Genomic DNA, 72,089 nt, shown 5'->3' with positions numbered 1-72,089 from the left:
CCCCAAATGTGGAGATACCTCATATTAGGCTTACGCCCACTCCACAATTCCATGGGTGTTTTGGGAATAGATTTTGATGGAACTAAATTCAAAAGATGTATTGCTGTATCTAAGGCATACTCCCAAAAAGAAATTGGTAAAGTTGAATAACTCATCATGGACCTAACCATTTCCAAAAGAGTCCTATTCATTCTCTCCGCTACACCATTTTGTTGAGGAGTTCTAGGTGCAGTCAATTGGGATATAATCCCATTCTGAATTAGGTAATCCTTAAAATCCCTAAGAAGGTATTCGCCACCTCAATCAGATCGAATGGCCTTTATGCGTTTGCCTAATTGATTCTCAAATAATGCAATAGGATGGCAACTATGAAATCAAAGAAAAGAAAAGCAAAAGATAACAATTTAAAAATGCAAAACTAATCATATCAACCTAAAGTAGACTTCTAAAGAACACAAAAGTTCATCAACCTAAAGTAGAGATACATGAAAAATAAAAAATTCATCAAAAGACGAAAATTAATATGAGAGAAAGACAGAGAAAAAAAACATTTGTGTAGGAAAACTACGCATAGAATGAGAAAGAGAATTGAAAATTTATAGTAAAATGATGAAAGTAAGAAGAGTAAAAAATAGAGGAAGATAAGAGTATTCACAATGGTGTTCTTAAGTTACTAAAAAGTTATTTTTAGCACCACAAACAACAAAATGAATGTTGTATTGATTATGCTAAAGCTAAAAATTTTAGCTTCAAAGCTACAATAAACTGCCTAAAATGACAACAAATTGTAGCTCCAAAATTGTAAAAAAAAAAAAAAAAATTTCTCTCTTCTTTTCTTAAAAAATACTACTGTTCTTCTATATAAAAAAAAATACTACTGTTTCTTTCTCTTTCTTCACTCTATTTGCTCTCTCATCTTCTCCTCTTCTCTTCTTCTTCCCAAACTTAAACTCTCTAAAAAAATGCATAGAGAGAGATCAACGGCCAGCGGCATGTGGTGCGATGGTGTTTGAGAATCATGACATTGTGGACGTGTGGTAGTGGTGCAGTGGTGGTTTGGGTTGTTGGGTTTTGTGGGTTTCTGATCTGTTGGTGGTTGATTTTGGGTCATTGATTTGTGGGTTTCATATGAGTTTGTGTTAGATATTTTGTTTTTGATATGGGTTTGTGGGTTTCATATGGGTTTCTAATCTGTGGTGGTGGGGATTGATTTTGGATTGTGGGTGTGGTGGCTATGGGTTGAAGAGAGGGAAAAGAGAGAGAGAGAGACATGATGCTATGGTGGTGGTATTTGATTTGGGGTTGTGGGTGTGGTGGCTGTGGGTTGAAGAGAGGGAGAAGGTAGAGAGACACGGTGCTATGGTGGTGGTAATTGATTTGAGGTTGTGGGTTTGGTGACTAGAAGAGAGAGAATAATAGAGAGAGAAAAAATAAATAAATTAATAGTGTTTATCCTTGTTGTGAATAATAAGAGCATTGATATGGGGTGAGTTGTGAAATGGTAAGTTGCTAAAAAAAATTGTGAAATGGTAAATTAAAATAGTTAGAGCATTCTTATCAAACATTCTAAAAAATTTAGCATTTACCATCTCAAAACCCAATTTTATAACATATAACACACCACTTTACAATACAACCTATATCAAAACTTCTATTTTTTTACCATTTCATTTAAATATTGTTTCTTTATTATTTTTCAATAATTTTTTTTATTTTTTCTCTCTCCTTTGTCTCTCTCTTTCTCACAGAACCGCCGGCGCCCAACAGTCACCACAACCCACCACCCACAACCACCACATCCACATCCACATCCACTCACCACCACCAACCACAGCACAGAAAAAGAAAAAAGAAAAAAAAAACCTCCACTGGTGAGGGCGAATCATAACCCACAATGTGCAAATCACCACATCCGCATCCACATCCACCACAAAACCCACCACCCACAACCACCACATCCACATCCATATCCATCCACAACCACCACATCCACTCACCACCACCAACCACAACAGGAAAAAAAAAACCTCCACCGATGAGGGCAAATCGGAACCCACAACCTGCAAATCGGAACATGAGAGAAAGATAATCATAAATCTGAACCGGTGAGGGTGAGTGGGAGGGCGAATCGGAGGCAGCGACGACCTGGCGACGTTGCTGCCAAAGAGTAGAGATCGAGTGACTGAGAGTAGAGAGATCAGCGATGTTGCAGACGAAGAGTAGAGAGATTGAGTGACTTTGAGCAGAGAGATCGGCGACATGCAGAGACCGGCGACGATGCGACGTGTAAAGACCGGCGACGAGCAAAAATCTGTGACTAGAACGACAGACTATGAACCACAGAGAGAGAAGAGAGAGCAGAGAAATGGTGAAACAGGAAGAGACGGATGAGAAGAAATGGTAAAGACAAAAAAAAAGATAGTGGGCCCCATTGAATAAAAAATAATTAAAGTTTTACAATGGGTGAACAGTGTCGTCTCAAATATGAGATGACACTATTAATCAATTGCAAAAATTATACAATTTGAGAGGTTTGATGGAGCAAGCTTTTGGGTTAAAAATGCTAAAAAAAAATAAGAATTTTAGCATTTGAAAGGTTTGATAAGAATGCTCTTAAAGTAGTTATTTCTTAGTGCTAAAAGCTAAATTTTTAACACCATTGATGCTGATGTTCTAATGGGATAGACGAAGAGTGAAAAGGTAAAAGAAATGGAAAAATGTTTGAGAAAGTAGAACAATAAGTTAAGAAAATTAATAAGAAGAAAAAAAAAAAGTTAAAAAAGAGAGAGAGAAAGTTGGAAGTAAGTGGATGATGTAATTACCGCTGATGTGGCTCAATAGAAGCGTAACAAGAAAAAATATTATGCTTCAACCATATACACAATTCAAGAAATTATCATTACAATGCAAATTAAAACAACCTAAAAGCAAAACTAAATAGAATATAAACCTTACATAGCCATAGATAAGAATCTAACAATTATAAGGAGGAAATAAGTAATAACCAAGATTTTTGTAGACACAATCAAAATATAGGATGAGCAATTTAGATTTTAGACCAGACCTGAGCTGAGGAAGAAAATGTGGTCTCACTTGAAAACAGCCAGTTGAAACCGCAAACTCCACTCCCTCGTAATTTTAGCGTTTGGCTATATACTGTTTGATTTACATATGATCGTTAATAAGGGTGCAGGTAACTGAATAGTTATAATTTTGATAAAGGGATAATAAAGAAGAAAGAACATCACAATGCTATAGAAAGGAAATGGAGACATAGAGTTTCTATATCACTTTTTTTTTTTTTTTTTTTGATAAAGAGTTTCTATATCGTTTGATCCAAATTTATAGAAACCAGAGATAAAGATTTTCTATACATTTTATAATTTATCAATCCCTCGTGAGGAACGTGATATATATTCAAAAGTCAAAACCCAATATCTAAAGTAAACATAAAAGGCACATAATAGAATTTAACTTCAATGAAATTGGCAATGACCTAAAAGTACTCAACATCATATTATATAGGTTTATTATTATTATTATTATTACCAAAACTTTAAACCTTTTAATGACTCTTAATTTTGATACTTAAAACTTTTAAAAGTCCATATATTTCAATTTTTATTTTAATATATAAATTTTAATTGAATTTAAATTCTATAAAGATTCTTTTCAAAACATATTATATATATATATATATATATATATTTTTTTTTTTACACTTGTGACATCAAATTTTCTTTAAATTGTAAAATAGATAATTATATATACAAATTCAATCAAAGATTTATAATGAATTCTTATTATGGACTATTATAATTTTCAAGTTCCGTAATTAGGAGAAAGAAAAGACAAACAAAGAGAGAAGATTACATTTTTTTTTAACCTTCTCGTGCATTGTACGAGTTATTATCTATATATAATAAAAATTAAGTCCTATATATTGTTGGAAGAAAAAAAAAGTTTCCATATATTTATATAGCTAATGGTATGTGATTTGATTTAAATAAACTTATATAACATATAATTTATTGTGAATATTTTGAAGCAATAATAAAATGACTGATTGGTATATAATTTTGTAATTTTAATATAGTATACCTAAGATCATATAATTTTTCCTGGAGTATTATTTGTGTGTGTATAGACTATAAAGCACAACTAGTGTGAATTTTATTACTTTAGTTGATAGTGCCTCATTATAAGTGTATATTGAAATGATTTAAGAAGAGAAGTGCTACATCAACAACAAATCGTAAGTAGAAAGGTGTTATTGGTTATAATTTGAATCTACAATTGAAATTTTTTTTTTCTCACTAGACAGTAATAACCTATCAGAATTTGTAGTGATAATGTTGTTGATATAACATTTCTCTTAAAGAAATCACTATTTTAAACACTACAAAAAACGCTACCTACAGCCGCGTTTTCTGTTGCTGCATTTGTAAATTACGCGGCTATAGCCACCTTATAGCCGCGTTTGTAAATTATGCAGCTATAGCCCTCGTTTCTTGTATTGAAATGAAACTTTTAAAATTTTAGTTTTAATTTAAAGCCATCCAAAATTTTAGGGGAGTTATGTAATTTAACAAACTATTTAATAAAAGATAGTCACCTGGCATAAGGAAGATATATCCACTTGGCACAACAACTACTTCTAAGACCCAACTTTCTTTATACGTTTTATGCCTATTTGACGCACAATTTCCTCAAAAATCATAATTTATACTAAAAAAATAATTTTCAATAATAAAATAGATAATATCTCACAAAAAAAAGGATAATAAAAAAAAGAACAAAAATTATTTTAATTACATGATGAATACAGCTTATGTAAGACCAAGTTTTTGTAAGAGAGAGAGAGAGAGAGAGAGAGAGAGTGAGAGAAAAGAATACCCTATAAAAAATTCTTAATTGAGTATTATTTAAAATTTTAAAATTCTTCATAATAAAATATCACTTAAAGTAGATTGTGTCAATAATTTTAATGTCTTATCATGAGTCACATTGTACAATTATATCTAACACTTGCATTGAGTTACATATATGTGTATGGCCCAACTTTTAGTTTTAAAACATTTACTTTTAAAGCATAAAGTTATGATAGATGATTAAAATAATATAAAATAAATAGTGTAATTTCTCTTAAATTTCTAGAGGCTGTATAATTTTAGTTAAAGTAATATTTTTGAATATATAAAATTCTAAAATTTCTCTATAATTGTAATCAGAGTAATATTTTTATATACTTAAAATTTTAAACTTCACTTAGCGCATATAGGTTGAGTATTTTACTGTACTTTATAATGTGCCATAGAACATAAGGTAATAAAACAAAAATTATAATTATAAAGGAAAGGAAATTCACTTAGCACATCATATTGTGTGTGACAAAATTATTATTACATGTAGTATGATATGATCTAGACATGACTATATATATATATATATTATATTAATTTTATTGTGAAAATTATGGTGACAATAACTAAATGACTATTTTTATTGTTGTTGTTGTTGTTGTTGTTTATAACTTATCATCATTATTATTATTACAATATAATTTCACGATTCTCACATAATATAACATAGGTATTATAATTTCATATCAAAGGATTTTTGTATTTAGATTGATATTAGACACAACTTTTGTGAATTTATGTTACTTTTATTTAACAGTATTTAAGGCACAAGTTGAAATTAATTAATAATTTAATGATTTTAATAAAAAAAAATTTATATTTAGGGTTTTATTTGAAACTATTCTAAACTATAAGGAAATTATGTAATTACTAAAAGTTTTTGAAATAAAGGTAATCACTTTATATAACCCAACATTCCATTTTGAAATATCTCAAAATATATTCTTTTTGAAAAATTAATCAATGGTCGTGATTAAAATATATTTTTTTAACTTATCCTTTATTTTGAAAATTCAATACTCTTTTTCATTAGTTTTATCCGGGTTTAAATTAAGGAAAATAGTTTTAGAAACATTGAACCCCTTTTTTAAATAAATTAAATGAAGTTCTTTAAAAAAATATTCGACCTTCTAAATAGAATTAATAATATGGGACCAATAGCTTAGTTTTTATTTATTTATTTTTATTATTTTTGCCTACAACAAACAAGTAAGAGAGAGAATATTCAAATATGGATTATCTATGAGAAGAATTAAGTTTCACTAAACCAAAAAACTCTTTTCATAATCTATATATATATATATATATATATATATAATCGAAACTTCTGAAACTCTCACAATTTTTCACGTCAACACAATATTTAAATAAAATTATCATTTTATTTAAATAAAATTATTATTTTTAGTTCAAACTTATCCAGGAGTGAAACTCTATCTCTCTAATTAGTTCAACTTAAACTCAAATTCATCATTATCATTTAAAAAAAAAATTATTTTTGTTTAATCAAAACTTAACAAGGTGTGAAACTCTATCTCTCTAACAAGTCCAACTTAAACTCAAACTAAACGTTGATAATCTATATAAAAACAAAAATTATGCTAGGACTAAAAAAAAAAGACTAATGATGAAAAAACAGAGACTCACATTGATAATCGTGGGTTTGGTTTTTGAATTGAAATTTCTACTAATTATTTTATATATATATATATAGCAGATAAAGCATCTCTATTTATTTGGAGAAAAATCAAAGATACAACCTATGTCTTCTAGCCTAGGAAACAATAAATTTTTATTTGGTATCTTATATATAAATTTGTTGAATTTGGTTTGGTTTTGAAGTAGAATTTGGAGATTCTATAAATTTTGGGGTTTTTGGTATTTGCGTCTCAGTAGGTTGATCTTAATTCTTCACCTCAAATGTTTTTTATTTAGGTTCATATGATTTTTTGTTTTCTTATTAAAAGCTATATTTTTGGTTAATTAATTATTTTTTTGGATTAATTTCAATTAATTTTTTTTAGAATGTTTATTTACTCATTATTGGATTTTTTTTCAGAGTCAATAGTTTTTCTGTGCGTCGCACAGGTTAGCGACTAGTAAGGATATAATATCCATTGGTATAAACATGAATAACAAGCATATATCTCTAACTTGAGAAAAAAAAAAAAAAAAAAACCTTTCAATATGAAAATAACATAGATAAAACTAAAACTAAAAGATAATATAAACCCTATCAATGCCATAAGAAACGACAGATATTTTAGAAACGATAAGCGGACGGAACCTGTGCAAGGAAAAAGCTTATGATAGTAGTAGTCTCCCGTAAAACACCAATTTACATAAATGCTAGAAGAAGCCTCTGGCTTTTTTGTTTTTGTTTTGATAGTGTTTGCCTATACTTGTGTTTTACTTATGATCATGGATATGGTTACCAGTGATTGAATGAATGGTTTTATTAAAAGAAGAAAGTGCCACACAACGCTAATAATTGAAAGGAAGTGGGGACCTCGAAACTTTTTGTATGAATTGTACTAAAACCATAGCTGTAAAGAAATTTCACATGTCCTAACCAAATAAGATGCTAAGTGTAACCTTGATGTTTTTGGTAACGACTGTCCATCTTTCTTTTCCAAAGTGTCTCTGGTTCTTTATTCCAATAGAGGAACCCATCTTGTAATTTATGCAATGCAGGAATGGTAGTAAAGAGTCTATAGTACTATGAATAATTGGAAAAGTAGGGATTATCATCTATATCGAATGGAGAGGAGAAAGAATTGAATTCGATCACTAGCAAGAAATAAGGTCTTTATTTTATAAAAGATTCGTCCTCATGGAAATGTTTGTCTATATCCTGTTAGGAATCTCATATGCCTTGTAATATTTTAGTATCCTAATAATAATTTTTATAGTTTCATTGCTTCAATTAGTAGTTAATTAGTTAGTTACACATGTTGAGATTCAGATAGTTAGATAGTTGGTTACAATAGGATAAGCACATGTGGGCTTCAGTTTATTGTTTCTTATATGAATCACCCCCACGATTGTTTAGTATAGTCTAGCTAATATTTTATACACTACTTTATTGTTTATTGTTATTGACGTATGAAATGTGGAGAGCACTTTTTAAAGTTTACTATTTTCATTATTATGAATTAGAGTTAGTTTCTTGTAAAATACAAAATTGCAATTCAACATGGAACACTACTTATCTTTTCTCTCAAAAAAAGAAAAAAAGAGGAGGAAGAAGAAGAAGAGAGAAATCACAAACAATCTTTTACATTATATTGGGTCTGGCACCTTGATCATCTAATACAATATGAAAAATTGTTCAGAAGAGTAATTTTACATGTTCGTCACCCATGCAATTCTACAACTTATAATTTTGCTTAGAATACAATTTATGCACAGGTTTATTAATACGGATGAAAAATGTCACTCCACACCTTTTATTATTGTAGTTCAGACTGGCCAATCTTTCTTACTGAAAATTTGAGTTTTCCTTTAAAAAAAAAAAAAATAAAGAGAAAAAGAAGAAGAAAGGGTGTGACACCTTAAGGGTTTGTTTGGTATCAAAAAGTGTTGTATCCACTTTTCATTTCTTTTATTCTATATTCAAATCTTGAATTTGAATACAGCAAAAACTAAAAGGCACTTATTTTCACAATTGGTGGTGTTTGGTAAGTTATTTTGAATACATAATTTAGGTATAGAATATACCATACCCGGGTTTGGTTATTATTTTCTATTTTTTTTAAAAGTAACTTTTCTCACTCACACACATCACATCACTTAAAAAATTAACCTTTTATTTTCACAATATTTACGAATATGTCATTGTATTAATATTTGTAAAAAACAAAAACACTGAAAAGTTGTATTCATTTTCTGTATTCAAATCCACTTTTTTTGAAAACTAAAAATGAATATTGAGTACAAAAGCACAACCAAACCAATTTTTTGGTAATGAATCCCACCAAAAATTGAAAATAAATATTGAAAACACCACTTTTTTCTCAAGCGCTAAATCTTTCAATCATAGAAGAATATTAAAGAATAGTGTGGGCTAATACTATCCATTTAAGGTCTGGACATAATTGGGCTAAACCTTGGACATTATATCCTCACTCCGTAGCCCAACCCAACTTAAAATTCAGCCAATTAAAAAACATAAAATAAATAAATAAAAAACAATCATCACCACCTTTCTGTTTCGTTAGCGAGAAAACATAGAAAAAAGGAACCCAGAAGGTAAATCTCTCAATTTGCAGTCTTGTTGGTATCTCTGTGCACACAACCAATAATGTGGTCAACAAAAGAGCTCATTTTACACAAGGTAAATCTCTCTCTTTCTGAAAGATTCTATTTTTATTTTTTAATGATTTCTTCTCTCTCTCTCTCTCTCTCTCTCTCTCTCTCTCTCTCTCTCTCTCTCTCTCTCTCTCTCTCTCTCTCTCTCTCTCTCTCTCTCTCTGTGTTTCGTTTTAGTGACAAATATTGATTGACTTTGAGACTAATCAATATTAGACATGGCAAAACGGGCGGGTCGGGTCGGGTTTATCGGGTTTGCGGGTCAAACAGGTCATTTTTAAACTGGTCAATTGGGTTTTGGGTCGGGTTTACCCGTATTTTTCAAACAAGTTTTTTTTTTTTTTTTCAATTACAAAAACAAATCAATAACAACCTGTTTAGAGAGAATGAATAAAATCAATTAAGAAAATGAAGTGCACTTAATGCCACTTGTTATTATCCTTCCAATTTTGATAGTTTTGAGCATGACAAAAATTATTTATAGTCATAAATTCATGATGGAAAAAGTCTTCAATGTTAATAGTTCACTGTCAAAATGCATATAATTACAAGTTTACATATTCAAATATTCAGCACTGCAAATATTTATACTTGAAAATTGTAGCTCAAATTGGCCAAAATCTAAGACTAAAAGAGTAGAGAAACAAACTGGGAAAGGAAGCTTTGTGGTTTGGTTTGACTCAACTTTCAAGTTTGCCGTTTGTGGTTTTATGCATTGTTCATTTTTTTTTTTTTTTGATAACCATTGTTCAATTGTTTGTGCCTTTGGCTTTGGTAAACTCCAAATGGACTACAGCTCAACTGAATGAGATTTTTTTTTTTTTTTAATGGCTGTCTTGACTGATGACTCTTGACAGCCTTGGCCCTTGTGTAACGTGTTGTAGGCAATTGACAAGCACTGAAGCTAGGCTAGCTAGCTCTTATTGGTTTTGATGAAATTTTTTTTTTTAGAAACGGTTTTGATGAATTAAATAGTCATTCTCTGTAATATATTGATTATTAGTTTTGGTACTTAGTGCTTATGCACCTAGTATCAGGATGTAATTAAAATATTTTTTTAGCTAATTTTTTTAACGGGTCGGGTCACGGGTTATTCGAGTAGGGTCGGGTTGACTTGTAAAAAATTGGGTCGGGTCACAGGTCAACCCATTTTTGCTTCAGGTCAAAAAAATCGGGTTCGGGTCCTGTATTTTTTAGGTTGGGTCAAAAAATTCTGACTCGTATTGCCATGTCTAATCAATATACACATATTTTAAGTGTCACAATCTGAGGTCATTGGCTGTGCTTTTCACATAACTACATGGGTTTTTTTTTTTGTTGAATATGGAATATGCAAGTGTTGAGAGCTTTCAGAGTGTTTGGCTATTGGAAAGCAATTGTTTTATGACAACTAGTCGCAAACCTGCGCGTTGCGTGTGATAATTTTTTAGATAAAATACTATTTTACTCCCTAGACTTTATAAAAAGTTTTTAAAAAAGAAAAAAAAAGTTTTATCATATTTTTCATAATCTTGTCTATAACATTTTTTACCATTATCATATATTTATTGGTTGATGATTTGTATAAAATAGACATTAAATAAGAGGTAGAGCTATTCAATAATTTTTTTTAAGCAATGGTGTATGAAGATTATGATTTTATCTATATATATATATATATACACACACACACACACACACGATTGCTCGTTTGCTGGTTGGGTTTACTCCCTAGAGAAAGTCCTCCAGGTCGTGGCATTGACGTCCCTTCCTCGGAAGGAGATTGTGTCCCTTGCAGTAACACTGTTACTGCTAGGCTAGTGGTTTTTTTCTTCTGGGGTTCTGGGAAACACTACGTGTGCCCACCTAGTTGTTTAGGCATGGAAGATTTGACAAAGCACTGGAGCTCTCTATCTCTTTCGGAAAAAGAGGGCTTTGGTCTTCGCCTGAGAAGCGACCAAGCCATTACCGAACATGGTATAGTAGCTAGATTCCTTACTAGACTTCCCATGAACATTGATGCCATCGCCAACACCTTCACCCCTTTCTGGAGATCCAAAACGGGTTTCAAGGTCAAGTGCATTGGCGATCATATCGTTCTTTTCTCATTTGACAACAAAACAGAAGTGGATCGTATTCTCTCCGCGGAGCCTTGGAGCTTCGACAAGCATATCATGGTTCTCTCCCGTTACGACAAAGATTCCGCTTTCACAGCATCAGAGCTAACAAAGGTTCCCTTTTGGGTCCAAATATTTGACATCCCGCTGCGCTTCAAACACAGAGAAATTGCGGAACAAATATGTGAACCAATAGGACCAGTCCTACACCCTATCGAAGCGTTGGAGTGTGATGGCAGAAGTTTCATTAAAGTTCGGGTGTTGATGGACATCTCTCAACCTCTTTGCAGGGGTTGACTGATTACCCTGGATGATGGCAAACCTCATTGGGTTTCCTTTAAATATAAGAGGCTTCCCAACCTCTGTTATTGGTGCGGCTGCCTCACTTATGACGACAGAGACTGCGAAACCTAGATCGAAAGCGAGGGCAATCTCAATCCTGTTGACTAGCAATTCGGATCTTGGCTCAGAGCTTCTCCCTTCAACACAACAAGGAAGAAAGTGGTCTCGGTCCTGGGTTTTTTTGCAAAGAAAAAATAGGGCAGCGACAACCCCTCGACCACGACCCAACCTAACTCCATGCCACCGATGGGCGATCAGTCTACCTCAATTCCCACTTCTCCTCCCCCGAGGTCATTAAATGTGAATACCAAGAATCGTGGGAGTGTATCTGTCAGCGTATCGGATTACGCTCACCAAGGTATTTTGGACAGCTCCAACGATGTACCTACGCCAAAGTCCTCGAACCACGATGACTTTGAGAAGACGGTTCAAGAGTTAGACAGCGAAATTCACGGGTTCGATAAGGTGACTAAAGAAATTGTGGACTTAAGTACTCATTTATCCTCCACGGACCAGGCCCAATCGGCCCACACAAACCTCCCCTCAGGCCCACCCAGCAAGATGCCCCTAATGCAGCCCATGAAACCCAATCCTTTAAGGGACCAATCTAACATGGACTTGGACCACAATAATCCCAAACCCCATTCAGAGGGTAAGTGGCTGAGAATACAGAGACCTTTTCTCCCCAAACATAGCCATACCCCTGCAAATGTATTAGGTAAGCGCACTCCCCACACTCCTCTAGATTCTCCCATCCCTTACAAATGCAGAGCCTTTCCCAGTGTTGCACAAAATGAAAATTGCCCACCATCGGCGGAGGTTGATCTTCAGCCCCGCCGAGGGAGATGAGTTGGCTCTGCTGGAACGTACGTGGGCTTGGGAACCTGCGCACACTCTGAGAGCTCGAGGTAGTCACTCGAGCACAAGATCTCGCTACCCTGTTCTTGGCCGAAACTTGGGCAAAAGAGGCTAGGCTTCGTTGATTGTGTACCGATTTGAAGTTTGATCACTGTTGGGTTGGTCCAAGTGTGGGGAAGACAGGTTATTTAGTCTTACTTTGGAAGAACTCAGTTCGCGTTGAGGTTGTCTTGTCTTCTCCGAATCACATCGATGCTCTAGTCGGTGTCAAACTTGATGAACAGTGGAGATTCACCGGGGTGTATGGCTTCCCAAATTCGGCCAGGAAACATGAAACCTGGTCTCTTATCCGTAGCCTTCACCTTCGGTTCACTCTCTCTTGGTTGTGTGCTGGGGATTTTAACGAGCTTATTTGGTCTCACAAAAAACTCGGCCTTGGTCCCAGACAAGATTACTTGATGAAAGAGTTTCACGATGTCTTAGATGAGTGCGGTTTTATGGATCTTGGTTATGTTGGAGATAAGTTCACGTGGAGGGGTAAACGAGCTGGTGGGTTGGTTCTAGAAAGACTCGATAGGGCGGTAGCCACTAATGGCTGGGTCGCTTGCTTCTCAGGCTTCAAGGTTCAACACCTCCACACCCACTCCTCTGATCATAAGGCCATTCTAATCAATCCGGAAGGTATTATTCCACGCCCAAATCGCCCCTTCAAATTTGAGCAAATATGGCTTAGGGAGGGCGGGTGCAGTGATACAATGAACAAGGCGTGGGGGTCAACCTCTCAGAATGCCAATATGCTTCTGGTTGCTGGAAATATTCAAGTTTGTGGGGAAAAACTCACAACATGGAGCCTCCAGTCTTTTGGTAGTATTAAGTGTCAAATTGAAAAGAAAGGCAAACTTCTTGCCAAAATCAAAATTGAGGCAGCCAACAGGAAGGTTGATTATGAATTGGTTAAAACTTTAAGAGCGGAAGTTAACGACCTTCTTGATAAGGAGAGCCAAATGTGGCAACAACGGTCGAGGGCCCTTTTCCTTAAGTGTGGTGATCATAACACAAGTTATTTTCACAATAAGGCCTCCCACAGATTTCGGAGAAACAGGATTGCTGGCTTGCGGAAAGCTTCTAATTTATGGTGCACTGAGGACAACCTGATCAGAAATATTTCTTGTGAGAATGACCAATCCCTGTTCACCTCATCCCAGCCGCTGGATTTCTCTGTGATTCTAGAGGCAGTTAAACCTTCAGTTACTGATGATATGAATGCTCAGATTCTCAGGCCTTTTCTCAGGGAAGAGGTGGAAGAGGTTGTAAAGCAGATGGAACCCACTACTGCCTCGTGCCCTGACGATATGCCTCCCTTGTTCTATCAATCCTTTTGGTCTCTTATTGGTGAGGATATTATCTCTGCGGTGCTTGATTGTTTGAATAACTGTAAAATTCCTAATGAAATTAATTTTACCAATATCACCTTGATTCCTAAGGTCAAATCCCCTGAGCTTATCACTGATTTTAGGCCGATTAGACTATGTAATGTTGTGTATAAAATAGTTTCAAAAGTCCTTGCCAATAGACTTAGAGATGTGCTTCCCTCGGTAATTTCAGAGAACCAGAGTGCCTTTTAGGCCGGTAGGGTCATCATTGACAATATTCTAATGGCATTCGAAACACTACATTACATGAACACATCACCAATTCGGCAAATCTGGCTTCATGGCCCTGAAGCTTGACATGAGTAAGGCCTATGATCGGGTTGAGTGGGCATATCTAGAGGCTATTATGAGGAGAATGGGTTTTACAGAGAGGTTGGTTGCTCTTATCATGGAGTGCATTACAACTGTCAGCTACTCTGTTCTTATTAATGGTGAATCTTCCCAAGTCATCCACCCCTCAAGAGGCCTCCGCCTGGGCAACCCATTGTCCCCATATTTGTTTCTCATATGTTCTGAGGGCCTTCACAGCCTACTACAGCAAGCGGCTGACTCCAAGCAGATCCGGGGTGTGTCCATTTGCAAAAGGGGCCTTCGGCTGACTCATCTTTTTTTCGCTGAGGATAGCTTGATATTCTGTAGAGCCTCTCTTAATGAATGTCTTAGAATTCAAGCTTTGCTAGTCTGTTATGAGAAGGCCTCGGGCCAGCAGCTGAATCGAAACAAAACGGGTCTATTTTTTAGCAAATCTACCCCTCCCCTCTTGCTTGATCAGATCAAAGAGGCTTTGGGGGTTCAAGAGATCAAACAATATGAAAATTACCTGGGCCTTCCCTCTCTAGTTGGTAGAAAGAATAAGGCAAGTCTTCTTTACATCAAGAACAGGGTCGAGGCTAAGCTTCAAGGATGGAAAGAACAGCTTCTTTCCTAAGCGGGTCGTGAAATGCTCCTCACAGTGGTCATTCAGGCAATTCCCACCTTTGCCATGAGCTGTTTCAAGCTCCCTGCTACCCTGTGCAATGAGATTGAGGCCTTGATCAGGAAATTTTGGTGGGGTCAAAGGGGTAACTAGCGAAAGATCCATTGGACCAAGTGGAGCTCTTTATGTCACCCAAAAAGCTTAGGAGGTATGGGCTTCAAAGAACTCTAGCAATTTAATGACGCCATGCTAGCAAAACAGGTATGGCGGCTAATGAACAACAAGGCTTCTCTGTTTTATAGGTTCTTTGAAGCCAAATTCTTTCCTAACGTCTCCATTCTTGGAAGAGCGTCTTAAAGGGCAGAGAGGTGATCAAAAAAGATGCGCAATGGCGGGAAGGAAATGGCTCTCTGATTCGAATTTACCATGATAATTGTCTGTCGGACCCCTTTGTTAAAAGAGTGGTGTCTCCAAGGGACTTTCTTGGCAGTGATGCCCGTGTCTCTGTGCTAATTGATAGGGATCAGTGCAGCTGGATGACTGAAACAATTGACAACATTTTCCTACCACACGAAGCGGCTAGAGTCCTATCAATCCCGCTTAGCATTAGGGATTGCGAGGATCAGATTTTTTGGCCACACACCCCGGATGGCGCTTATTCTGTCAAGACTACGTATAAAAGTCTCATGGAGGAAGTGTTGAATGGGGAACCTTCAACCTCGGATTTGTCACTGACCAAGCGCCTTTGGAAGGGGGTTTGGAGGCTACAAGTCCCCAACAGGATCAAAACTCTCTTATGGAGGGCCGGGTTTGATTCTCTGCCCTCAAAAGCGAACCTTAAAAAGAGGAAAATTTTAAATGAAGACCTCTGCCCAGGGTGTAAGCTCAAGAGTGAGTCCACATTCCATGCTCTTTGGTCGTGCACAGAGCACTCTCCAATTTGGGATACCAAATTCGCATGGCTGAGGAGGGAAACTAGAAATTGCGAGTCAATGTTGGAAGTCATCTAGTGCTGTCAAGATCACGGTGGTCACTTGGATTTGCTGGCTATGATTGTGTCACTGCTTTGGACGCGAAGGAACAAGCTGCGGGTTGGAGAAAGTGTGGCCCCCTTGGCTAAAGTCAATGCCTTAGCCTTGGAAAACCTTCAGGAGCACCAAAGGGCTGTAACACTCCCTCTTCCAACTCCGAATCTAGCAACTACAACCAGGTGGTCACCTCCTCCAATGGGTTGGGTAAAAATCAATTTTGATGGGGCAACATTCGAAGAAAAGAATTTAGTCGGTTTGGGTGGTATTATTCGTAACGACAGAGGTCTAGTCATGGCTGCCTTTACACAAACTATTCCACTGCCTACATCAGTAGAGATGGTGGAAGTGTTGGCAGCGCACAGCGCCATTAGTCTTGCGCAAGAACTTAGGCTGAACCAGGTGCAAGTTGAAGGTGACTCGGCTATCATTATCAAGGCTCTATCCAAGGGTGGTATGGGATCCTCAAGTTTTGGGCATATTATCAAGGACATTATCTCTCTTTCCTCTACCTTTCAGTGTGTTTCTTTTTGTCATACCCGTATGTAAGGAAATAGGGTAGCGCATTGTTTAGCTAGATCAGCATGTAAGTTTTCCTCTTTCCAGGTTTGGATGGAGGAGACTCCCCCTGAGATTAACTCTATGTACTCTTCTGAAATTTCTTAATGAATTATCTCTTCCCCCCTCTTCTGGGGTGGCTTCTCAAAAAAAAAAAACACACACACACACACACACACACATACATATATATATATATATATATATATATATATATATATATATATATAATTTCCCTAGTTAGAATTTGATTAGTTTTAAGTTACTATTTTGTATTATTATATTTAATTGTTGATTTTATTGCACTATAAAGTTTTTAATATCCTCTGTATAGCCATCTCTATTTTATTTCTTACTCCTCTTTACCACCTTTTTACTTTCTAAATAATAGTTATTAATTGACGTTTGATTTCATTTCTTTTTTTCTTCCTTCATTTATTCTTTATTACTTTGTTTGTTCCCTTACTAGTTGTAAATGTTATGGTTATCAATAAGAAATAGATATCATGGATGGCTTAAATAGTTATAGATGTAGTTACGTTAGTGGTATGTTAAAGAGTTTTTTTTTTTTTTTTTTTTCCTTCTGAATTTTCAAGGAAATATGAAAGACATTTCTCTAGTTTGGTCTCAATCAATTAAGATATCTATAATATATTAACGGAAGTAATAATGAGCTTTAAATTTTTTTAATTTATGAAGTGGTTAGGTTAGTGGTATGTCAAAGGTTTTATAAAAAAAATTTACAAATAATTCCAAGGAAATGTAAAAGGCCTTTTTTTGAAAAAGGAAATTGTGACTTTTTTAATTGTACAAATATGATTGTTTTAATCACCTTGTTTATAGATTTCATTAAGTTATAAACATCTAAATTAAAGTAGATGAGTATATAAATGCAAAAATATATGTAAAGTTACAACTGCACAAGATAAATATGTATAGATATATATATTTTTTGATTATTCATGAATCATTATTTCATTGTTTACTTATAAATATCTAAATTAAAATTTTATTTTGGAAAAAAATCTAAATTAAAATAGATGAATGTGTAAAACATTTTTAGTAGATTGTAATATAAAACATTTTTTTTCTCAATATTTTATGTAACTTTTCCCATAAGATCAATATTGTTGGTATCCTTTAAAGATGATACATAATATTTCTGAGAAGAAGATTAAGAAAAAACAGAGACTATGCTAACACATAATATAAAATTATTAAGTTTGCGTGATTTAAATATGTGGCCAAAAAAATTACAATTTATCTATGATAAAAGTTTTTATCTAAACGATTTACAGTAGTTCATATTTTTTTAGACTTAATTCAAAAAGTTCATTCTCAATAGCCTTTTTAAGTCTACAAATTGCTCAATCTATGGGCCTAGTCACATTCAAAGGGTACTATCTAAATTATAAATTATATGAACCTTTATCACACAAATATATTGATTCCCCCAACGTATGGTAAAGGAAGGTAGGTTTGTGTCTAGCCATTTTCTTGATTTGTGCTGCATAATTTAACACTATGGAGAATGTGACTTGATCTAAATGTTGAATAAAATAAGATGAGAGGAAAAATGAGTAAAAATAAACTATATAGCAATAAACATCAAATTATCCAAGTCATTCTATGTAATATAATAACATTATATTATTATATACTATATGCATAATGCAGTAGGATAATATTTAATCAAAGAAAATATAAAAGATAATAACTTAAAACACAAAAATAAATTGCATCAACCCAAAGTAGAATTCTAATTAACATAAAAATTCATCAACCTAAAGAATTGATGCAATGAAAAAAAAAATCAAACAAAAAATGAAAAAATTGAGAGAGAGAGAGAGAGAGAGAGAGAGAGAGAGAAGCAACTTTTTTTGTGTGAAAAAACTATGCATAGAATGAGAAGGAAAATGTCAAATTTATAATAAGATGTTGAGAATAAGGAGGGTAAAAAAAAAAGGAAGACAAAAAGGTAGAGAAAGAATGATTTTAAGGTAGAAAGTAGTGGGGAGATGAAGAGGTAATAGGGAGGGAGAGTTTTGGAAAATTAATAACAAAAAAATGGTTGAAAGATATTTTAATTTTTAAATAATGGAGCTTTTAAGTCACCTTAAATGAGAAAATGTTTAAATATATATATATATATATATAACAAAAATTGGAAAAAGAAAATGATGACATGACTGCTAATGTGACTTAATGTGAGCGTAGCAACATTAAATGCTACGCTTCAACTTTTAGTAATATATAGATGAGTAATGATGTTTTTCATTTATTCTCTCTCTCTTGATTGGTAAATTTACACACGCACCATTGGGTTAGAACTCATTGGCTACGTGTTTTTAACTTTTGGGACTTGAGAAATTTCATGAATAACTCCTTTGCTACAAGAGCAGTGAATCACTGTAGTTCTATCTAATTCACTCTCTGTTTTAAGATGATTAGTTCTCAACAAAAAAATTGGTATTCTTCTTAATTTCAGTTATTATTGTAACATTATCTTTCAAATACATACCTTTGCTTTTTAATCCAAAGCTTGATGGGACTAGTCATGTAAAAGGGAACAGGACAAAAACTCTTCTTATTCATAAATGATTCTTGCTGCTGTATGACCTTTGCTTCCTTTTTATTTTTTATTTTATTAGAATTATTTTAATTCTATTTTATATGGTTTTATAATATTTGTCTTTTTCATATTACAAGCAATGGTAGGGAATGTAAAATTTTGTGTCTGTTTGGTGTATAACATTTTGGAATATTAGTCTACTAGTTTGGATCATCTAATGCCGGATGCAAATCTACAGGATACCTAATTTAAGATTTAACATAATGTATTTTATGTTTCTTCTTCCCATCGTTAATTTCATCAATATTCATCTCCAAATAAAAATCATCAATATTGTAACTCATAAATTACTCGATAAATTTATTTGATTCTTGTCATTGGATGAATTCTGCTCTGATGCATACTGTTATTTGTTTGTTGAGGAGCAACAAATAAGATGCTCACGTTGACTGCAAATACTGTTGCCACCCATACATGATGACCACTTTCATGAAATCTAGCTGTTTAAGTACATGATATGGTTCCTTGGTTGCTAAAGGTGCAAAATAGAGGGCTTTTTTTGGTTTTTAAACCCAAAGTCAAAGATGATATAACAAATGAATAGGAAATATGAGTTAGATTTTTCTTAGATATAGCAGGTAGAACCCCTAAATTAGTTTGATTTAAGTTCTCATTACCAAATCAAGTTGAATCCCAACTGAAGGTGGTGGTTTACTTTATTATCACTTTTAAGGAATTCATACTTTGGTCCCCCGTATATTATGAAGATGAAGATTAGAGTGCGAGAGATAGAGAGACAGAATATTTACGTTTAATTTATTTCATCATTCCTTTTTGTGTCACTATTTGGACTGGAAATGTTTATTATCTTTAAAAAAATTTGAAGAAAGAACTTCCTTCATATCTTACTATATGTACAAGTGCATTCTTTGGAGTTCTATTTTATTGGATATTTTGAAGAGAGCTTTTAGGTCTTGATTTTGACAAAGCTACTTAACTGTTTTGTGTATGCAGTGAAAATAGAGGGTCAATGCATGGGGCATAATATGCATACTAGATCTAATCTTGTGAAAGTTTTCATGTCATTTCAGGACTTCAATGGAAAAAGGAGGTCACTTAAGATTGATGAACCTGGATGGCAAGGTATTGGTGCCCAATTTTTTACTATTAATAATAGAAGACGTATCTTGCATTCTAGCCATACGCAGTCTGCTTCTGATATATGTCATTTCGCTTGGTGAGTTTATTCTTTCATATCCCCAATTACTTGTTATCTATGTCTTTCGTGTCTCATGGTGTTGTACATTTATCTCGTCTAATATAAATTATGTGTTCAACGTAAATTCTACAGATTTTACATTTGTTAGAATGTGAAAATAGTGAGCAGTAAATGTTATCTTTAATTCCTTGTTACCTTTACATCATGATTTGGCATTTTCTAACATGCATCAGTAATACTTTGACCTTTTGCATGAAGGTAATGACCCTTACAGCCCTTTTAAGGTTAGCCAAAGTTTCAGAAATTTTTAGGGATTTTCATGTGCTTGAAATTTTAAATTTCAGTCTCACTTAAGAGTTGTCTTAGAATCAGTTACTAAACAGCTGGTTTGGAAATTTTCTGAACAGGTGTCTTGATACATTCAATGGTAGAACTTATCTGTGACTTTAGGATTATGCTACTGCATCTTTTTTTTCTTTTTTTTGCAATCAGGTTATGTTATGCATCACCCTCTGATGAAAAGCAAAGAACAACAATTAGAAAATCCTGATAAATGTATTCAGATTATAATGAAGTTATGGAACATGCATCTACAAACACATTAAGTCAATTCATTTTGTATTTTTTTCCTTCATAGATGCTTGCATATTGAGGTTAGGAAACAAGGGATTCTATGGATTCTTGATATTGCTCTTTTTTTGGGTTAAAACCTTTGTCTCTGCCTCTCTGGTTTCTTCTGCAGAATGCAAGATCCGCTGCTGAGCAAACTCAAACTGTTACACGCATGGCTTCAACAATTACTCACATTCCTAGTAATAGCTATTTCCGTGTATCAATCATTAGTCAAACTACATTTAGTATTAAAGGTATTGCTTTAGCTTGCCAGACCCAGAACTGCCTGCCTTATGTCATTGGTGGGTGTGAGTAGCTAGCGTGCAATGGCATAGCAATACCCTGTATCATTGGTTGCTCTGAATTCATTAAGTCCAACTTCTAAAGTTGTCTCCTTTTCTGCTTTTTTATTTGCTAAAATGGAGTTTTGGTAATCGTCATAGATATTTTTCTTGGCTCCTTGGTATAAATGTTGCTTCAAGGATCCTTTGTGGGATTCATCAAATGGTAGTTGTATTGCTCTGTTGAGTTTAATAAATGCCAGATGAGTTCTTTTTGAAGTTGGATTAGTTTTAGGAACCAAGTCATAATTTGGCCAGTCCTTGGCAACCAATGTCCGTTGTCAATTGATTAATCAAAGCATTGTATTTCCTCCTTTGTGTAATCCTTTTTATGGGTTTATGGTATGGGGTGGTTACATACATTTTCACTTGTTGATACATATAAATGCATGTTGACTTTTGTTTTCTTTCTGAAATTCTGTGAGATTCGATATTTATAATGGTTAAACTGAAATTTCGGGGAAGGGTTTGCCACAAGATGGTGGGTATGGGTTACAACCCAGAGGCGACTGCCAAGTAAATTAATTCTTTAAAAATAAGGAAAGTGAGATGCCTTATAGTTACAGGGGGAGAAAATGAAAGAATGATCGGAACTTTATCATTAGTAATAGTCCCTCCAGAAACTCTATATATATATAACAGCTTATTTAACTGGTACAGTCAACGTTCTTTGTATGGATTGGGGAATGTCCTCAATTGCTTTTGTTCAGATCTGGAAATACCAGAGACAGAAGACTCTTTTATCAGTCAAGCAAGATAGTATCTAAAAACCTTGGCATACATACAATGTAGTCAAATTTTGTTCCATATTTCTAATGTGAAATTTTCCAAATTTCTTTTGTGGGAGAGAAGAAATCAATATAGGTGATCAGAACTTTTAATTTTCTGTTATGCTAGTTGCTCTAAACATTCGCTATGTTCATTTCTCCTAAACTTGAATTTCTTTTATTTATTATTTATTTTTTTGCCTATTTACGTCATTGGGATTCTCATAAGAATTAAGCTCATGATCCCCCTTCATGACATCCTTTAAATGCAATCTGTGATACTATTGAAAATTGTAGCTTGTGACATGCCATATAAATTTAATATAGGAATTCATATTCAACAGATTTTGTGATTGTTCATTTGTTTTGTCTTATATTTTTCTCAAGGTTGCAATAGAAAAAATATGATGGACTGGAAGATAAAGAGAGCAGAAGTTTGTTTGGATGATTTAAAACACTCTCATTTACTTGTGTCACCAACTTCACAAGGGAGATCAGGCAGTGTAAGATGGAGGAATTGTCTTTGCTTGCCAACAACACATGTGAGGTCCTTCCGTTGTCGACACCATTGGAATTCTATCCTGCTCCATGGAGGTTCCATTGGTTCCAACCTCTCTGCATTGACTGTTAAATAGGAACCCATCAGTGGCTCACTCCAACCTCAGTTGCTCTCTATTTAACATGGAGATTAAACCAATGGCACAGTGATTTTATATTCATAATTCTCCTATTTTTTACTATGCGAATTTCTTTCATTACTGTTAATGTTGATTTGACTTTGTATGAAAATCAGTGTCTTAATACTATTATAATGCAATATATATTCTATGATACCCTGCAATCCAGTTGCGTTGACACTTTCATGGCTAAGAGCATAAAGGAAAACATCCAAAATCATTTGGTAAATACATGCATAGAAACTTTCAGCCGTCAAGATGTTCACTGTGATCAGTAAATTTTTAGCAGAACTAATACTTTTACGTTTCACATATTTGGGTAAGGACAACAGATAAATTTCATTCAATACCCTTTAGTGGCAATGACAAGTTAATTTATGAACTCACACATTGACAAGCTTTGAGAAAGAAACAAGGAAGATATAGTTTATAAACCTCTAGGATTTGCAATGTGAAGTTAGGATTTCCTTGCGAAAAAGTTAGGTTGTCAGATTTTAAAGCTCTTTTTTGGAGACACTCATCATTAACTGAATCCACAGCGATTTATACTAATTGAACTTATTTTGAGTTTATTAGTTTGAAGTGGACTAACGTTTTTATCACTGTGAATGGCATATATGGTAAAAAATTTCTTGTTTGTTTTTTGAGATGAATGAGATAATTTTTTTGAAACAAGATCACAGTACGAGAGGTTCAAAATAAGCAGCACAAGCTGAATAAACTGAGCAAACTAACAATACCTACCAAACATCAAAGCTAAACCTGCAAGGCTGCAACAAACTAGGCAGCAACAGAGAAAACTACTCAAAACAGAAAAGACAACACCAGATTGGTATGACATTTTAGTCTTTAAAGATAGTTGAGGATATTTCCCAATCGGAAAAAATAATCCTGTTCATAACAGTTTTCTAATTTCTTCTTTGGATGAATATAGAAAACATACACATACGATTTACTCTTTCACAAATTATAAGCAAATGTCTTTTCTGTAATTGTGATTGTCCTTAGTAACTTTACAAATTTAATCTCGTACAAGCCCATCAGGGCACCTTTGTAAATTGCATTTTCCTTGAGAAAGCGTGTGAAAGCTTTTATCTTTTATTCATAGCAGATTATTGGACAGTGCTCTAATGTTAGGGGGAATGCTTACACATTGTTGGTAGCTATGGACAAAACCGATTGGTTACTAGGAGTGAATGTACTAATAAACTTCTGCCAATGAGTTTCAACTTGCTATAGACTTTTTAAACTAAGTTCTTTATCAGCTAAATTAATCAAAACTAATCTTACATTATTAGATTCCATAAAGTTCCTTTACTGATATCAACTGGTGATCCTGCTGTCTGTTAATTAAAATAATCAAGTTATGACCTAGATGCTCTCCTCTTTTTTCTTCCTTTCTAAAGTGCCCCCAATGCTTCATTTTGTATGGTTGCCCCTCCCCCCCCCCCCCCCCCCCCCTGCCCTCCCCCAAAAAGAAAAAAGAAAAAAAGAAGTGGCTCATGATTCTAACATCATAACAAGATCACACTGTGAATAAGGCAAAAACAAATTCTAGTTCAATTATTATTATTATTATTTATGAATGAGTTAAATTTACTGAAACAAGATCACAGTGTCAGTACAAGAAGTTTCGTTCAGAAAATTCTGAAACAACAAAGTCTTTTAGGGGAAATATAGTCTAACCTCCAAGTTAGGATTCCTACCAAAAATCAGGACTTAAGATGTCAAAATCTTTTGTGGGAGACATTCATCAGTAACTAAATTCATAATGTTTAATACTAATTGAACCTTTTTCAATTTTGTTGTTTAGAAGTGGACTTCATTTTTATCAATATGAATGAATGTTGCATATGGTAAAAAAATATCTAGTTTTTTTTCCTCAGATGAATGAGTAAAATTTCTTGAAGCAAGAAAAACCATACAAGAAGTTCAAAAAGAAGCAACAAAAGCTAAATTTGTACATCAAATTAATAACACCTAACATATGTCAAAACAAAATTTGCAACGAACTAGGCAACAACACTACAGCAGCACAGAAAATTACTCAAAGCCAAAATGGCAGCACCACACCATACTCAACATCTTAGTCTTTAGAAATAGTTGAGGACACTCCATAATCAGAACAAGAAGCCTGTTCGATACAGTTTCTATTTTTTTTTTTTTTCGATGAATAAAGAAAGAAAACATATACATCTAGTTTTTCTTTCACAAATTATACGAAATGTCATTATATAGAATTTTTAGCTATTATATCAAAGCCATTACATGCGGTCATACCAATGAAACACTTTAACCATTCTAAAGACAACAAATACAATTCAACTAAAACATCACTCTCTTGTGTAGCATAAGTTTGATACAGAAAAGATTACAAATTGTAACAATCTTGATACAGAAACAATAACACATTACAACAATATAATGACAAAGGCAACAATGAATGGGAGAAACAACTACTTATGTTTTGGTTGGTTGAGAAAAGAGCAGTATCTTGTTTGATCTGGCTCATGAAAATCCTTGAAACATTGGCATTTGAAGCTAAGCCTACAGTATTAACAAGAGCAATATAAATAAAAACTTAAATGTAATAAAAAAAGAAAAAAAGAAAAAGGTCTATAATGTGTGAAAGGAGGAAATTCAGTCTTACCAACTATAATTCATAGGCAAGTAAAACTTAAGCACTCAATCATCTTTCCTGTCCACAATAAACAAACTTGGTAATGTGAATACTAACATTAGTAAAAGAGTTGTCTACAAATCAGAATTTGAACAATGCTTGTTGTCCAATTATTGCTTCATGCTACTCACAGTGATATCTATAAAATTCTTGATTAGTTTCAAGCTAATTGTCAAAATAGAAGCAATTTATTTGTTAGAAGCAGTAGTATAAGAAAAAGGTAAAAAAAAAGGGAAGGGGAACCATTAAATTTTCAATATGTTTCCAACCGGAAACAATGTTTATGATCATTTTCTGGGTTGAAGCTGGTTAACAAAATGGAGTAGTGGCTTATAAAAAATGGTGCTTGTAATTGTTTGTGTGAAAGACTTTGGTAATTTACAGTAAATTGAATAGTCTAATAATGAATAGGTGGGTGGGCACATACTTGTAATTTTCTGAAAGTGGTGTGGGCACTTCGGTCCTCCACGAATCAACTTCTTAGACACTTTAACAATTCTGAATCACCAAGCTTGTACAATTTGTAGCTTTGTCCACGAATCCAATACCCAAAATTGACAGAGGGAATATGCTTGACTTTCCCAAAATCAGGGCCTTCATCTGGTTGTAGACTAAGAACGAATTCGGTCGGCATTTCTGCAAAAGACAATTCTTTGAGGCTTTTCAGATGGTGGATGCCAGAAGACACCTCCTTCAGCTGTGGGCAATCTCCAATTTCAAGAAATTCAAGAAAAGGCAGGGCACCTTCATCTATTATCAGCCTATTCAATCCTCCCAAATTGAGAAACCTTAGCTCTTTGAGTTTCTGGAAGCTTCTTCCCTCAATATGTAATTGCTCACCTCCGTATCCATCGTAAAGCAAAAGATGCATCAAATTAGGCAGAGCTTGAAGGACCTTCAATGGATCTTCCATTAATTTTGACCAGATTAAAGCAATTCGAACTATACTCTTGAGTTTGGGAATCCATTCTGGCAACTTTTCTAGTCTCCCATGTAGGAAAAGAGTTTGTAGGAGGAGAGGAGGAGAAGGCAGCGATTGCAAATTAAGAAGTTCTTCCTCACTTGTTGCATAAATTTCCAATGATCGAAGGTGGCTCATTTTCTGTATTGCAGTGCATAAATCCATCCCATTCTCTCTCTTCAATTTAGATATCGTCAACCTCCTCAACTGTGCCAAACTTCCCAATTCTGTTATAAGTGTAGCGCTTGTGGCTTCAATAATAAAAAGCTTCTGCAAGGACTCCAAATGCCTAATTCCCTTCGGTATCTTTATTCCACGTCGAGTATCTATATTGAATTTAGTATCTTTGTTACGATTGTAGGCCACAAGATATCGTAGCTTACGAAGCCCACTAATCTCCATTGGAAGTTCAGACACAAGGGAACGTTTCAAATCCAACGTCTCTAGGTTGTGCAATTTACCTATGGACTTTGGAAGGATTTGCACTTTTGTATCTCTTAGGCTTAAATATCTTAGATGAAATAGGTTTCCCACTTCTTTAGGAATGTAATCTATAGGAGCACCTTCACAATCCATTATTTTCATTAACTTGAAGTTTGCAAAACAAGTAGAGAGAAAAGAATTAGGCACCTCATCTACCCCCAAAATGAGAATAGAACGAGTTTGAGAAGTAGTAATATTCTGCAAATGAGTGTTCACATTGTTCTGAATTGAGAGGCGTCGAGCTGATCTCTCAAAATTTGAGTATTTCGACATTGACATCAGATCAAAACTCAATTCCTCTGACCTTGAAAGAATTACCTCGTGTATCATATCATGAACTCGACACTTTCTAATTCTCCCAATAAAATCTTCCTTATCCACTTGAACCAAGCTTATATGAATAAGCTGGTTCAAGTAGTCTTGTGCTACATCTTCCAATATCATCCCTCCCTTTTCTCTTACAAAACCTTCAGCTATCCATAGCCGAGTTAGTCTTGCACAATTAATAGCACAATCCTCTGGAAACATTCCAAAATATAGAAAACATGCCTTGAGGTTGTAAGGAAGATCATGATAACTGAATGATAGAATTCTTCTGAGACTTCTAAGATTGGAATTAATTTCAAACTCTAAGCTAAGACTATCAAAAACTTTGCGCCACTCAGAGACTACCTTGGTTTTGGTTGAAAAAAGGCCACCTATAGCTACAATTGCTAACGGTAACCTACTGCATCTCTCAACTATGTCATGAGAAAACTTAGCAAAATCAAGAGGACATTGCCCCCCTTCACGTTGGAAGGCCTTCTTGCAAAAGAGCTCCAAGGAATTTTTAAATGGTAGAGATGGTAGCTTGTACACATAATAATCTAGAGATTCATTGTTAGAAGGTGCAACATCCTTATTTCGGGTTGTGATTATTATTCTATTGCCTTTGACATTATCTGGGAAAGCACATTTTATATGGTCCCAAAATCCTGTATCCCATATATCATCAAAAATTACTAGATACTTTTGTTCATATAAATAGGTCTTCAATTCTTCAAATAGTGATGGCATTTTCATTATGTCAATTTCCCTAGGAGCAAACTCCCTCCTTGCCTTGTAGAATTGCCTGATCATATCTCTTAATAGCTCATCCATCTTGTATGATTGAGACACAGCGATCCAAGCACGACAATCAAAGTGTGATACCACCTTATTATTGTCGTATACTTTCTTGACAAGAGTGGTCTTCCCAAGGCCACCAATGCCGACCACTGAAAACACCATGCTATTAGATGGTCCTTCTATCAGCCAGTTTATCAATTTATCTCTATGAGACTCAATGCCCACAACCTCAGCTTCCTCAATGAAAAGAGATGCAATTCGAGGATCATTCCATGTGTCACTTACCACATCACTGCTAGATGAGCCTTGTTCTATGGCATTAAAGCCATATCTTTCGCCACTCCTTCTGATGTCTTCGAGTATCTTATTGATACCTTGAATCTCGGAGGCTATCACATGTCGAGCTTTTAGGTTTACGGTAATATGAAAAATCTTTGGAAAGAAATATAAGCATTGCCTTCGCCTGTGAGGTTGTTTTGCAAAATGAAGTAGGTATTTATCAATGATATCTTCCATGTGATAAGCTTCTTCCCTCACTTGTTTTACCCATGTCTTTGCTACATTGCTCTTGTCATCCTTCTCAGCCCTTATATCTGCATCCTTGAGAAAAGACTGAATCATTTCCATTTCACGTCTAATGCTTGTAACTTCTCCATGGACACCCTTAAGCAATTTGGCTTCTTGGACTAACAATAGGATCAATTTTTGTATAACTAGGCTTACTGCACTTTCTGCCATTTTTCTTTCTTTCTTCAATCGCTTGCCATAGTTAAGTGCAAATAAACAAATAAGTTACGAAATTTAATAGAAATTAAATCACATTTAGCTGTAAATGAAGGGGAAAAAATCGTCTTTTTTCACAATTTTACCTTCTAAGCAGGAAGGTCACAGTCCTCGCTCTCCTGAATAACTTTCCATTGGTGCTCACTAGAAGAAAAACCTTGTGCAAGCCCACAGGTGCAGTAGAATCAAAGAATTGTTGCCTCAAGCTAGCAAACTACTTTTATTTCAATAAGTCAATACGAAACACTCAAACACACTACACACGAAAATTATATGTCAAATGATTGTAGTAAGCTAAATGGTCCAGCTCTTCGTATGCTTTGAACTGAAACCCAAATTCTTTGTAATGGGCAAAGAAATGTATATCATTATAAACAGTGGTACTTTCAAGAAATCTCTTCTTTCTCATATTAATTTAGATTTTTTTTTTTTTTTTTGCTTATTCATATTAATTTAGATGTTAATTAGTGGGATTGGAATTAACCTAGTAATGCTTGGAGCCTTGTAATCTTTTTCTTTTTTTGTGGCTAAGTTAAGGGTAATTGCCCCCTAGATCTTTCTAGCTAGACAAGTTTTGGCCACGTTGGTTGTGCATGATAAATTGTAAGATGTAAAGGCGAATATATTATAGAGTCATAGACTATGACTTACCTTATTTTCTTTTATAATATTGGTTAGATTAGTCATTAATTATTATGATGTACGAGAGAATATATATATATATATATATATATATATATATATATATATATATATATGAAACTTTTAAATCAGTACGAAAAAAAGTCAAATCAAAGAATTTATAAAAACAAAAAAAAAACATTACTTTGTTTAAATAAGAGTAAAATTTAATCAGAATTTGTGTAGTGTTGGGTTTTTTTTTTAATTACTTTTTTTGGTTAAAACTATGATGTTTTATTAGTTTTACTTAGCATATAACAAAATCACACACACACACACACACACACACACACACACACACACACACACACACGTATATTTGCGTGTGTATAAGAAAAAAAAAACTTTGTTATTAAAAAAATCTTCATAGGTTATAAAATTAATATAAACTAAATAATAAAACTTCTTTTAAATTTATATAATTTCTTGGTAGTATAATGTTTATAGGAGCAGTATTTTTTTAACTTTTTGAAATTTCTAAAATAGATTTTACTTGTATTTTTGTTAGTTATTTCAAAAACTTATAGTGTGCCCCATTATATAAGGAGGAAAAATGTAAAATATATATATATATATATATATATATATATATATATATACACACATATAGTGTCCGCTTGGCACAAACACAAACCTATAGAATAGAATTCTAATTATATAGTATATGATATCTTTTTTAGGGGAAACTTCAACAGTTTTATTAAGAATGCACTAAATCAGTATGAAAAACATCTTCAACAATGGAGGAACATACTCCATCAAGACCGTGAAATTTATTATGAATGTTTAGGTGATAACAATTAAATGTTTGATTAGTATATAATTTCACAACTTTTGTATAATATACTGAATGTCATTAGTTTTACATGGAATGACTCGTTGTGGTATACAAATTTTAGTCATAGCTTAAACAAATTCTATTACTTTCATTAGCAATGACTTATCATGGACAATAAAAAGTTAATTTTTTGTATTTTTAAAAATATTTGGTAATAAGGTTAATAATAATTTTAATGTCTTGTCTTATAATAAGTCAAATTGCAAAATTATATTTTATTATTTATAGCACTTGCATTAAGCCAAATAGAATTGTGTGAATAAATTTGTACTTTCTACTAACTATATAAAAAGTGTTTATATATAGCTATTTCTACGGTTACTTTGGTATAGTCAATTTTAGTCTCTTTGTGAGCAAAACAGTGTGTGTAGTTGCGAAAAGCTAAAAGTAATTTCACCGTAAGACCAAAACAAAACTTGATAGTTAATGCAGAGGCGTTTCATGTGTGCTGGGCCTGTTGGCCTGGGCCTCTTTATATTTTTTTCTTTTTCCATTTTCCTTTTTTAACATCTACATGTAGTTTTGTAAATCATGTTTTGAGCTTATTTCCTTTTTTTTATTTTTTAAAATATTTATACGTGGTAATATAGTGTTTTTGTTACCCACACAACAAATTGTCATAATATTTTCATAATTAATGAGATGTCAATTTCTTATAAGACAAAATAAAATAATAAACTATCAAACCGAAACCAAACACAATAGAAAATAATTTTTTTTTTTTTGTAAAAATGTTATAACATTTTTGGTGTTATCATAATATTTTTACAATTTATAAGGTGCCAGTTGCATATAAATAAATAAATAAATAAATAAACAAAATATGAAATGTTATACAAGGACGTACCACAACTTAAAATAAAAGTATTGTTAAAATGTGACATTTTGTTGTTGCTATATTATTTTCCCAATTGCTAAGGTGTAAGTTTCTTAAAGCACTCACATTAGCTCATGCAAAAGAGCATAAAAGCCAAATTTTGCCCAACCAATTCCAAAACCCACCTACATCAGCTTATGCATCTAATGTGTAAAATACATTTAAACTTTAATACTTATGCAAATATACACAAACACTGTTATTGTGCATTTTAGTTTTTATTATTTCTTTGCATTTTCCAATGATGAAGAAAGAGAGTTGATGTAAGTTTTTTTGTTGTTACAATATTTTCATAATTGCTGAGGTGTGAGTAGCTTATAGATCAAAATAAAATAAAATAAAACACTAAAATATCATACCATGAGCCATCACAACTTAAAATATTGTGGAAATGTGACATTTTGTTATTATTACAATTTTTTTACAACCACTGAGGTGTAAGTTATTTATAGGTCAAAATAAAATAAAATAAAAAATTATTAGACCAAGATCCATCACAATTGAAAATAAACGTATTGTGAAAATTTTATGACATTTTGTTGTTGTTACAATATTTTCACAACTACTTAGGTATAAGTTTCTTACAAGTCAAAATAAAATAATTAATTACTAGATCAAGACCCATCACAACTAAAAATAAAATTATTGTGAAAATATTCTGACATTATGTTATGCACCTAAAAGTTTTTGGTTTAATCAATTTTGGTAAGTCAAAATTCACTGTTTCACGTACAATTTTTTTAGGCCTCCTTTTTGTTTTGGTTTTTTTTACACACCGACTTAGTTTCACTAAAAAAAAAAAAAATCCAGCTTATTTCTTTATGTTTTGATTAGTTCACAATTTCTGCTCTAAACTTTAACCAAGAAAATTCTTCTTTTATATTTTGAAAACAAGTGAATACCCCTTATTGTTACTCTCTTAGTTAAACCCTAATGGAATCTTACAATACCCATTGTGCAATGTCTAAAGTTCTAAACTACCACTGCCAAATTATAATATATATCCCAAAAATTTCCTTCATGTTTTTTTTGTTTGTTTGTTTTATGTGGTAGTTATGCTTAGAAATTTGGAATGGTAATATAAGTTGTTCTATTTATTACCTAAAGAACACTGATTTAGTAAGTTGTAATCTACCAAACTTATAATTTTATATAATTTGATGACACATATGCCTTTTGTTATCTTGTTCTTTTAAAAAAAAAATTATTTTCTTGCCTATAATGTGTTTATTAAAAAATAAATAAGCTAAACATTATAGCTAGATGCATAAAATGTAGTAATACTACAAATAATGAACTATGAATAAATCTTCTTTGTGGACGGTTGTAGGTATTTGATGAAGAGTTTTAATTACATTTGGTATTATTCATTGCAAAAATTCAAATATTGTGACAATGTCCAAGCAAAACTTAGTTGCTTCTTGGTGAAAGATGATATTTGTTAGCATTCTTTTTTTTTTTTTTGATAGCCCGTTTGTTATCATTCATAGAATATTTTTAGTGAGTGAGTATTGCATTTAGCAAAAAGGTTCTAAGAAATTTATCTGTTAAATAGCTACGTTAAGTTTGAATGTAATCAACATTCTTATATGAATGATTTAGCATTATATGACATATTTTTAGTACATGGCTTCATACTTCTCCAAATAGAAACTTTATCTTAAATTTCTCATCCCCAGAGGCATCACATGCCACTCAAACTAGTATTACTTATAATCTCATTAACTGTTGTAGGCAAGTGCCTTTAATATAGGAAATTTTTTTATTTACTCCTAGAGTATAGTAAAATGGTACTCTCTCTTCTCACATTTACATCCTCTTACATTCCATGAATGTGAGAAGATGGAGCATTATTCTCGTGCTCTGAAAGTGCCTAAGAATTACTCTTCAATATATACACACACACATACATACACATACATATATATATATATATATATATATATATATATATATATATCAGAACAAATCGTTTTTTTTTTCCTTTTTCCTTTTCTTTTTTAAGTGTTTAGTTATACTTTTACTTTACACATGAGCATAGATATGGCTGCAGGTGATTCAATTAATGGTTCTTTATTTATTTTGGGATAAAGAAGAGCTATATAATGCTGGTCAAGGCAAACGGAGACATGGAATTTCTCTCTCATTTGCTCCGAAGTTAAAGAAGCCAAAGATGTTTGTTTAAGCAGAAACATTCCATAAAAATTTGGAGGGGTTTCTAATTTTCTTCTAGGTTTGTTTGGATGATTTTTTATATATTTTATTTTAATAATGTTTTTTGAGCTTTCTTGTATTTGGTACATGGTAGCAATAGCATTGAAAAATATGGTTGAGAAGAAAACTTAAGTTGGTCAAGAGAAGATAAAAGTAAAAATTTGGCCTTTGCAGCCTCTAGATAATAATACAGCCTTGGTTAAAAAAGAGTATAGGTAGTTAATAGTCTTGTTGAAAATATTCAAGATTGTAATTTCTCATATCTATTGTAACTATTAAATATGTAAAAAGATAAAATACTATTTTCATTTTTAAAACTTCACAAATAGTTTGTTTTTCATCTCTAAATATTGTTTTTCTTTCATTTTCAAACTTTGTAGAAAGTTTTTTCAATAATCTCTCCTCCTTATTTTCACTCCATAGCCCAACCCAACTTGAAATTCTGCCCAATTACAACGTCCTAAGCTCAATAAGATAAAATACTAAAAACAATAGTACCTAAAAAAATAAAAATAAAATAATAGTCATCAGTCATCACCGCCCTTGTAAATCCAATTATATATATATTCCATTCTCTCTCATTTCTGCTTGGTTAGGGAGAAATCTCATAGAGAGGAAAAAAAAAAACCCGGAATATATCTTAGATTTTGCTCATCTTAAAAAGAAACCCACCTCCAAATTTTCAATCTTTTTCGAGAATTCGGCTCTCTTACGGCTCTCTGTACACACAGGACACAACCAAGGCTGGGGCCAACAAAAGCCACCATTTTTCACAAGGTAAATCTGTATCCCTTTCTCTGTTCTGTTAACGATTTATGGGCTTCTTATTTGGAGTCTCTTAAATATTTTTAATTAATATTTCTTCTCTCTTTGTGTTTGTGTGGTGTGTTTCTGGATTTTTGCATTGTCTCGGGTCAAGAGTAGAAAGTAGTACCCTTTATGGATATTGTTGAGAACAGAGCAATTTAATATATACTCTCATTTTATCTTTTCTCTTTTTTTGGCAAAGAAGGTGAAGGGGATTCATGTGGTTGAAATCTTCATTCCTCCTTTGTTAATTATGATTTTAATCAATCTTTCCAAGTTCACATCTATGGCATTTGTTGTCATGTTAATTCTGTCCTTGAAAAATCAAATCAATGGTAGACACGAGTGGAAGTGATGTTACTCCAATTACAATAGATCATTACAATAGTTATGAAAAATTTTGTGCCCCTAAGCATTACTCATTTGTGATATGTTTATTATCCATTAGATTCCTGTTAATGTTAAAAAATTGTGATATTTTGTTGTGGCTCAAAAGAGGAAATCCATTGTTTTCTTTTATTATCCATTGATTTTTTTTTCTTGAGATTTAAAACATTTGATTATGTGCTTGTGTTCCAGCTCAAGTGCTTGATATTGAGCACAAACATGACTTGACTAATGAAGCAAGCTAACCTCGACTTCAAGCTTTTAGAATCTTTGACAAGCTCAAGTTCAAAAAGTGTTTGTAGGCTTGGATCAAGTTCAAGCGGAGTTTGAACAGGCTATCTTTATTATCAAACCGAGTTCAACCATTCTATACTTAGCTTGAGTTGATTACAGCCCTCCTAGTTGAAGTCCTATGTATGTTTCTCTTTTTTTCCAATGTTTTCTCAAGTACCCTTTTTTTTTTTTTTATATAGGTGATAGATATTTTCATTAAAAAAATACATCATTTTCATGATGATGAACAGATTATACTAGAAACAAATACAAACAAACAAACAGAAACAAAACGCACAATCAAGACGTTTTAAATTTAAAGTTGTGCACTTTGTGCTTGAAGATTTTCATCTTGCATTATTATTTGTTTGGCATTGTATTAGGATGTCCTGCAATCAAAAGTAAAATTGGTTGACTTGAAATTCTTTATTTGTTTATTGTTGAAAGGAATTATTGATGTTGAACTTATGTATTGGGTTTGTATGATCGGTTTGCTGTATTGGGGTCTTAGAGATTGTTTTGATTCAATGATTATCTCAAATAAGAGCAAGGGTTTCTCACATTATTGCATTGGAATAAAAGGTGACCTGTAATGTTTTGAGTGATTACACAGAGATGTGAGTATAGTTTACCATATAAAATTGCCACCTAGCCTCAATTACTAGTAGGTATATTTGATGATTACATTCATGTAATCTAGCGCTGTTGAGTATTATTGTGAAGCCGAGCTTGGAAATTCACTACTCGACTTGATTTGATTAGGAATAGTTGAAGTTCTACATATATTTTTATTGTTTTTCCCAATGTTTTCTTAGCGACAAAATGCAGTATAACCAAGACATTTTAAATTTGAGGTTTTGTTCATTGTGCGAGAATATTTTCATCTTTTTTCATTGTTTATGTTTTGTTGTTTGTTTGGTAATGTATCATGATGTTTTGTAATAAAAAAGTAAAGCTGTATGACTCTAAATTTGTTGTTTATTTATTTTAAAATGGGTTTTTGATGGTGAGCTTATGTATTGGGTTAATTGTGTGATTGGTTTTATTTTTGGATCTTTGAATTATGTGAATTCAGTATCTAGCCTTTCACATTACAAGTGATGCTAGCATAAGACGATAAAATAAGCCAAATGTAAAAGAAGAAAAATCCTTTGTCACAGTGTTTTTGATCATTTTTAAATCAGACTTTTATAAGAAATTTTGCAATTCCAGCTTAAGTTTTACTACAGTTCAAGAAAATTAGTAACAAAATGGGTTCGACTCCCATGCTAAGAACAAATAAAACAGAATAAACTCATTTAAGGTAGCTCCAATAAAAGGAATCAGAAACATATGAGTACCTGCTCTTTAAATAGCAGTTCTACTTCTTTAGATTGCTCCTCTTTTTCTTCTTAAATAGACAAAGTAGCAACTTCAACCTAAACATAAATGTATGTTAGCTATTCCACACATAAAATAGAAGTACATGTCTAAGCTAATCTTGGAAAAGAGCATGACATCTTACATTACAATATTCACCTAATGAATTTTTGTTGTATGCTTGAAGCTTAGAAATAGAGTCCCATAGATGTATTTTGCTTTACAAGAAATCACTTCTATGGCTAAAGATGTTGAAAGGAGAAAATGAAAAAAAGATAAGAGGAAGATTGTGCAAATGCTTTGGGCAAAAGGAATAGCAATCTGTAGTTTCTCCGTCGATTGCTCTGTTGAATTCTAGTTTCCAAAGGACTACAAATAATGATGTTAAAGTATTCCCTGTGACTTAGTGTGTGAAAAAATGGCCTCTCTTTTCATTGATACTGTGATGGGAGACAGAAAATGGACATACTGCTTTTTTCTAATCTGCCTTTCAATTGCTTTTTTTTTTTTTTTTAACTCTTAAGAAAGCGTGTGAAACGTTTTTATCTTTGGGTCATAGTAGAATGGAACGTTTTCACATGTCGACAGTTAAGGACAAAACCAATTGGTAGGTGAGAGTGAAATAAGTCTAATATGAATTCTTCCAATGAGTCTCAACTTTTCTGTGGACTTTTAGAACTATGTTCTCCACCTGTCCAATTAAATTTTATTATAACCAATCTTACTAAATTTCATAAAGTTCCTTTACAGTGATCCTTATATCTACTATTGAAAACAATCATTTTATAAGCTTTGATGCTCTGTTTCTTCCCTTACTTAACATATATTTTGAGACTCACTACTGAGAGTGATATTAGGTAACTTTTTGCCCTAGCCTTTCAAGTTTGGGTTTTACTAGATTAGATTAACCGTTAATCCAAGCTCAACTTGCTACGTTATACTCTCAGTCCCATAATCCAACTTAAACATGAGATTATGCCCCATGTACTAGGTTTAGATTCAGAGCCAACAAAAAAAAAAAAAAAAAAAAAATTCTTTTAAGAAATTCAAACCATTTTACTCTTCACTGTCAAAGAAATGCCTAAATGAAAACTTTCAAGAGAGTCAATACGAGTCTTCCTTTTGGAATAATGATTCCCTGTGCTGTCAGGGTCATAGGTGCTCTTTTTTCTTAGCAGTTATTGCTAGCTATGCTGCCAGTGCCATGAGGGCCATACCAATTATTCACTTCTTGGCCACACCCACAGGTACTGTTTTTTTTTTTTTTTTTTTGAAATCCACCCACAGGTACTGTTGTTATGAGTATTTGTTCTTTAGCAATTATTGATAGCTATGTAGGTGATTGACTTTGGAAATCTTACTGTTAATAAGTTGTTTGGAATTATTTGAATCTCTAATTAATCTTGTACAATATTTTGCTCCAGAAACATCAAGCAGTAGACAACCATCTATTTGAGAAATCAATGAACAATCTCATCCTTTACAAGGTCAATAGCCCAATAAGATAAAAAATATTTAAAAATAAAATATCATCCTCTCATTCCCTGTTTGGGTAATGAGAAAAACGAACCCAAAATTTCGTTTCTTACATTTTTCTCATCCTTTCCTATATTGGGGTGTGTTTTCTTGTTGAGGTGAGTTTTAAGTTCCAACAAATTGCTGGTTCTTAGGGCTCTTTGTGCAGAGCCACGGTTGAGGCCAACAAAAGCGACATTTTTAAAGAAGGTAAATCTCTCTCTATTTGTCTGTACTGTTATTGCTTTATGGGCTTATTATGTTAATTCCACGAAGGATTATTATTATTATTTTTTTTTTAAATTTCTCCTCTCTCTCTCTCTCTGTGTACTAGGTTCCTGGCTTTTTAGGGGTGGCTCACTTAATAGATCTTTGTCATCCCTATCTTAGGATTTTTTCAGTGATTTAATAGATGAAACCACTTGTTTGGGAGTTCATTTTGGAGGTGAAAATGTGTAGAAAAGTGTGTTATTGAGGAGGGACCTGAGTTTGGTTGTTTATGCTTTACAGGGAATATATATTTTTATATATTTGTCCATTAAAAATAACAGCAAGCTGGAAGAAATCAATATCTAACCTGGCCCATTACAAGTTATTCTATCCTAAGGTGCCCGCTAAATTGAGTAAGAATTTTGAACATAACAATTAATAATACAATAAGCCAAAAGATGCAAGATATGAAAAATTCATCATCATGGTGTTTCTGATAATTTTTAAATTAGATTACTATAAGAAATTCTGCAATTCCTTCTTAAGTTTTTTACTAACAATTCAAGAAAAAATTGTGGTGCATAATGACACAAGAAGCTCCAAAAAAGCCAAGGATGTGACAAACAAAGAAACAAGAACAGCAGTACACCACGAGAAAAAATATGAGTTCATTCTGGTGGTGAAAATGTGTTCTTGATTAGGGACCTAAGCTTGGTACTTTGGTTTTCTACAGGGAATATATATATATGTAATGTATCTAACTTTGCCCGTTACTAGTGATGCTATCCTAAGGTTCCGCTAAATTGAGTAAGGGCTAAGGAAGAATTTCAAAGGTAACCATTAATGATTCAATAAGCCCAAAGGTGCAAAAGAATTAAAATTAATCGTCATGTTGTTTTTGATAATTTTTTTAAATCAGGTTATTGTAAGAAATTCTGCAATTCCAGCTCAAGTTCTTTACTAACAATTCAAGAAAAATTAATAACAAAATGGGCTCATTTCACATGCTAACTAATAGAACAGAATAAACTAGCTTCAGGGTAGTCCCAATAATTAAAAGGCATCAGAAAGATATGAGTACCTGCTCTTTAAATTTCACTTCTCTTTCTGCCTAAGTAGACAAAGCAACAACTTCAACCTGACCATAAAACGTATGATAATTATTCCCCACATAAAGTAAATGTCTAAGCTAATCTTGCAAAACACCCTGATATCTTACATCACAAAATTCACTTAATGGATTTTTCTTGATCCTCGGGGCTTAAGAACAGAGTCCAATATAGTTGTATTTTGCTTTAGAAGAAGAGATCACTTCTATTGCTAAAGATGATGATGAAGGGAGAAAACAAAAAAATGATAAGAGCTAGATTGTGCCATTGCTTTGGGGGAAAAGGAATAGCAATCTGTAATTTCTCTGTCAATTGTTCTGTTGAATTCTAGTTTCAAAAAGAGTATAAATAATGTACTTAATATAAGCAATTAGTGTCATTCATTGTAGAAAGCTCATTTTCTCCTTCCTAATGATTATTTAGTTGGGAGTTGGTATAAAAAATTATACTTTCCTCCTAAAAAAAGCTTAGGGTCTGTTTGTTTGGTGAGATGGAAAATTGAGAGAATGGAAAATGGGAAAGGGGTTGAAAAGTGGGAGGATAAAAAATATTTTAATTTCCCTAATTTGTGTTTAGTTGGGGTGGAAACATGGAGATGAGAAAAATGAGTTTGTATAAATTTACTTATAAGCCTTTAATTATAAAAAAAAAAAAGCCCAATTAAGACAAAAAAGTGGCAAACAACAACCCAAAAAAAAAAAAAAAATCACCCAAATTTATTAAAAAATAACAATCATGCCTAGAAAAGAAAGAAGTCAGATTTTGTTAAACCCAAAAAAAAAAAAAGAAAAAGAAAAAGAAGAAGAGCAAAACAAATGCCAAAAAGAAAAGAGAAAATAAAAGGAAGAAGAGCATAACAAAAGAATATGTCCACTTCAGGAAGAAAAGTAAATTCTATCTCTCTAACTAAACATCTATAAAATCAGTTTTCTTTCCACTATCTCTTCTTCATTTTCTATCTTCCTTGTTTCACTTTAACCAAATGGACCCTTAGCATCTGTTTGGGATGAGCAGAAAAATTCAGCTTATCTACACTATTAGTTTATTTTTGTTATTATTTATAGGTCTTATTGCACTTTTAGATACTATTTATGAGTCTCATTCAACTTATTTTTTAACCTAATTTCTACTATTTCAATAAAATATTTTCAATTTTAACTAACTACGCTGTTTCCAAACAGACATTTACTAAGGAGAGCTCATTTTCTCCTTCCATTTATTAATTTTTGTTGGGAGTTTGGTATAAACAATCACGCTTTTATTTTCAAATCATGACAACGTGTGCTGTCAGGGTTTAATGCTATGCTATCCACTTCTTGGTCACACCCACATCTACCGTTCCATGGACTTTTCTTTTTCGCAATCGTTGTTGCTATGGATTTCAATTCTAATAAAAGTGTTCAACTTGCTGCCTTTATGAGTTTTAACTAATATGTGCAGCTTTTTATCTTCCAAAATCAGATTTTGATTAAGTTCTTTGAATTCTTTAAACTATTCTTTTCATCCTAAAAAATTATTTAAACATCTTATTATTCATATATACTCTTTTGCTCCATAAACATCAAACGATAATGATAGATATTTGAGATGATTAAAAAAAAGGAAACCATGTGAATACCATCTACATATAATGTGTGCCAGTGCCCAGTAGTTATCTATCCAAATCAAATCTTTAAGATCTCTAATAATTCTTGTACAATCTTTTGGTACACTAACATCAATTAATAATGTTGCGTCCTAATTGGAGGCGACCATAGCCACCATGGTAGAATTCTATTGGCTGGGTTAAATGAGCCATAACTACCATAGGCCCACCAGGGCAGGGGGTCAATGAACACTCAGTCCCTGGGTTAAATGAGAGTGGTATGATAGTAAATTAACATATGCCAAGTGCCAACAACTATAGAACGCCAACAAACCCCATGGCCCAAGCCCCTGGCTCAATCCTCAATGTCCATTAGTGATCTCCTGGGTTGAGATAACAACTATGGTAATACACAAGTAAGGAAGTCACATGTTGCTCTCTTTTACAATTTTTTTTATTCATAAATAAAATAAACCTAGAGTATGCCAACAATAAATCCATATAAGGTCTGGACAAAATTGGGCTCAAGATGGGAGAGTTTACTCTCACTCCATAGCCCAACCCAACTTGAAATTCAGCCCACTTACTAGGTCCAGGGCTCAATTAAATAAAATAAAACTGATCTTCCAACTTCCATTCATTTCGTAGTTCTATGTATTGGTTTCAAAAGCAGAATTATCAAAACGTTTTGAATTTGAAAATTTTGTTCTTTTTGCTCGAAGATTTTCATCTTTATTCATTGTTTATGTTTTGTTATTTTTCTGGTAAGTAATGTATTAGGGTGTTTTGTAATGAAAAAGTAAAGTTGTATGTATGACTCTGAATTTGTTATTTAATTATGTGACTGGTTTTTATTTTTGGGTCTGGAATTTTTTTTTTATCCGATAATTATCTCAAAAAATTGCGAGGGGTTTCTGATATTATAGCATTGAAATAAAAAAGACAACCTTTTCCATTGATATGTTCTAAGTGATATTTTGGAAACACAGAGATATGGGTGTTACGTTTGGTAAAGCACTTGGCAGTTCGAACATAGGAAAATTCATACCAACTTACAGCTCTCATGACACCTTCAGGAGTTCAATTTTATTGCTTGCTGTGCTTTTCACATAAATACATGTTTTTTTTTTTTGAATATGGAATATCGCAAAGCAATGGTTATTCTTGGGTTAGAACTCATTGGCAATGTAGAAGACCCTTGGCTAGGTGATTTTCACTTTAGGTACTTGAGAACTTTTATGAACAACTCTTCTGCAACAAAGCAGTTCACTTTGTTTTAAGATGATTAGTTCTCAACAAGAAAATGGGTATTCTTCTTAATTTGAGGTTTTATTGTAACATTAGCTTTGAAGTACACACCTTTACAATTTAGTCCAAAGGTTGATGGGATTAGTCATGTGTAAGGGTGCAGGACAAAAATTGTTCCTATTTATATATATTACTCTTGCTACTGTATGACCTTTGCTTCGCTCTTTTTTTTTTTTTTGGGGAATTCTTTTAATTCTATTATATATGAATTTTATAATAATAGTTATATTTTTTTCATATCACAAGCAATGGTAGGGATTGTAATTTTCTTTTGTCTATTTATTTTGAAATGTAAGTCTACTTTTTTGGATAATCTGATTCCATATGCAAATCTACATGATACCTAATTTAAGATTTATCATAATGTCTTTTATGTTTCTTTTTCCCATTGCTAATTTCATCAATATTGTAACTCTTAATATACTCGATAAATTTTATTTGTTTTTTTTGTCATTTCTTAAATTTTATTTTGGTTTTTTGTGAGGAAATGATTTTTATTGCTTGCTGTACTTTCCACACAACTACATGGATTTTTTTTTAGTTGAATATGGAATGTGCAAAAGTTGAGAATTTTTAATGTTTGACTATTGGAAGGCAATGGTTTTATGACAATTGAGTAATGATGTTTTTCATTTCTTCCCTCTCTTTTATTGGTAAATTTACAGGCGCACAATTGGGTTAGAACTCATTGGCAGTGCTTTTCTTCTTTCGATTAGGAATGAAGACCCTTGGCTAGGTGCTTTTAACTTTAGGGACTTGAGAACTTCCATCAACAACTCTTTTGCTACAAGAGCAGTGAAACGTTGTAGTTCTGTATTATTCACTCTGTTCTAAGATGATTAGTTCTCAACTAGGAAATGGGTATCCTTCTTAATCCAAAACTTGATGGGATTAGTACTGTATAAGGGGGCACAGGACAAAATCCTAGGATGATATAATTAACAAATGGCTAGGAAATACTAGTTAGATTTTTCTTAGATTGAAGGTCACTTAAGATTACGGAAGCTGGACCGCTAGGGCTTGGTGGTCAATTTTTTACTATTAATAAAAGAAGACGTATCTTGCATTCTAGCAAAACGCAGTCTGCTTCTGATACATGTCATTCAGCTTTGGCAAGTTTTCTTTCATATCTCCAATTACTTGTCATTCACGTTTTTTGTCTCATACTATGGTAGATTAGTATCAAGTATGTGTTCAACGTAAAATCTACAAATTGGAGCATAAATTTAGTAATTTGACACCACAAAAAACTATTTTATCATTTGATTTTACTAAACACCCAATATCATTGGTTTTATTTTCGCTTTCAACGCAATAAAATAATATAAACAATATAATAAAATAATATATCTACTACAATAAACAACAACCATCACCACCAACACAATAAAATAATATAACTTTTAATAAAATATTGTTTTTTCTTTTTACCTTCTTAGCTGTCATGCACAGCCATATTTGGTTGTGCACTGTAGCTCAACAGCCAATTTTTTTGGCTATCCCTCCACCATTGCGGCATGTTTTATAGTATTAGTAGTGCTACAAATAGCAATATGACTTTTTAGCACCACCAATATTAATGCTCTTTTTTTCCTTTTTTTATTTTATTTTATTTATATCAATATTAATGCCTTAGAATGTGAAAATAGTTACCTTTATATTAATTTTCTAACATGCATCAGTGATACTTTGAGCTTTTGCATGAAGATAATGCCCCTTACAGCCCTTTTGAGGTGAACCAAAGTTTCAAAGCTTCTAGGGATTATTATTTGCTTGAATTTTTCAATTTTAGTCTCACTTAAGAGTTGTCTTAGAATCAGTTACTAACCCGCTGGTTTGGAAATTTTTTGAACACAATCTCTTTGATACTTTCAACGGTAGAGCTTATCTGTGACTTTAGGATTATGCTACTGCATCTTCTTTTTGCAATCAGGTTATGTTATACATGATATGTTTATATATATATTGATAAGTAGTTTATTAAGAGATTAAAATTAAGCCCTTGAACAAACTGTTTGTATATGAAAAATAATAGGCATATAAAAGAGTACAAATAAGATACCAACTTGGAGTAAGTTAATTGTTCAACTTGCAAGAAACTTACTTAAATATAAATTAAAAAATAAAGGTATATAACTATTATAATCAAGCTGATTAATTAAAAAATGTAACACTAATATGAATTACAAATTTAATAGGTATAAAGATATAAGTTTTTCTCATCTAAAATTAACAAATAATTAAAAAAATCTTGGAAAAAAAGTCTAGACTTAATTGAGCTCAAGCTTTCTCAAACAAAAAGGAGGAAAAAAAGGACACAACCCAACTTGAAACTCAGCCTTTGCAAGGTCAATATCCCAATAAGATAAAAGTATTAAAAAATAAAATATCATCCTCTCATTCTCAGTTTGGTTAACGAGAAAAACGAACCCAAAAATTCACTTCTTACATTTTTCTTATCCTTTCAAGTATTAGAATTTGTTTTTTTTGTTGAGGTGAGTTTTAAGTTCCGACCAATTCCTGGTTCTTAGGGCCCTCAGTGCACAAAGCCACGGCTAAGACCAACAAAAGCGACGCTTTTAAAGAAGGTAAATTTCTTTGTTTTGTTAAATACTCTATGGGGTTATTATGTTAATTCCATGAAGGTTTTTTTTTATAAATATTTTCTTCAATCTCTCTCTCTCACTGTGTACTAGGTTCCTGGGTTTTTACTTAAGGGTCAAGGGTAGAAAGTAATAACTATTTCAGTGATAATGTTGAGAACATAACAATTTAATTATTAATGTAATGTGTCATGTACACATCTAAGGAATCTTGCCAAAAAAGATTATTAAGACTTTAGAGAAAGCTTGCCAAAATTATTATAATTACAATTTAATTACAGACGTATTCAACCATGTCTTTTTTGTCATGCCAAAGCACTAGTAAAGGGGGCATTAAAGTATTTTGGGAAAACGTTTACCTTCCAAGAGAGAAGGATTCCTACCTACGAAAAGGCAGGTGTCTATGGACTGTTAAAGTCCCAATGATGTGTGTTAAATTACCGATTGTCCCAAAAGCTTAAGCTATTAGGAAATGGTAATTTTAATCACTTAACTATAAATCTAACACTTCTCCTCACTTGTGGGCCTAAACTTTCCCTTTATAAGTGAGGGCCCAACAAGTGGGAATTTTTTTTTTTTAAATGGGAGGTAGTGTAAAGCTAGGGATCGAACTCAGGATCTCCTACTCTGATACTATGTTAAATTACTAATTGTCCCAAAAACTTAAGCTATTAGGAAATGGTGAATTTAATCACTTAATCATAAGTCTAACAGTATGCACCTAAAATTAAGGGATCTCGCTATAAGCTTCATTAATATTTTTCGCATAGGTGAGATCTGAGGATTGCCACAAGCACCAGCTTGGCCAGCTCCCCAGAATGGATAATCCACATCTGTGATCTCCCCGCAGTTGAACGTATTGGTTCTACTACTTGAGTACCGATCATCAGATCAGTACATAAAGACACAGAAAGCTCCACGAAAACCAAGGTTGTGACAAACAAAGAAACAAGAAAAACTATAGACCATGAGAAAAAATCTGGGAATTCATTTTGGTGGTGAGAATATGTAGAGAAGTGTGTATTTGATTGGTAACTTGAGTTTGATACATTGGTTGTTTACTAGGAATATACATTTTATATATTTATCCATTAATATTATTAGATTAAATGAATAAATTCACCGTCTCCTATTAGCTTAAGCTTTTAGGAGAATCAATAATTTGACAAATTTTTTAAAATAGTAGTAGTGGAAAAAATAGAATTATAATTATTTGAACTATCTAACCTTGCCTGTTAAAGTGATTCTATCCTAAGGTGCCCACTAAATTGAGTACGGAAGAATTTCAAATGTAACAATGAATGATGCAATAAGCCAAAAGATGCAAAAGAAGAAATATCCATTGTCACGGTGTTTTTGATCATTTTTAAATCAGATTATTCTAAGAAATTTTGCAATTTTGGCTCAAGTTCTTTACTAACAATTCAAGAAAATTAGTAATGAAATGGGCTCGACTACCATGCTAAGAACAAATAAAACGGAATAAACATTTTGAGGTAGTCCCGATAAAAAGCATTAGAAATATGTAAGTACCTGTTCTTTAAATTGCAATTTTGCTCTATAATTGGCACTTTTGTTTCTCCTTAAGTAGACAAAGCAGCAATTTCAACCTGACCATAAATGAATGATAGTTATTCCTCACATAAAGTACATGCATGTCTAAAGCTAATCTTGCAAAAGAGCATGACATCTTACATTTCAAAATTCACTTAAAATGGAGTTTTCTTGTATGCTCAGGGCTCAGAAATAGAGTCCCAAAGATTTATTTTGCTTTGCAAGAGATCACATCTATGGCTAAGGATGTTTGAGGGAGGAAAGGAAAAAAATATGAAGGCCAGATTGTGCCATTGCTTTAGGGTAAAGGAATGGCAATTAGTGTTGAATATGAAACTAGTATTGCTAAGATTGGTAATCAAGTTAAAGCCATAATATCAACACAACTATGAAACTTTTGAGGTGGTTCTTAAAGTTGCTAGCAGAAAGTTTATGTTAGCAAAATCTATAATAGAAGAGTCCAATCAGATTTGAATTGCACGTGGTCGTGTAATTAAATTATTGGTCGGAGGTAAATCTTAGGAGTTTTCTTCCTTTGGCCAGGCCATTGGTTTTTTACTTGATAAACAAACTATATCTATTAATATTTTTCATTTTTTTATAGGTTTGGATAATGGGTGTCTTTAAGATATTAGTTAATATGCTATTTTAGAAAAAATTTGATACTACTTTTATGAAACATATAAAAAGTCGTTAAAAAAATCAATTTTTTTCTTATACAAAATTATATATATATATATATATATATATATATATATATATATATATATATTCTAAACCAATACCCTTATTAAGTCATTTACAAACTTTTCCTCTTTGTTTATTGTGGCTTGAATTGAAATCATTGAACAATGTGCGCTAAACAAAAAAAAAAAAATTACAGTTGGACACATTTACAGAAATGTTATCTCATGCGCTAGCGCATATGAAATTTTTTTTCCACGTTCACATTTCACACTATCGGCACCTTGAAAGAAGATCAAGCCACATGCCCACTTGTCAACTTGCAAGAGTGGGTACATGTTATACATTTTTTACTTTTCTGACAAACGTAACATGTCCTAATAGTTATTTAATTGAATTATATTTTTAGGTTATCATCTTCATTAATGTGTATTAATTAGTATTTTCTTGCCTTTTCCTCCAAAAAAAATTATTTTATTACCTAAAAAAGTTAGTATTTTATTGAATCTCTTTATGCGTGAAGAAGAACTACAAGCACTTGAGGTAGTGCTTCTAAAATACGGTACAAGACAAAAGATAGTTCTTTAGGATTGAGGATTCTCAAAAGGAAAATTGTAAATTCATCATTTTGATAAATTCGTGCACGTTGCACAAGCATCTATATAGTAGTGTATCAAATAGTTCGTATTTTCAAGATCACTACAAAGTCTTAGAATTAGCTCAAGAAAAGGGAGTCACTATCTTGTCGATACATAGCTTAACTCACCTTCAATTGATAGAGTTGTGTCTTGACAAATTTTCAATAGAGTCTTGATTGATTAAGTTTCACGAGTCTAAATCTTTAATCAAGCCCGTTAAGTTGACTCAGAACTTGAAATTCAAACCCTACTTGCAAAAGTATGTAAGGGATCATTATAGTTTATTGAAAACAAAAATCCCCCTCATGCATTTAGGGTTTCTTAAACCTACTTTCTCAATTCACCATCATCTTGGTGACACTAAGGGTCTGTGTAGTTGGGGAGATTTTAAGGATGATGGAAAATGGGAGAGAGAAAAGTGAAGAGAAAATTGTTTTTGTGGGTATTTGATTAGTGAGAAGAGACAAGCGTAAATTGGTGGGGTCTCAGTGTTTTCTCATCAGACCCACCAAAATGTTATCTCCCCAATTTGGGGAGAAAATAAAGGAGTGGGGGGAGAAATGTAATTGTAGTCAAATGACAAAACTACTGCTCCTTCTCATGTGCCAATTGTTTCTTTGTTGTTTTTCTTTCCCCTGGGCATGATATAACTCTGAACTCTCTCACTTCTTCTTCTTTTTTTTTTTCTTTTTTTTTTTGTATTTTTGGTTTGGTCAATACAATAGGGCATTTTGCTCTTCTTCTTCTTCTTCTTCTTCTTTTTCCTTGAGTTTAACTGGATGTGATTTTTTTTCCTGGGCATGATTTCTGTATTTTAATAAACTTGGGTGATTTTTTTTTCTCCTAGTTTGTTGTTTGCTTTTTTTAATTGGGCATCATTTATTAATAAGAGCATATGAATAAATTTACACAAAATCATTTTTCTTGGTTGAGATAAGTTTTAAGTTCCAAACAATTCTTGGTTCTTAAGGCTCTCTGTGCACAAAGCCATGGTTGAGGCTAACAAAAGCAGCACTCTTAAAGAAGGTAAATCCCTCTCTATTTCTCTATCTGTTAATTCTTTATGGGCTTATTATGTTAATTCCATGATGGGTTATATATATATATATATATATATATATATATATATATATATATATATATATATATATATATATTTTCTTCTATCAATCTCTGTGTGTGCTAGGTTCCTACCTTTTTGTTGGATGGCTCACTTAATGGTCAAGAGTCAAAAGTAGTAAATATTTCAGTGATAATTAGGTGTATATGGACCGTTAAAAGTCCCATAAGTGTGCACTTGGGGTTGGAGAGCCATCCGAAAATTAAGGGATTAGGCTATGAGCATCATTAAATTTGAAGTAGGGGATGAGAAGACCATATTCTCATGGCATGAAAATTGGCATCCCATTAGAATTTGGATATAGGGTGATTTATGATGCAGCCAGCAAGCCTGAAGCAAAAGTATGATGGACAAAGTTTGGATTTGGAAGCCTGCCAAATTAGATGACTTGGTTACCCTTTTGACAACAAGCTTTGGCTGCTACTCTTGTGCTGCCACCTATAATGAAATTAGAGTAAAAAGAGTTGGAGGTGGAGTGGTGGAAGAATCTTTGGCTTCAGCTAGCTATTCCTAGACATAGTTTCATAGGATGGTTGGCAATTAATAGCAAATTACCAACTAGAGACAGGCTAGCTAAATGGGGATATACTAGTGATACTTTGTGTGTATTCTGTAGGGGCTGCATTGAGAACAAAGACCACCTATTCTTTGTATGCCCTTTTGCTAGAAGAATCTGGATATCCTGTTAAACTAGCGGAAGCTTTGATACCAAATTGTTGAACAAAACAGAGGACAACATGTGCTAAAGATATTAAAAGAAAACTTTTAATTCAAAAATCAAGGAATCCAATTTATTTTTCTTAAGTTTTTTATGCTCAATGAGTTATTAAGTGAGAAAACTATAGAATTAAAATTAATAAACCTATAAAAAAAAATCACTTGTTAAAAAAAAATTTGGAATGTGAAAAGTCTAGGCAATGAAAGGGTTACTTGGGATGTGTAAAGCATAGAGTATGTAAATTTTAGAGGGGAGATGTATATCCATAATTGTGCTCATTATTACAACTTACTCTACAAGCATCCTAAGGGTGCATGTGTGTGTGTGGGATTACTTTACAGTAAATGTAATGATTTAAGATAAATCAACTTAAGATTGTTGATGACCACTTGAATACAAGAGTTTTATTGATTTCTCTTAGTTCATAATACGTTATCGGTATGAGTCTCTACCCAATTTCAAAAGGAAGTTGTACTTCTATTATTCATCAAACATCAAAGGTTATTTGTGTTGCCTTTTCAATTTACCGTAAGTTTTTCTTCCTAAAATTAGTGATTATCCTATTTCTTTATTATCAAGTTTTATACTTATATTTTTAGTGATTATTTTAACCAATTAAAATTTTATGGGATTCATGTTCTATATATATTTTGTTAAAGATGGTTAGTATGTTACATGTATCAATTACCTTCGAATATTATTTATGTGTAGTATTCTTTCGTTACAATTTTGTATAATAGAATTGTTTGTTTGTTTAATTACTTAGGTAATTAAATATTTGAAATAGATGCCAAACCATACAAAACTTGAATTTGATACCTTGACATCTTTGAGAACTTCTTATAGTATTATTATTATTATTATTATTATTATTATTATTATTATTATTGTATAAATACTAGTTAGACAAACTAAAATGGAGAATTTCACGATTAAAAATTTAAATATATTTTTTATTTATTTCAAATAAATTTATATTTATTTTATTAGTAAATACTGTATTTTATATTTTCAAAATATAAAAATATTATATATAAATTTGGTAAAATTTTAATATATATTCAATTATTCTTATTTGTAAATAGATCCCATGTATGTATATGCAAGCATGACTTAAGCTAGTATGAGGGAATAGTGTGGGCCAATACTATCCATTTAAGGTCTGGACATAATTGGGCTAAACCTGGGACATTAATCATAGCCCAACCCAACTTTAAATTTGTCCCAATTAAATAAAACATAAGAAAAGAAAGAAAAATAGAAACTCAGCCATCACAGTCACCGCCCTTGAAATTGTAAATACTCTCATTCCCTGTTTGGTTAGCGAGAAAACAGAGAGAAAAACACGAACCCAGAAGGTAAATCTCTCAATTTGCTATCTTGTTGGTATCTCTATGCATGCAGCCAATCCTGAGGCCAACAAAAGATACAATTTTACCCAAGGTAAATCTCTCTCTCTCTTAAAGTTTCTATTTTTATTTTTTAACGATTTCTTCTCTCTTTATGTGTTTTGTTTTAGTGAGAATCTTCATTGAATTTGAGACTGGTGAATACACACAAATTCTATGTTTCACATTCTGAGTGTCACAAATTTTGCACAAATTCTAAGTTTCACATTGTTATTTGTCTAGTAAGTAATGTATCAGGGTGTTTTGTAATCAAAATGTAAAGCTGTATGTATGACTCTAAATTTGTTGTTTAATTTTTTTGAAATGGGTTATTGATGTTGAGCTTATGTATCGGGTTAATTCTGCTACTGGTTTTTATTTTTGGGTCTGAGAGATTATTTTTATTCAATAATTATCTCAAAAAACTACAAGGGTTTCTCATATTATAGCATTGAAATAAAAGACAACCTCTTCTATTGATATGTTCTGAGCGATCTTTTGGGAAACACAGAGATAAGTGTGTTATGTTAGCTACATTGGACTATTGGCAGTTCAAACATTGGAAAATTCATAGAAACTTGGAGGCCAAAAATTGGACTAATATAGCTAGGATGTGGTTTTTTTTAGTTGAGTTGTAAGGTGTTATTTTCATCTTTCGATTAGGAATGGAGACCCCAGGCTAGGTGCTTTTAACCTTTGGGTCTTGATAACTTGCATGAACAAACTCTTTTGCTACAAGAGCAGCAGTGAATCACTGTAGTTCTATCTAATTTACTCTCTGTTTTAAGATAATTAGTTCTCAACAGGAAAAGGGGTATTCTTCTTAATTTGAGGTTTTTTTTTTTTTTGGTAACATTATCTTTGAAATACACACCCTTACAATTTAATCCAAAGCTTGATGGTATTAGTCATGTATAAGGGTGCTGGACAAAAACTATTCCTATTTATAAATGACTCTTGTTGCTGTATGACCTTTGCTTCCCTTTTATTGGAATGATTTTAATTCTATTATATATGAATTTATAATAATTATCTTTTTTCATATCACAAGCAATGGCAGGGAATGTAACATTTTTTTGTCTGTTTGTGTATAACATTTTGGACCATCTGATTCCAAATGCAAATCTACAGGATACCTAATTTAGGATTTATCATAATGTCTTTTATGTTTCTTTTTCCCATCATTAATTTCATTAATATTGTAAATCTTAATTTACTTTATAAATTTTACTTGTTTCTTGTCATTGTGTGAATTCTGCTCTAGCATGCTGCTATTTTTGCAGGTTGTTGTTCCACAACAATCAAGATGCTGATGTTAACTGCAAACTTATCAAAAAAAAAAAAAAAAGATGTTGACTACAAATACTGTTGCCACCTTGCCTCAAATACCACTAGTTATACATGATGACTACCTTCATGTAATCTAGCCTTTTAAGTTCAATGATTTAGTGTGTTCTTTGGTTGCTAAAGATGCAAAATAGAGGGCTCTTTTTCATTTTATTTTACCTTTTTGTTTTTAAAAATGAAGATGATATAACAAATGCCAAGGACATGTGAGTTAGATTCTCTCTTAGATATAGCCAGTACAACCCCTAGATTAGTTTGATCCAAGTTCTCATTGGACCAAATCAAGTTGAATCCCAACTATAGATGGTGGTTCACTTGGTAATCACTTTTTAAGGAATTCATGCTTTTGCCCCCCTGCATTATTTGTTAAAATTATGATGACGAATTTAGAGTGTGAGAGGTAGAGAGAGAATATATGTTTCATTTGTTTCATCGTTCCTTTTTGGTGTCATTATTTGGACGGGAAATTTTTACCCTTTCAATTTTTTTTTTGAACAAAGAACTTCCTTCACGCTGTACTATATGAACAAGTGCATTCTTTGGAGTTCTATTTTATTGGGTATTTTGAAGAGAGATTTTAGGTCTTGATTTGAACAGTGTTAACTATTATGCATGTGTATGCAGTGAAAATAGATGGTCAATGCATGGGGCATAATATGCATACTGTATCTAATCTAGTGAAAGTTTTCATGTTGTTTCAACACTTCAATGGAAAAACGAGGTCACTAAGATTGCTGCAGCTGGACAGATAGTGATTTGTGCCCAATTTTTTACTATTAATAAAGGAAGATGTATCTTGCATTCTAGACAAATGCAGTCTGCTTCTGATATATGTCATACCGCTTTGGAAATTTCATTCTTTTATATCTCCAATTACTTGTCATCTATGCCTTTTGTGTCTCATACTGTGGTAGAATTTTCTCATCTATTATCAATTGCGTTCAACATAAATCTACAGATTTTACATTGTTAGAATGTGAAAATAGTTACCTTTATATCATGATTTGGCATTTTCTAACATGTATCAGTGATACTTTGACCTTTTGCATGAAGGTAATGCCCCTTACAGCCCTTTGGAGGTGAGCCAAAGTTTCAGAGCTTTCTAGGGATTATTATGTGCTTGAATTTTTCAATTTTAGTCTCACTTAAGGGTTGTATTTGAATCAGTTACTAACCCACTGGTTTGGAAATTTTCTGAACATAGTCTCTTTGATACTTTCAATGGTAGAGCTTATTTGTGACTTTAGGATTATGCTACTGGATCTTCTTTTTCCAATCAGGTTATGTTATGCATGATATGTTTATATATATATATATGTATATCAATTTAGTTTTAAGCATATTTATTTTTAATGTAACAAAAATAGATAAATAATAATGTAGTTTATGTAAGATATTAAAATTAAGTCCTTGAACAAATTGTTTGTATATGAAAAATAATAGGCATATAAAAGAGTAGAAATAAGATACCAGCTTGGAGTAAGTAACTTGTTCAACTTTCAAGAACCTTACTTAAATGTAAATGATAGTAAATAGGTATATAACTATTATAATCAAGCTAATTAATTAAAAAATGTAACAATGATATGAATTACAAATTCAATAGGTATAAAGATATAAGTTTTTCCATCTAAAAATAAAAAAATAAAATAAAAATCTTGAAAAAAAAAAAGTCTAGACTTAATTGGGCTCAAGCTTTCTCAAAAAAAAAAAAAAAAAAGGATTCAACCCAACTTGAAACTCAGCCTTTACTAGGTCAATATCCCAATAAGATAAAAATATTAAAAAATAAAATATCATCCTCTCATTCCCAGTTTGGTTAATGAGAAAAACAAACTCAAAATATATATATTTTTACATTTTTCTCATCCTTTCAAGTATTGTGGGTTTTTTGGTTTTTGTTTTTGTTTGGTGTTTTTTGGTTGTTGATGTGAGTTTTAAGTTCCAATCAATTCCTGGTTCTTAGGTCTGTTTGTGCACAGAGCCACGCCTGAGCCAACAAAAGTGATGCTTTTAAAGAAGGTCTTAAAAAAAAAATTATTTTCTTCTCTCTATATCTCTTTGTGGAGTCTGTGGACTAGGTTCCTGGGTTTTTGGGGTGGCTCACTTAAGGGTCAAGGGTAGAAAGTAATAACTATTTCAGTTATAATGTTGAGGACATAACAATTTAATTATGAATGTAATTTGTCATGTACACATCTATGAATCTTGCCCAAAAATATTATTAAGACTTTAGAGAAAGCTTGCCAAAATTATTATAATTACAATTTAAATATAGACGTATTTCAACCATTTCTTTTTGGTCATGCCAAAGCACTAGTAAAGGGGGCATCAAAGTATCCTGGGAAAAACTTTACCTTCCCAAGAGAGAAGAAGGATTGGAACAAATTTCCATAACATATCTGGAATCTTTACACAAAAGCTAGCTCTCTTTGGGTAGCTTGGGTCCATTCCAACCTACTGAAAGGCAGGTGTCTATGGACTGTCAAAGTCCCACAAGTGTGCACCTGGGTTGGAGAGCCATCCTAAAATTAAGGGATCTGGCTATGAGCTTCATTAAATTTGAAGTAGGGGATGGGAAGACCATATTTATTATCATCTTATGGCATGACAATTGGCATCCTATTGGTACCCTTTCATTAGAATTAGGATATAGGGTGATTTATGATGCAGCCAGCAAGCCTGAGGCAAAAGTAGTCTCTTTTGAATCTTGTGAATCTCAAATATAAAGATGCAGAAAATTGGACAATAACAATCTCTGGCTGCTACTCTTGTGCTGCCACCTATAATGAAATTAGAGTAAAAGAGTTGGAGGTGGATTGGTGGAAGTTTCTTCTTTTTTCAGCTAGCTATTCCTAGACATACTTTCATAGGATGGTTGGCAACTAAAAACAAATTAACAACTAGAGACAGGCTAGCTAAATGGGGATATACTGGTGATACTTTGTGTGTATTCTGTAGGGGCTGCATTGAGAGCAAAGACCACCTATTCTTTGTCTGCAATTTCGCTACAAGAATCTGGATTGCCTGTTGAACTAGCTGAAGCTCCGATACCAGATTGTTGAACAAAACAGAGGACAACACGTGCTAAAGATATTAAAAGAAAACTTTTAATTCAAAATATTGACAAGTTGACAATACACTTTGCAAGACACAAGTCACACTTAGACACATATGGCAACTTTATTTTTGCCTTTGCACTTCTCCACCACTTGACTTTTTACAAGACACCAACTCCTACAATACACACATCAACTCACATAAATATCCTTGCACACACCTCACTTCTTTAGGCACCTACTGACACTAGAAGAGTTTTCCTTCAAACTTTTCTTCACACCACTTTACTCACTCTTGGTGCTTATGACACACAAGTGGAACCCCTTGGTTCCTATTTATAGTTTCTGTAAGTCGGATAAGCAAACGACACTAAATCTAGGCCATTATTTTATTGACAGTAACTTCACTAAGCTTCTTTGTCACAAATGGGGAATAAATTCTGCAGCAATCCTCAATTAAGCCTGGACTAAGCTCTGTGCAATGTCAAAAATAGGTTGTCTGAAACTTGTAATATGCCTGATGTGTCTATGCTGGTCATGCAATTAGCTCCCTGGTCCTTTGCTATGTATGTATAGTTTTGTTTTGGTGTGTAAGATATTGGTCCCTTCTGTGTTGTTGGGACCATTTCCCTGTGTCTTTTTTTTGTCCAAACTTTTGTTGTTTGTGTATCTTTTGGTTTTTTTGAATGAATGTGTACCGATTCAGCAAAAAATAAAATAAAGATGAACCACACTTGTTAATCCCAATGAGAAGGAGAAGGACAATGAAACTAGTCAAAAATACATAATTACTTTATTGTTCAGTTCTTGTTATGTCCATCCCTTGCTTCCCAATTTGTGATATGATATGTCTAGTGACACAAAGTTTTTCACAACTTTATTCATAATTACTAACATGGCCTGTTATGACTAGTGCACAAAAGTGGTGTCAATGGTAGACCTCAATCACAAAGTAGTTGTGAAAAATGTGTCCCTAGCATCATTCATTTATGATATGTTTATTAGCCAAGAGATTTCTGTTAACATTGAAAAATTGTGATATTTTCTGTGGCTCGCTAAAGGAAATCCATTGTTTTTGTAATTATCCATTGATTGATTTATTTTTATTTTTATGAGATTAGAACATTTGATTATGTGCTTGTGTTGGAGGTCAAGCTCAAGAGCTTGATATTGAGCTTGAGTTTGAGCTAGATATTGAGCTCAAACTCGACTTGACTAATGGATCAAATCGAGCTCAAGCTTTTAAAATTTTCGACAAGCTCAAGTTTGAAATTGTTTGTAGGCTTCTATTGAGCTAGAGCGGGGTTTGAACATGTTATTGTGATTGTCAAGCTAAGCTTGGAAATTCACTACTCGGCTTGATTTGATTATAGCCTTTGGACTAGTTGAAGTTCTACATATATTTCTATCTTTTTTCTCAGAGTATGACCAAGACATTTCAAATTTGAGGTTTTGTTCTTTGTGCTGGAATATTTTCATCTTTTTTTATTGTTTATGTTTTGTTGTTTGTTTGGTCATGTATCAGGATGTTTTGTAATAAAAAAGTAAAGATGTACGACTCTAAATTTGATGTTTATTTATTTTAAAATGGGTTATTGATGGTGAGCTTATGTATTGGGTTAATTGTGTGATTGGTTTTATTTCTGGATCTTAGAATTATGTGAATTCAGTATCTAGCCTTTCCCATTACAAGTGATGCTATCATAAGATGATACAATAAGCCAAAAGATGTAAAAGAAGAAAAATTCATTGTCATGGTGTTTTTGATCATTTTTAAATCAGATTACTATTAGAAATTTTGCAATTCCAGCTAAAGTTCTTTACTAACAATTCAAGAAAATTAGTAACAAAATGGGCTCAATTACCATGCTAAAAAACAAATAAAACAGAATAAACTCATTTCAGGTAGTTCCAATAAAAGGCATCAGAAACATATGAGTACCTTCTCTTTAAATTGCACTTTTACTTCTTTGAACTGCACCTCTTTTTCTTCTTAAATAGATAAAGCAGCAACTTCGACCTGAACATAAATGTATGTTAGTTATTCCACACATAAAATAGAAGTACATGTCTAAGCTAATCTTGGAAAAGAGCATGACATCTTACATTACAATATTCACCTAATGAATTTTTGTTGTATGCTCGAAGCTTAGAAATAGAGTCCCATAGATGTATTTTGCTTTACAAGAAATCACTTCTATGGCTAAAGATGTTGAAAGGAGAAAATGAAAAAAAGATAAGAGAAAGATTGTGCAAATGCTTTGGGCAAAAGGAATAGCAATCTGTGATTTCTCCGTCGATTGCTCTGTTGAATTCTAGTTTCCAAAAGACTACAAATAATGATGTTAAAGTATTCCCCCTGGCTTAGTGTGTGAAAAAATGGCCTCTCTTTTCATTTATACTGTAATGGGAGACAAAAAATGGACCTACTGCTTTTTTCTAATCTGCCTTTCAATTTTTTTTTTTTTTTTTTAACTCTTAAGAAAGTGTGTGAAACGTTTTTATCTTTCGGTCATATTAGAATGGAACGTTTTCACATGGTCGGCAGTTAAGGACAAAACCAATTGGTAGTTGGGAGTGAAATAAGTCTAACATGAATTCTGCCAATGAGTCTCAACTTTTCTGTGGACTTTTAGAAATATGTTCTCCACCTGTCCAATTAAATTTAATTATAACCAATCTTACTTTAGTAGATTTCATAAAATTTCTTTACAATACTAGATAATGATCCTTTTATAACTATTATTGAAAACAATCAAATTATAACCTAATATCAGATAGTGATATTAAGTAACTTTTTGCTTTAGCCTTTCAAGTTTGGGTTTTATTAGATTAGATTAACCGTTAATCCAAGCTCAACTTGCTACGTTATACTCTCGGTCCCATAATCCAACTTAAACATGAGATTAAGCCCCATGTACTAGGTTTAGATTCAGAGCCAACAAAAAAAAGAAGAATTCTTTTAAGAATTTCAAACCATTTTACTCTTCACTGTCAAAGAAATGCCTAAATGAAAACTTTCAAGAGAGTCAATACGAGTCTTCCTTTTGGAATAATGATTCCCTGTGCTGTCAGGGTCATAGGTGCTCTTTTTTCTTAGCAATTATTGCTAGCTATGCTGCCAGTGCCATGAGGGCCACACCAATTATTCACTTCTTGGCCACACCCACAGGTACTCTTTTTTTTTTTTTTTTTTTGAAATCCACCCACAGGTACTGTTGTTATGATTATTTGTTCTTTAGCAATTATTGATAGCTATGTAGGTGATTGACTTTGAAAATCTTACCGTTAATAAGTTGTTTAGAATTATTTGAATCTCTAATTAATCTTGTACAATATTTTGCTCCAGAAACATCAAGCAGTAGACAACCATCTATTTGAGAAATCAATGAACAATCTCATCCTTTACAAGGTCAATAGCCCAATAAGAAAAAAAATATTTAAAAATAAAATATCATCCTCTCATTCCCTGTTTGGGTAATGAGAAAAACGAACCCAAACTTTCGTTTCTTACATTTTTCTCATCCTTTCCTATATTGGGGTGTGTTTTCTTGTTGAGGTGAGTTTTAAGTTCCAAAAAATTTCTGGTTCTTAGGGTTCTTTGTGCACAGAGCCACGGTTGAGGCCAACAAAAGCGACATTTTTAAGGTAGGTAAATCTCTCTCTATTTGTCTGTTCTGTTTTTGCTTTATGGGCTTATTATGTTAATTCCATGAAGGATTATTATTATTATTATTATTTTAAATTTCTCTCTCTCTCTCTCTCTCTCTCTCTCTCTCTGTGTACTAGGTTCCTGGGTTTTTAGGGGTGGCTCACTTAATAGATCTTTGTCATCCCTATCTTAGGATTTTCTCAGTGATTTAATAGATGAAACCACTTGTTTGGGAGTTCATTTTGGAGGTGAAAATGTGTAGAAAAGTGTGTTATTGAGGAGGGACCTGAGTTTGGTTGTTTATGCTTTACAGGGAATATATATTTTTATATATTTGTCCATTAAAAATAACAGCAAGCTGGAAGAAATCAATATCTAACCTGGCCCATTACAAGTTATTCTATCCTAAGGTACCCGCTAAATTGAGTAAGAATTTTGAATACAACAATTAATAATACAATAAGCCAAAAGATGCAAGATATGAAAAATTCATCATCATGGTGTTTCTGATAATTTTTAAATCAGATTACTATAAGAAATTCTGCAATTCCTTCTTAAGTTTTTTACTAACAATTCAAGAAAAAATTGTGGTGCATAATGACACAAGAAGCTCCACAAAAGCCAAGCATGTGACAAACAAAGAAACAAGAACAGCAGTAGACCACGAGAAAAAATCTGAGTTCATTCTGGTGGTGAAAATGTGTTCTTGATTAGGGACCTGAGCTTGGTACTTTGGTTTTTTACAGGGAATATATAAATATATATATATATATATATATATATATATATATATATATATAATGTATCTAACCTTGCCCGTTACTAGTGATGCTATCCTAAGGTTCCAATAAATTGAGTAAGGGCTAAGGAAAAATTTCGAAGGTAACCATTAATGATTCAATAAGCCCAAAGGTGCAAAAGAATTAAAATTAATCGTCATGTTGTTTTTGATTATTTTTTTAAAAATTAGGTTATTGTAAGAAATTCTGCAATTCCAGCTCAAGTTCTTTACTAACAATTCAAGAAAAATTAATAACAAAATGGGCTCATTTCACATGCTAACTAATAGAACAGAATAAACTAGTTTCAGGGTAGTCCTAATAATTAAAAGGCATCAGAAAGATATGAGTACCTGCTCTTTAAATTTCACTTCTCTTTCTGCCTAAGTAGACAAAGCAGCAACTTCAACCTGACCATAAAACGTATGATAATTATTCCCCACATAAAGTAAATGTCTAAGCTAATCTTGCAAAACACCCTGATATCTTACATCACAAAATTCACTTAATGGATTTTTCTTGATCCTCGGGGCTTAAGAACAGAGTCCAATATAGTTGTATTTTGCTTTAGAAGAAGAGATCACTTCTATTGCTAAAGATGATGATGAAGGGAGAAAACGAAAAAATGATAAGAGCTAGATTGTGCCATTGCTTTGGGGGAAAAGGAATAGCAATTTGTAATTTCTCTGTCAATTGTTCTGTTGAATTCTAGTTTCAAAAAGAGTATAAATAATGTACTTAATATAAGCAATTAGTGTCATTCATTGTAGAAAGCTCATTTTCTCCTTCCTAATGAATATTTAGTTGGGAGTTGGTATAAAAAATTATAATTTCCTCCTAAAAAAGGCTTAGGGTCCGTTTGTTTGGTGAGATGGAGAATTGAGAGAATGGAAAATGGGAAAGGAATTGAAAAGTGGGAGGATAAAAAAGATTTTAATTTCCCTAATCTGTGTTTAGTTGGGGTGGAAACTTGGAGATGAGAAAAGTGAGTGTGGTTAAATTTACTTATAAGCCTTTAATTTTTTTTTTTTTAAAAAAACCAATTAAAACAAAAAAGCTGCAAACAACCAACCCAATAAAAAAAAAATCACCCAAATTTATTAAAAAATAACAATCATGCCTAGAAAAGAAAGAAGTCAGATTTTGTTAAACCCAAAAAAAGAAAAGAAAAAAAAAAGAGCAAAACAAATGCCAAAAAGAAAAGAGAAAATAAAAGGAAGAAGAGCATAACAAAAGAATATGTCCACTTCAGGAAGAAAAGTAAATTCTATCTCTCTAACTAAACATCTATAAAATCAGTTTTCTTTCCACTTTTCTCTTTTTCATTTTCTATCTTCCTTGTTTCACTTTAACCAAATGGACCCTTAGCATCTGTTTGGGATGAGCAGAACACTTCAGCTTATCTACACTATTAGTTTATTTTTGTTACTATTTATAGGTCTTATTTCATTTTTTTCATACTATTTATAAGTCTCATTCAGCTTATTTTTTAACTTAATTTCTACTATTTCAATAAAATATTTTTAATTTTAACTAAATAAGCTGTTTTCAAACAGACATTTACTAAAGTGAGCTCATTTTCTCCTTCCCATTTATTAATTTTTGTTGGGAGTTTGGTATAAACAATCACGCTTTCCTTTTCAAATCATGACAACGTGTGCTGTCAGGGTTGAATGCTATGCTATCCACTTCTTGGTCACACCCACATCTACCGTTCCATGGACTTTTCTTTTTCGCAATCGTTGTTGCTATGGATTTCAATTCTAATAAAAGTGTTCAACTTGTTGCCTTTATGAGTTTTAACTAATATGTGCAGCTTTTTATCTTCCAAAATCAGATTTTGATTAAGTTCTTTGAATTCTTTAAACTATTATTTTCATCCTAAAAAATTATTTAAACATCTTATTATTTATATATACTCTTTTGCTCCATAAACATCAAACGATAATGATAGATATTTGAGATGATTAAAAAAAAGGAAACCATGTGAATACCATCTACATATAATGTGTACCAGTGCCCAGTAGTTATTTGTCCAAATCAAATCTTTAAGATCTCTAATAATTCTTGTACAATCTTTTGGTACACTAACATCAATTAATAATGTTGCGGCCTAATTGGAGGCGACCATAGCCACCATGGTAGTATTCTATTGGCTGGGTTAAATGAGCCATAACTACCACAGGCCCACCAGGGCAGGGGGTCAATGAACACTCAGTCCCTGGGTTAAATGAGAGTGGTATGATAGTAAATTAACATATGCCAAGTGCCAACAACTATAGAATGCCAACAAACCCCATGGCCCAAGCCCCTGGCTCAATCCTCAATGTCCATTGGTGATCTCCTGGGTTTAGATAACAACTATGGTAATACCCAAGTAAGGAAGTCACATGTTGCTCTCTTTTACCATTTTTTTTATTCATAAATAAAATAAACCTAGAGTGTGCCAACAATAAATCCATATAAGGTCTGGACAAAATTGGGCACAAGATGGGACATTTTACTCTCACTCCATAGCCCAACCCAACTTGAAATTCAGCCCACTTACTAGGTCCAGGGCCCAATTAAATAAAATAAAACCGACCTTCCAACTTCCATTCATTTCGTAGTTCTATGTATGAGTTTCAAAAGCAGCATTATCAAAACATTTTGAATTTGAAAATTTTGTTCTTTGTGGTCGAAGATTTTCATCTTTATTCATTGTTTATGTTTTGTTATTTTTCTGGTAAGTAATGTATCAAGGTGTTTTGTAATGAAAAGTAAAGCTGTATGTATGACTCTAAATTTGTTGTTTAATTATGCGATTGGTTTTTATTTTTGGGTCTGAGATTTTTTTTTTATCCAATAATTATCTCAAAAAACTGCAAGGGGTTTCTCATATTATAGCATTTAAATAAAAAAGACAACCTTTTCCATTGATTTGTTCTAAGTGATATTTTGGAAACACAAAGATATGGGTGCTACGTTTGGTAAAGCACTTGGCAGTTCGAACATAGGAAAATTCATACCAACTTACAGCTCTCATGACACCTTCAGGAGTTCAATTTTATTGCTTGCTGTGCTTTTCACATAAATACATGTTTTTTTTTTTTTTTTTTAAATATGGAATATGCAAGAGTTGAGAGCTTTCAGAGTGATTGACTATTGCAAAGCAATGGTTATTCTTGGGTTAGAACTCATTGGCAATGTTGAAGACCCTTGGTTAGGTGATTTTCACTTTAGGGACTTGAGAACCTTTATGAACAACTCTTCTGCAACAAAAGCAGTTCACTCTGTTTTAAGATGATTAGTTCTCAACAAGAAAATGGGTATTCTTCTTAATTTGAGGTTTTATTGTAACATTAGCTTTGAAGTACACACCTTTACAATTTAGTCCAAAGGTTGATGGGATTAGTCATGTGTAAGGGTGCAGGACAAAAACTATTCCTATTTATATATATTACTCTTGCTACTGTATGACCTTTGCTTCCCTCTCTCTCTTTTTTTTTTTGGGAATTCTTTTAATTCTATTATATATGAATTTTATAATAATAGTTATATTTTTTTCATATCACAAGCAATGGTAGGGAATGTAATTTTCTTTTGTCTATTTATTTTGAAATATAAGTCTACTTTTTTGGACAATCTGATTCCATATGCAAATCTACATGATACCTGATTTAAGATTTATCATAATGTCTTTCATGTTTCTTTTTCCCATTGCTAATTTCATCAATATTGTAACTCTTAATATACTCGATAAATTTTATTTGTTTTCTTAAATTTTATTTTGGTTTTTTGTCAGGAAATGATTTTTATTGCTTGCTGTACTTTCCACACAACTACATGGATTTTTTTTTTTAGTTGAATATGGAATGTGCAAAAGTTGAGAATTTTTAATGTTTGACTATTGGAAGGCAATGGTTTTATGACAATTGAGTAATGATTTTTTAATTTCTTCCCTCTCTTTGATTGGTAAATTTACATGCGCACCATTGGGTTAGAACTCATTGGCAGTGCTTTTCTTCTTTCGATTAGGAATGAAGACCCTTGGCTAGGTGCTTGTAAGTTTAGGGACTTGAGAACTTCCATGAACAACTCTTTTGCTACAAGAGCAATGAAACGTTGTAGTTCTGTATTATTCACTCTGTTCTAAGATGATTAGTTCTCAACTAGGCAATGGGTATCCTTCTTAACTTGAGTTTTTATTGTAACATTATCTTTGAAATACACCTTTATGGTGCGATTAGTACTATATAAGGGCACTGGACAAAAACCTAGGATGATATAATTAACAAATGGCTAGGAAATACTGGTTAGATTTTTCTTATATAGAAGGTCACTTAAGATTGCGGAAGCCAAACTGCTAAGGCTTGGTGGCCAATTTTTAACTATTAATAAAAGAAGATGTATATTGCATTCTAGCAAAACGCAGTCTGCTTCAGATACATGTCATTTGGCTTTGGTAAGTTTTCTTTCATATCTCCAATTATGTGTCATCCGTGTCTTTTGTGTCTCATACTGTGGTAGATTAGTATCAAGTGTGTGTTCAACGTAAAATCTACAAATTGGGCGATAAATTTAGCAATTTGACACTACAAAAAATTATTTTATTTATTTTACTACTTTACTTTACAAAACACCCAACATCAGTGATTTTATTTTAACTTTCAACACAATAATATAATATAAAAAATATAATAAAATAATATATTTACTATAATAAACAACAACCACCACCACTAACACAATAAAATACCCCCTCAAAAAAAAGAAAAACACAATAAAATAAAATACTCCCTCAAATTATTTGGCTTTCCCTCCACCATTGTAGCATGTTTTTTAGTATTGGTAAATCTAAAAATAGCAATATGATTTTTTAGCACCACCAATATTAATGCTCTTAGAATGTGAAAATAGTTACCTTTATATCATGATTTGGCATTTTCTAACATGCATCAGTGATACTTTGAGATTTTGCATGAAGATATTACAGCCCTTTTGAGATGAACCAAAGTTTCAAAGCTTCTAGGGATTATTATTTGTTTAAATTTTTCAATTTTAGTCTCACTTAAGAGTTGTCTTAGAATCAATTACTAACCCGCTGGTTTGGAAATTTTTTGAACACAATCTCTTTGATACTTTCAACGGTAGAGCTTATCTGGGACTTTAGGATTATGCTACTAGCATCTTCTTTTTGCAATCAGGTTATGTTATACATGATATGTCTATATATATATATATATATATATATATATATATATATATATATATATATATATATATATATATATATATATATATATATTGATAAGTAGTTTACCAAGAGATTAAAATTAAGCCCTTGAACAAACTGTTTGTATATGAAAAATAATTGGCATATAAAAGAGTACAAATAAGATATCAACTTGGAGTAAGTTAATTGTTGAACTTTCAAGAAACTTACTTAAATATAAATTATAATAAATAGGTATATAACTATTATAATCAATCTAATTAATTAAAAAATGTAACACTAATATGAATTACAAATTCAATAGGTATAAAGATATAAGTTTTTCTCATCTAAAAATTAAAAAATAATTTTCAAAATCATGGAAAAAAATTCTAGACTTAATTGAGCTCAAGCTTTCTCAAACAAAAAGGGGGGGAAAAAGGACTCAACCCAACTTGAAACTTAGTCTTTACAAGGTCAATATCCCAATAAGATAAAAGTATTAAAAAAATATATATCATCCTCTCATTCCTAGTTTGGTTGATGAGAAAAACGAACCCAAAAATTCGTTTCTTACATTTTTCTCATCCTTTTCAAGTATTGCAGTTTGTTTTTTTGTTAAGGTGAGTCTTAAGTTCCAACCAATTCCAAGTTCTTAGGGCTCTCTATGCACAGAGCCACGGCTGAAGCCAACCAAAGCAATGCTTTTAAAGAAGGTAAATTTCTCTATTTTGTTAAATGCTTTATGGGGTTATTATGTTAATTCCATGAAGGTTTTTTCATAAATATTTTCTTTGATCTCTCTCTATCACTGTGTACTAGGTTTCTGGGTTTTTGAGGTGCCTCACTTAAGGGTCAAGGGTAGAAAGTAATAACTATTTCAATGATAATATTGAGAACATAACAATTTAATTATTAATGTAACGTGTCATGTCAATTGTCATGTACACATCTATGGAATCTTGCCAAAAAAGATTATTAGGACTTTAGAGAAAGCTTGCCAAAATTATTATAATTACAATTTAATTACAGGCGTATTTCAACCATTTCTTTTTGTCATGCCAAAGCACTGGTAAAGGGGGCATTAAAGTATCCTGGGAAAACGTTTACCTTCCAAGGGATAAGGATTCCAACCTGCTAAAAGGCAGGTGTCTATGGACTGTTAAAGTCTCAATGGTGTCCACCTAAAATTAAGGGATCTGGCTATGACCTTCATTAAATTTGAAGTATAGGATGGGAAGACCATATTCATATGGCATGACAATTGACATCCTATTAGTACCCTTTCATTAGAATTTGGATATAGAGTGATTTATGATGCAACCAGCAAGCCTAAAGCAAAAGTAGTCTGTCTTGAGGGACAAAGTTTGGGTTTGGAAGCTTGCCACGTCAATTTTTATGGTAAGATTTTGTAAGAGTGTGACGCTGTGGAAAAGCTTGGAATAGAGTTTGCTATTCACAAAGTTTGGCGAACAAATTCCATTAATGTTGTCAACCATTTCTAAAAATCCCTGTACTTCATGTTCATAATCCCTGTACCAGGAATATACATTTTATATATTTATCTATTAAAATTGTTAGATTAAATGAATAAATTCATATTCTCCTAATAATTTAAGCTTTTGGGAAAATTAATAATTTGAAAAAAAATTTAAAATAGCAGAGTGGGAGAAAGTTAGAATTATAATTATTTGAACTTTCTAATCTTGCCCATTAAAGTGATTCTATCCTAAGGTGCCCACTAAATTGAGTATGGAAGAATTTCGAATGTAACAATTAATGATGCAATAAGCCAAAAGATGCAAAAGAAGAAATATCTATTGTCACGGTGTTTTTGATCATTTTTAAATCAGATTATTATAAGAAATTTTGCAATTTCAGCTCAAGTTCTTTACTAACAATTCAAGAAAATTAGTAATGAAATGGGCTTGATTACCATGCTAAGAACAAATAAAATAGAACAAGAATTTGAAGGTAGTCCCAATAAAAAAGCATTAGAAATATGTAAGTACCTGCTCTTTAAATTGCAGTTTTGCTTTTTCAATGGCACTTCTGTTTCTCCTTCAGTAGACAAAGCAGCAATTTCAACCTGACCATAAATGAATGATAGTTATTCCCCACATAAAGTACATGCATGTCTAAAGCTAATCTTGCAAAAGAGGATGACATCTTAGATTACAAAATTCACTTAAAATGGAGTCTTCTTGTATGCTCAGGCCTTAGAAATAGAGTCCCAAAGAGTTAGTTTGCTTTGCAAGAGATCACATCTATGACAAAGGATGTTTGAGGGAGAAAAGGAAAAAAAATATAAAGGTCAGATTGTGCCATTGCTTTAGGGTAAAGGAATGGCAATTGGTGTTGAATATGAAACTGGTTTTGCTAAGATTGGTAATCAAGTTAAAACCATTATATCAACACAACTATGAAATTTTTAAGGTGGTTCTTAAAGTTGCTAATAGAAAGTTTGTGTTAGCAAAATTTATAATAGAAGAGTCCAATCAGATTTGAATTGCACGTGGTCATGTAATTAAATTATTGGTTGGAGGTAAATCTTAGGAGTTTTCTTCCTTTGGCGAGGCCATTGGTTTTTTACTTGGCAAACAAACTATATCTATTAACATTTTTCATTTTTTTATAGGCTTGGATAATGGGTGTCTTTAAGATATTAGTTAATATGCTATTTTAGAAAACTTTTGATACTACTTGTATGAAAAATATAAAAAGTTGTTAAAAAAATCAATTATTTTTTTTTCTTATACAAAATTTAAAATATATATATATATATATATTCTAAACCAATACCCTTATTAAGTCATTTATAAACTTTTCCTCTTTGTTTATTGTGGCTTGAATTGAAATCATTGAACAATGTGCGCTAAACAAAAACAAAAACAAATCTCATGCGCCAACGCATATGAAATTTTTTCCTCATTCACATTTCACACTATCAGCACCTTGAAAGAAGATCATGCCACATGCCCACTTGCCAACTTGCAAGAGTGGGTACATGTTATACATTTTTTTTCTTTCTGACAAACGTAACGTGTCTTAATAGTTATTTTAATTGAATTATAGTTTTAGGTTATCATCTTGATTAATGTGTATTAATTAGTATTTTATTGCCTTTTCCTCAAAAAAAAATTATTTTATTACCTAAAAATGTTAGTATTTTATTGAATCTCTTCATGCGTGAAGGAGAACAAGAAGAACTTGGTGCTTGTTGCTAGCAGAAAGTTTATGTTAGCGAAATTTATAATAGAAGAGTTCAATCAGATTTGAATTGCACATGGTCATGTAATTAAATTATTGGTCAAAGGTAAATCCTATGAGCTTTCTTTCTTTGACCAGACCATTGGTTTTTGAATTACTTGGTAAAAAAATTATATTTATTAACTTTTTCATTTGTTTATAGGTTTGGTTAATGGGTGCTTTTAAGATATTAGTTAATATGCTATTTTAGAAAAGTTTGAATACTACTTTAATAAATATATATATATATATATATAATTGTAAATCAATTACCTTTTTTTTCTTATTAAATTTTTTTAAAAAAAATGTGATAAATCAATTCCATTACCAAGTCATTTATAAACTTTTTTCCCTTTGTTTGTTATAGCTTGAATTTTTTTTTTTTTTTTTTTGAGGAAGTATTATAGCTTGAATTGAAATTATATTTTTTGAATAATGTGTGCTAATTTCTTTTTTAAATTATAGTGGGACACGTTTGCATTATGAGCACCTTGAAAGGAGAGCATGCAACATGCCCACTTGCCAACTTGCAAGAGTGGGTACATATTATACATTTTTCTGACAAACGTAGCGTGTCTTAATAGTTATTTAATTGAATTATATTTTTAGGTTATCATCTTGATTAATGTGTATTAATTAGTATTTTATTGCCTTTTCCTCAAAAAAAAAAAAATTATTGTATTACCTAAAAGAGTTAGTATTTTATTGAATCTCTTTAAGTGTGCATTTGGGAAGCTTGTTTTGCGCTTCCCAAATGCATGTTTTGTGTTTCAGTTTTTTTTTTTGAGCCGAAAAGTTTGACTTTTCCCGTGAATAGTGCACATCATGACTGTTCACGGACCCACAAATTTCACTTTTTAACAACTTTTTCATTAAAAATGAGTCCCACGGTACTATTCACACATTAAAAAAAATTATTTTGCTACAGTGTTTTTCAGTTTTCAGTTTTAGCTACATCCAAATGGACCCTATGTGTGAAGAAGATCAACAAGCACTTGAGGTAGTCCTTCTAAAATACAGTATGGTACAAGAAACTGTTCTTTCCTATTGGGAGAGGGAGCCTAGGATTAGGATTGAGGATTCTCAAAGGAAAATTTTAAATTCATCATTTTGATAAATTAGCGCATGTTGCACAAGCATCTATGTAGTAGTGTATCAAATAGTTGTATTTTCAAAATCACTGCAGAGACTCAGAATTAGCTCAAGAAAAGGGAAGTTACTATCTTGTCGATACATAGCTTAACTCACCTTCGATTGATCGAGTTATGTCTTGACAAATTTTCAATAGAGTCTTGATTGATTAAGTTTCATGAGTTTAAATCTTTAATCAAGCCCATTAAGTTAACTTAGACCTTGAAATTCAAACCCTACTTGCAAAAGTATATAAGGGATCATTATAGTTTATTGAAAACAAAAATACCCCTCGTGCATCTAGGGTTTCTTCACCTACTTTCTCAATTCACCATCATCTTGAAGACACTAAGGGTTTGAGTAGTTAGGGAGATTTTACGGATGATGGAAAATGAGAGAGAGAAAAATAGAGAGAAAATGATTTTTGTGGGTGTTTGATTAGTGAGAAGAGAGAAGTGTAAATTGGTAGGGTCTGGGTGTTTTCTCCTCAGACCCACCAAAGTGTTATCTTCCCAATTTGGAGAGAAAATAGGAGAGTGGGGGGAGAAATGTAATTGTAGTCAAATGATAGAACTACCACTCCTTCTCATGTGCCAATTGTTTTTTTTTTTTTTCCTTTCTCCTGGGCATGATATAACTCTAAACTCTCTTTTTTTTTTCTTTTTGTATTTTTGTTTTGGTCAATATAGCAGGGCATTTTGCTATTCTTTCTTGAGTTTAACTAGATGTGATTTTTTTTTTTAACTTTTTTTTTTGGGCATGAATTTTCTTTTTTAATAAAATTGGGTGATTTTTTGTTCACGGTTGGTTGTTTGCTTTTTTTTTTTTTTCTTAATTGGCCATCATTTTGTAATAAGGGTATATAAATAAATTTATACAAAGTCATTTTTCTATCTTCCCATTTTTTCTCTCAACCAAACAAAAAGTTTTTCATCCATCCACTTTCCCACCACCCAACCAAACACAAATAAGGAAAACTAAAATATTTTCTATCCTCCCACTTTTTTATCCCTTTCCCATTTTCCATTCTCCAAATTTTTCATCTCTCCAACCAAACGAACCCTAGAAGTGAATATGGGAATTGATATTTCTAAAGATTGGTGATTAAGTTGAAGCAATAATACTAACACATCTATGAAATTTTTGAGGTGGGCTTTAAAGTCACTAGAAGAAAAGTTTGTGTTGGTGAAATTCAAAATAAAAGGGTCCAATCGTGTTGGAATTGCATGTGGTCACATAATTAAGTCACAACTATAGTCCAAAAATATATAGTTGCCCATTAAGTTGACTCGTGACTTTGAATTTAAACCCTACTTGCAAAAGTATATAAGGGATCATTATAGTTGATTGAAAACAAGAAGAGAGTTTCTAAAAAGAAAAAAAAGTAAAAAAGGAAAACAAGAAGAGAGAACCTCTTTCATGCATCTAGGGTTTCTATACCTACATTTTCAATTCACCATCATACAAAAGACACCAAAAAGGAATATGAAAATTGGTATTGCTAAAGACTGATGATCAAGTTGCAACCATAATATCAGCACAACTATGAAAATTTTGAGGAGATCCTTACAGTTGCTAGTAGAACGTTTATGTTGGTGAAATCCATAATACAAGAGTCCAACCAGGTTGAAATTCTGTGTCATGTAATTAATTCACTATTGGAGGTAGTACTAGAAGTTAGGGTTGATTTCTATTGTGAGAACGTGAATTTATTAGTGGGCTTTGCCTTGGGGTTAGAGGTAAACCGTAGGAGTGTTTTTTTCCTTTGATTAAACCATTGGCTTTTTACTTTGTAAACAAATTGCATTATGTCTTTATTTTACTGCACTATGTGATCGGTAATTAGTTTAGGACAATGTTTCTATCCAAACTAATTTGTAGAGAAACTCTTCAAATTTCTCCTATATCTTTTTATTGAATTTGAATTTTGAAAATATAATTATTGGAATGCATGTTCTTTATGTTCTTAACACACATGTCAAATTTCGTACAAATCAGATGTTATTTACTATTTGAACAATAAACTTATGTTTTATACATAATTTTAGATTACAAAAACTTGAAATTTAACCATTTGATTAATGATATATCTATTGATCTTTTATCTTCTTGAAATTTTGTAAGTTTAGAAAATAAAATAAGAACATGTAATCCAACAGTTAAATTTTCAAAACTTCCATTGGTTTACTCTGATTCAATTAACCTTGAATTGAAATAGTATTTATTGAACAATGTGTGCTAAAAATAAATTACAGTTGGACACCTAGATATTGTCGGTACATGTTATACTTTCGAACCTTGATTAAGGTGTCTTAATGTTTTAATTGAATTATATTTTGTGTTTATCATCTTGATTAAGGTGTCTTAATTAGTATTTTTGTGCCTAAAAAATTATTATTGGTATTGGGAGAGGGAGTGTAGATTTAGGATTGACTTATTGACTCATATTTATTGAACAATGTGCACTTCAAAAAAATTACAGTGGGACACATTCACATTGTCGGGACATGTTATACTTTCTAACATTAAATAAGGTGTCTTAAATATTTAATTGAATTATATGTTTAGGTTATCATCTTGATTCCTTCTCAAAAAAAAAAAGGGTTATCATCTTGATTAAGGTGTCTTTTATAATATTTTAGTGCCTCAAAAATTACTATTGGTATTCGGAGAGGGAGCCTAGGATATTTTTTTTTTAGAGACAATTTCAATAATTTCAAACTCATCATCTTGATAAATTATAGTCTACAAGTTTCCTTCTTGCATGTTGCACAAGCATCTATGTAGTATTCAATAATAATAAATTTTTTTAAAGACTGTAAAGTTACATTGACCACAATGAAAGCAAACTAAGGAAAGTGTTAACGGATGCTATAAGAGCAATAGTTTATGACCTGTTTTTAAAAACATTTTATAAGAAAATAATAATAAAACAATTAATATTTTTGACAGTTTTTTATATTTCAATAAAAGTGGTTCCAAAACTTTCTTAATGTGATTTATTAACAATTACCCTAAATGCACCCATTAATATGACTCAAAAATAAAATAAACAATCAAACATTGTAAAAATAAATATACTTGATCAAGATACAAACTTCAAATGATTCAAAAAAAAAAAAAAAAAACAAACAAACAAACGTC

General features: G+C 32.2%; 3 protein-coding genes and 2 long non-coding RNA genes across 7 annotated transcripts; 2 read left to right on the top strand and 3 right to left on the bottom strand.

The window, feature by feature from the left end:
• The first annotated feature begins 11,917 nt into the window (after positions 1-11,917).
• On the top strand, positions 11,918-14,154 carry LOC142638768 (uncharacterized). The gene is made up of 2 exons (XM_075812833.1): positions 11,918-12,323; positions 12,713-14,154. The coding sequence occupies exons 1-2, from the start codon at positions 11,918-11,920 to the stop codon at positions 14,152-14,154; spliced, it is 1,848 nt and encodes a 615-aa protein (XP_075668948.1).
• An 88-nt stretch (positions 14,155-14,242) lies between these two features.
• LOC142638766 (uncharacterized) lies at positions 14,243-15,888 on the top strand. The gene is made up of 2 exons (XM_075812831.1): positions 14,243-14,818; positions 15,226-15,888. The coding sequence occupies exons 1-2, from the start codon at positions 14,243-14,245 to the stop codon at positions 15,886-15,888; spliced, it is 1,239 nt and encodes a 412-aa protein (XP_075668946.1).
• A 6,499-nt stretch (positions 15,889-22,387) lies between these two features.
• On the bottom strand, positions 22,388-57,578 carry LOC142640618 (uncharacterized). Its single transcript, XR_012845208.1, has 3 exons — positions 57,047-57,578; positions 56,883-56,960; positions 22,388-22,599 (listed from the first exon to the last, which is right to left on the bottom strand). It is a non-coding gene; the product is annotated as an uncharacterized LOC142640618 (long non-coding RNA).
• Positions 24,784-28,621, bottom strand: LOC142640613 (disease resistance protein RPM1-like). Of its 3 annotated transcripts, none has more exons than XM_075814793.1 (3): positions 25,760-28,621; positions 25,303-25,368; positions 24,784-25,199 (listed from the first exon to the last, which is right to left on the bottom strand). In XM_075814793.1, exon 1 carries the CDS (start codon positions 28,619-28,621, stop codon positions 25,805-25,807), a length of 2,817 nt encoding a protein of 938 aa, XP_075670908.1. In that variant the 3' UTR covers positions 24,784-25,199; positions 25,303-25,368; positions 25,760-25,804. The 3 variants fall into 3 exon arrangements, with proteins under 3 accessions (XP_075670908.1, XP_075670907.1, XP_075670909.1); XM_075814792.1 differs by having other exon boundaries at positions 25,303-25,350; XM_075814794.1 differs by having other exon boundaries at positions 25,303-25,353; positions 25,773-28,621.
• On the bottom strand, positions 33,321-36,538 carry LOC142640619 (uncharacterized). Its single transcript, XR_012845209.1, has 2 exons — positions 36,248-36,538; positions 33,321-36,161 (listed from the first exon to the last, which is right to left on the bottom strand). It is a non-coding gene; the product is annotated as an uncharacterized LOC142640619 (long non-coding RNA).
• Positions 57,579-72,089: the final 14,511 nt, after the last annotated feature.

The sequence above is a fragment of the Castanea sativa genome, chromosome 6 (assembly GCF_040712315.1).
Source record: "Castanea sativa cultivar Marrone di Chiusa Pesio chromosome 6, ASM4071231v1".
NCBI classification, from domain to species: Eukaryota; Viridiplantae; Streptophyta; class Magnoliopsida; order Fagales; family Fagaceae; genus Castanea; species Castanea sativa.
Note: the sequence above shows the minus strand (reverse complement) of the source record. Positions and strands in the feature narration are given on the sequence as shown.

Excerpts from the sequence above, each read along its gene's own strand:
- LOC142638768 (XM_075812833.1), top strand. The coding sequence starts at position 11,918 with ATGGGCGATCAGTCTACCTCAATTCCCACTTCTCCTCCCCCGAGGTCA. Across the intron at positions 12,324-12,712 it reads TCCCAAACCCCATTCAGAGG|GTTATTTAGTCTTACTTTGG; the intron begins GTAAGTGGCTGA and ends TGGGGAAGACAG.
- LOC142640613 (XM_075814793.1), bottom strand. The coding sequence starts at position 28,621 with ATGGCAGAAAGTGCAGTAAGCCTAGTTATACAAAAATTGATCCTATTG.
- LOC142638766 (XM_075812831.1), top strand. The coding sequence starts at position 14,243 with ATGGCCCTGAAGCTTGACATGAGTAAGGCCTATGATCGGGTTGAGTGG. Across the intron at positions 14,819-15,225 it reads TAGTTGGTAGAAAGAATAAG|AGCGTCTTAAAGGGCAGAGA; the intron begins GCAAGTCTTCTT and ends CATTCTTGGAAG.